We start from the raw sequence: 72,089 nt of genomic DNA, 5'->3' as shown, positions 1-72,089 counted from the left end.
TTCTTTTAATACAGTGATCCCCAACCAGTAGCTCGTGAGTAACATGTTGCTCCCCAACCCCTTGGATGTTGCTCCCAGTGGCCTCAAAGCAGGTGCTTAATTTTGAACTCCAGGCTAGTTGCATAAAAAACATGCATAGTACTAATCAGAGCCTCCTATTGGCTGCCAGTCCAGATAGGGGCTACCAAATGGCCAATCACAGCCCTTAATTTGCACCAACCAGGAATATTTTTCATGCTTCTGTTGCTTGTCAACTGTTTTTACATCTGAATGAGGCTCACGGGTAAAAAAAATGTTGGGGACCCCTGGCAAACTTAAATGTCCCGGTTGAACTCTAACCTGGCAGAAGAGCGTGTCATAGACCTTCCAGACCCAATGAGAGATAGTGGTCTCTGCTCTGTAACCTGTTTAGTTTGCTATAAGTTCCATGAAGTCCTGCGTATAAAAGCAAAAGTATGTGAGGATAAAATGAACTAGAAAGAAAAAAAATAATCACATTTAATTGAGATGGAGGGGCAAGGAGGAAAACCCATACATGTAGTTTTTTTCTTACTGATCTGCCGCTATCCAGCCTGTCCAGTTTAATTTGGAAATCCACACATGATAATATTCCATTAATCTTAAATTAATTGTTATATGAAAACAGGACGCCGGCGCGATGATGTCAAGCAAGTTGGCACCAAATTCAAAATAAAAGGATGCCCAGGACGCCGATTCAATACCCAATTATAGGATCTGTTTCATGCATTCCTGGGTGTCTGTTAATTCTGTATCTATTGATTCCTGGAGTATAACCCTGCCTGAACTTGACCTTGCTACCCTTCTGCCTGCCTATTGATCTCTGCCTGGACTTTGACTTCGCTATTGTTCCTGAACCCTTGTCTGTACCGTGAACTTGGACTTAACCCCTAAGCTTCCTCCTTGGTCCGGACTACTCCCGCTGGGAGCCCCCTGACACTCTCCAGTTTGCAATTTTAGCAATCTGATTGCTATGGGCTAAATGACCCTAGCAAGTAGGGATGTGCAGGCTGCGGGATGGGCGGGTTCGGGCCAACCTCGCACGCTCCTTTCCAGGTCGCGGGCAGGTGACCTTCCAAATGCCGACTTCCGGGTTGAGCTTTTATAGAAGCGCGCCTCTTGCCCCGACCCTTTTGTGACGTCATCAGCGTGGTGGTGCGGGATCCTTATCATTTACAGTAGGGGGTACATTATTCCTTATAATACATGAGTGATACTCAGAGTTCCCTGTATAACTCAGCCTGCAGCCTTGTGTCTTTATATGGTCACAGAACCCCTCAGTGACTTCTAATATCCTTATCCTTTACAGTAGGGGGTACATTATTCCTTATAATACATGAGTGATACTCAGAGTTCCCTGTATAACTCAGCCTGCAGCCTTGTGCCTTTATATGGTCAGAGAACCCCTCAGTGACTTCTAATATCCTTATCCTTTACAGTAGGGGGTACATTATTCCTTATAATACATGAGTGATACTCAGAGTTCCCTGTATAACTCAGCCTGCAGCCTTGTGCCTTTATATGGTCACAGAACAACCCCTCAGTGACTTCTAATATCCTTATCATTTACAGTAGGGGGGGTACATTATCCCTTATAATACATGAGTGATACTCAGAGTTCCCTGTACAACTCAGCCTGCAGCCTTGTGTCTTTATATGGTCACAGAACCCCTCAGTGACTTCTAATATCCTTATGATTTACAGTAGGGGGGGTACATTATCCCTTATAATACATGAGTGATACTCAGAGTTCCCTGTACAACTCAGCCTGCAGCCTTGTGCTTTTTTATGGCCACATAAACCCTCAGTGACTTCTAATATACTTATCATTTATAGAAAGGGGTACATATCAACATACACCATATCAACATACATCATAAATGACAGCTCCATTTTTTTTTTCAGCACAACTCCATATTCCGCCTTATTTTTAGGCAAAAATCCACAATGGTAGCAGGAGACAGGTGACTCACCTTCCAGCTGTTTACTTTGTCCTGATATTCTGGCTGCTGGATCGTCTCCCTCATTAGCTCATAATACCTTGGACAGTCCTTTGAGGGGAATTTCAGGAGCTGGAAATCAGTACAATGGGTCATGTCAGGCTCTGGTGCTGTTGCTGCTGTTTGTCTGTGAAGGAACAATGCCAAAGCTTTGGGGCAGTAGTTTAATGAGCAGCCAGGATTGGCAGAAGCACCAGCTGGAAATTTGTTGGAATTCACAAAATGTAGGATTTGCCCAGGGATAAAGAAACTTCTGCATGCTTTTCATTTGCTGAACTAGGCCATTAACCCCCATTTTTTAAAGGGCACCTAAAATATTTTCCCCCATCAAAGGTGCAGGCTGTTGGGGGTAACAGTAGTTTTTTTTTTTTTGTTTTTTTTTAAATTGGCCCCCTCAGCACTAGGACACCAGCTCCCAGTACAAGTGGCCATGTTGTGCAGAGTGCATATGCATAATGTGCATAATGAGCTTCTGACATCATGAGCCAAGCAGGATTTGTGGAAAGGCCACCAAGGCCCGGGCCTAGGGCGGAAGGATTTAAGGGGGGCGGCATGAAGCCCAACCACATCCACATTGGTTCGGAAGTTCTGGGGCTGATCATGAGATAAAATAGTTCTTCAATTTCCCCATTTGCCAATCCCCAATGCTCACAACCGGATGAGGAAAATTTGAGCATGTGCACAAATGAAGGGGAGGGGACAGGGGTGACAAACAGCAGGGGGCCTAGGGGTGCCAGCTATGTAAATCCAGCCATGATCATGAGCACAATGAGCTTCTGACATGAATGAGCAAGTAGCGGCTTTCAATTATTATGCGTGTGCCCCAACATGGCCACTCAAATCAGCCCTCCTTGTGCGGGTGTCCTAGCGCTGGAGGGAAATTTTTTAGAGAAAGACTACTGTTACCCTCAACCAGAATGCAGGCTCTATTAACCCTCACCAGTGGTGGGGGAAACTATTTTATAGTTACAGGTGCCCTTTAAGCAGAGAACTAATAACAAATAGTTGGTCACATTTGTACTTTCTAAAGCTGGGCATAAATTGGAAGATTTGCTCCTTTGGCATGGTTGCCTAACAAGTGGTTCCTTGCCCAATTAAGCCACCTACACACTGGCCCTAACAGGCTAATCTGATTGGTTGCCCAACCAAACCCCCCCCCCCCAGGACCGGATCAACATGCCAATTCAGTGCTTGTCCAATAGGATTGTCTAACATAGATATCTGGCTGATTTTTGCCCAAATTTAAGTTAGCAGGCTGTTGCAAAGGCCACATACATGGGCCAATGAGCTGTCAACTCTGTCTGGAGTGGCCAAGTAGGTGCAAGGTAGGATTCTTTGGGGTATATGCATATCATTTTCTTAACAAATTAGCACAATTTGGAGGACTAATAACTGGTGTCAGTTGACCAACCATGGTGCTTCCTATTTAACTGAAAGGAAAGCAGTCTGGGGTGTTTATTGGTGTTTTGATTGGTAAGAAGTGGAGATGGAAATTCTAAATATGCAACTGCCCTTATATTAACGGTGTCTGTAGATTTAATAGTTAAGCTCTTCAATGGCTCTAGGGTATTTGCCATTACATGGTTACATTAAAAGCTTGGGCAGGTAATCCATGCAGACTAACATCAAAAAGCCTTTTCAGACACTTGGTAAACAAAAATGAAACACACCCGATCTTGTGAGACAGGAACTGTGTGAATAGGGACTGGCTGCCAGCGTATATATCTGGGTGCCAGAGCTGAGATCCGTTGGGTGGGTACAGGCCAGCTAAGCTTGCTTGGGCGCTCATTAGAGTCCAGTCATAGTCAGTGCTGCGAACATAGATCTGAATAGGATGAAAACAACAAATTGTAAAGAATACCGGCCTCATACATAGTCCCCAGCAGGCTAATAACTTGAACCCACCCCAGCCCCTGATTACAGATTCTCCCACACCCACTGTGGTTCATTCCCTTTATTATTACGCGACTGGTCCCCAACATGACCGCACTCCTGAGGCTCCATCTTTGCTTACTCTCATCTGCCCACATGTACAGCAAAGGATTCAAAGTTTATGTAATGGAACACTATGGGGCCAATTTATTAAAGGAGAAGGAAAGTCATCTTGCACTTGGGGGTGCCAAATGTTAGGCACCCCAAGTGATTGTAGTTACTTACCTTAAACCGTGGCCAGTGCTCCAATCAGCAGAAAACTGCACCGGAACAGTGAGCACCATGGAACGATCTTCTTCCAACTTCTTCTTTCTTCAAATTTCCCAGGACAGACGCATGTGCAGTAGAATGAAATAGGTGACTTTTTAGTTAAAGTTCGGCTTTTCGCTCTACTGCGCCTGTGAAGCCGCACAAAGAAAGAAAAAGACGAAAGAGGATCACTCCATAGTGCTCACTGGAAGAACCCCGGGCTGGTGCAGTTTTCTGCTGATAGGAGCACTGGCCCGGGGTTTCAGGTAAGTCAATACAATCACTTGGGGTGCCTAACATTTGTCACCCCCTAGTGCAAGATGACTTTCCTTCTCCTTTAAGCTGTGCCTTTTTCAGATCAGACTTTTTAGGGGGTAATAAAAGGCACTAAGTTTACCCAGAAGCAGTAACACATAGGGGGTTATTTACTAAACTCCGAATGCAAAAATTCGTGATTTTTTTAATAAAATCAGACTTTTAAAGAATCATGAATTTTTCTAAATTTATTAAACCCCAAGTATGGAAAATCTGAAATCTGAAAATCTGCATCTCAGACCTGTTGAGGTTGCATATAAGTCAATGGCAGAAGTCCCAATGATTTTTTGATGTGCGCTGGGTTTTGTGCAATACCCTGAAGTTTTCAGAGTTTTCGTGCAAAAATCCAAAAAAATCTAGAAAATCGGATGAAAAAATAAAAAAAATAAAAAATCTAGAAAATATGATTTTTTTTCCACACAAACCAAATTTTCGGGAAAATGTAATAAATAAGCGTAAAAAACCAGAGTGGATATGATCAGAGTTTGTAGCAGAAAATATTGAGATAAATTTGGACTTTGATAAATAACCCCCTTAGCAACCAATCAGCAGGAAGCATTTACTGGTAAACTGTTTAAAAGCATTCATCTTATTGGTTGCTATGAGTTACTGCTCCTGGGCAAACTTAGTGCCTTTTATTACATATAAGGGTTTGACGCCAAAAATCCAAATAAGTCATGTACAACTTTTTAAGGATTTATTATGCAACAATTCCGAATACGATAATAGTCTTGCTAAAACCTGTCGAAATCATGTAAAAGTCAATGGCAGATTTCCCTTTTACAAGTGGAAGATCATTCTTTGATTTGTGGTTTTTCGGGTGTTTTTGATGATGACTTTTGTGCAACAATATGATAAAGTTGTAGCTATTATGCGACAACTTAAAAAGGTTGCGGATTTTCTCAACCTTCTTCGACTTTTCCTGTTTGCGCTTTTTCAGTTTGGATGTTTTAATACATTTCACGACATTCATGGTTTTAGAGAAAGTGAGCTTAGTCGTGGTTTCAAAAACCACTAAAACCACGAAATTGAGCCTGTTGCTAAATAGGCCTCCAAGGGGGAGATTTATCAAAGTATCAGATTTTTTATATTCATATTTTATAATAAAGAAGCATTCAACACTAACATTACAGGAATTTTGGTAAATAAGCCCATAAATGTGTCCAAAGTGCCTTTTGTTTATATTTGTGCCTCTGTAATTAGCAGCAGGAGAAGCAGGAGAAGCAGGGGACAGTGTGTGTGAACTGAGTGCAAAGCAGACATTTCAACCACAGACATATGACTCCACTCAGTGTCACTGGTTAATGGGTCATGAGTGCTCCTATTTCAGCTTAGCAAATGTCAGCAAGAATAAGGGCACATGAGTCTTAAACACTAAGGGGGTTATTTATTAAAGTCCTATTTTTTTTACTAGAAAATCTGAATTTTTAGTGGAAAAAAAACTTGGATTTTGTCGAGATTTATTATACCCCGAGGCTGCAAAAAGTCAGAATCTGAAAATCCATCTCAGACCTGAAAGGGTTGTGTATACGTCAGTGGAAGAGGTCTCTATCCTATTTGGAAGTTTCTGTGGTCTGCGCTGGAATTAGCCCAAAATCCATCTATTTCTGAATCTATTTATTTTTTCAGACACAAATTTGAACAATTCCAGGCTTTTCGGGAAAAAGCCCGAAAATCGAACGATTCAGGAAAAAATTCGTACGATTCGGCTTTTCGTCAGTGATGGGTGAATTTATTCGGCAGGCATGTATTTATGGTAAATTTACACATTTCCCCCCCTGCGAATGTTTTCGCGGAAAAAACTGTGAAAATTTGCCGTGGAAAATTCTTCAGTCCATTGACTTTAATATATTTGGACAAAAGAGTCGCACGTAAAAAACATTGTCACTCGTGTCAAAATTATTTTGACGCCCATTGACTTCAATGTGTTTCGCAAATTTTTCCACCGCTTCGTAAATTTTTAGTTTCACAAATATTTTGGAGAAGCGAAACGGGAGAGATTAGCCCATCACTAGTTTTCGCCGATTTTATTGAGTTTTTCCCAGATGTGATTAACTCGCACTTTCTTAATAATAAATAAGGTAAAATCGTGGATTCTAGTTTGGTCAGACTTTTATATTTAAAAAAATCTGATAAATTCAGATTTTGATAAATAACCCCCTAAATGTGGTTATTGAAAAACCAGACACTGTATATACATGTACTTAAAGGGGGACACATTTTATGTTTTCTCTTCTTTTGGGGTTTCAGGATATAAAACCAATTCCCCGTACTCCCTACAGAGCTACTGCAAAAATATTGTAAAATATAATTTTAGACATTTAAGGCAAATTCAGATTTAAACCTAGGGTTAGTGCAGGAGTGCCCATACTTTACTAAAGCCGGGTCTACTTTTAGTGATGTTGTCCCATTATGATCAACATCCATAATATCACAGTTATCATTCTGTTCCATGGAAATTTTTATTTAAATATTATATTGATTTATAAGAGAATATATATTACTATTTAAAAAAAAAAAAACTATTTCTTATGTAACCTTAACAGAATAAATACCGTATATACTCGCGTATAAGCCGAGTTTTTCAGCACCCAAAATGTGCTGAAAAACTCAACCTCGGCTTATACACGGGTCATACCGTAGATATGCCCAGCAGTGCGACCCCCTGTGACCCGGCCCCAGCAGGACCGGGCTGCGTCACAGACAGTCCTGCTGGGGCCGGGTCACAGGGGGTCGCACTGCTGGGCATATCTACGGTATCTACGCCGGCAGGGAAGGACGCGCCGCCCGGAGAGTGGACACAGTGAACCGTCCTGCAGCTCTTTCACAGGGCCCCTGGCGGCCATTGTTAAAAGGTCCTAAAGCTTGATTCCAAGTTTGCCAGCAGCAGAGTGCTATCTGTGGAGCTGTACATGTACATATAAATTGCCTTGTCACTCCCCTTTCATTCTGTCATCATTACGCCAGGTACATAGGGCGGAGAACAATGCTGCCTGGCAAGTTCTTGCTGTTGTCAGATAGAAACATGCCAAGCTTGTGACTTATGGTGGGAGTCACAGGGAACTCCAACATTCAAATGTACTGGGTGCCAGTATGTGAGGTTCAATGGCTATTTATAACCTGGCCCACACTGATCCTTCTCAGGGTAAGCATATTTTTGCAGTGTCATGTTCCTGCTGATGGAATTATGGGGAGGCTCTTTTAAATAGTTTTAGATAGATTTCTATGCCATAAAACATGATTACACATTTACACATTCACATTTTGAAATCTGACATGGGGCCCCTAGGCTTATACACGAGTCAATACATTTTTCCAGTTTTCTTAGGTAAATTAGGTACCTCGGCTTATACACGGGTCGGCTTATACACGAGTATATACGGTATCTGAATGAAAAGAATAAAACAGAAGGGCAATTTAGTCAAGCTGTTTGTTGACAGTGTCTTGGGATCTACTGATCACCAACTAAAGGTCTACTGGTAGATCCCCATCTATCTTTTGGACACCCCTGGGTTAGGGTATGAAACAAGCAATGTGGTTTTTAATATCTGTTTTTTCAATGTTTGTTTTTATAATGTTATCAAATATATTTTTTTACAAGCCTTTATCATTAGTGATGGGCGAATGTATTCGGCAGGCGCGAATTCGCTGCGAATTTGCGGGATTCGCGAAAAAACGGACGGCGGCATCAAAAAAGAGACGTTTTGTGAATTTCGTTGGAAATTCACACATTTTTCAGCGAAGCAAAACTGCGCAAATTCGCCCATCACTATTTATCAAAATTCCAAATTCCACCCAGCCAAGCTCAGTTATGTCCTGACATACTCTAGCACCATCATAGTGTATATATACTAGTGATGTGCAGGTGATGTTGATGTTTGCTAGGCTCCAAATTCCCCTAGCAACCGTGCATTGATTTGAATGAGAGACTGGAATATGAATAGGAGGGGGGCTGAATAGAAATATGAGTAATGAAAAGTAGCAATAATGATGAATTTGTAGCCTTACAAAGCATTTTTTTTCTAAATTTGGTCAGTGACCCTGAAAACTGTAAAGAGTAGAAGAAAAAGGCAAATAGTGCAAAAACTATTTAAAAGAAAATATGAAGGCCAATTGAAAAGTTGCTTAGAATTAGCCATTCTATAACATGCTAAAAGTTAATTGAAAGATACAGCACCCCTTTAAAACAACAGGCAAATTGTATGCTTAGCACAAGCCCTATACTTTGTACTCAAGTTGAATAATGTTTTTAATACTGTTTAGGGTTATGAAGTAGGCCTCAAATATATTTGTGTACAGAGCCTCAGAAGGAATAGTGATATTCTGATGGTGGCCCTGAGCAAATGTTGAGCTGGGTATGGATGGAGCTTTGAGGAATTTGTCATTATTACTCACTATAGAAGTTCAGTTAAATCAAACAATATTTGACCCTGATGACTTTTAAGCAATTGTACAGGTAAATGCAACAAGAACATCACCAACTGGTGGCCATTGACTGATGATGATTTCTGTTGATTAAACCTTTGCTGAAGCAAGAAATGTAAAGCAGCTTCCATGTATAACTATGTACAAATATGCAAATACGGAATGTTCAGTGCCCACTATCAGCTGCAGCCTCGTATTTCACTGTCTACAGGAATACGAATGGAAGAGCAAGCTCATTTATTAATAGGTATATTTCCGTGCAGAGTAAGCATACCGAAATAAACGTGAAAGCAAAACAAGCCAGCCATATATATTCAAACACAGGTATGGGATCTGTTATCCAGAATGCTCGGGAGCTGAGATTTCCAGATAAGAGATCTTTCTGTAATTTGAATCTCCACACTTTAAAGGAGAATTCAACCCTAAATTTAAAAAAAAACCTTGCCCCTATATAGAACCCCCTCCCTCTTCCCCCCCCCAGCCTAAGTGTTACCCCGGGCAAATGCTCCTAACGTTTTACTTACCCCTCGGTGCAGATTCAGGCATCGGAGTTCATGGGCGCCATACTCTTCTCTTCGGAAACTTCGGTATGAGACCGGCATGTCGGCGCATGCACAGTTGGAGCAATTTTCTGTTTCGCGACATGCGCCAAAACTCATGAATATTGCAGAAGCGCCGGTCTCATTCCGAAGATTACAGAAGGGGCTGAAGATGGTGCCTGCAAACTCCGACGCCTGAATCTGCACCGAGGGGTAAGTAAAACATTATGGGCATTTGCCTGGGGGGTAACACTTAGGCTGGGGGGAGGAGGGAGGGGGGTCTATGTATGGTGGGGGCGGTAGGGTTTCTTTAAGTTAGGGTTAAATTCTCCTTTAAGCCTACTCCAAATATCCAAGTATGATTGTTTTGCCTCCAATAAGGATTAATTATATCTTAGTTGGATCAAGTACAATACACTGTTTTAATATTACACAGAAAAGGGTAATCATTGTTAAAAGTTTGATATATATAGTTAATAAAGTACTCCCTCTTGTAAATTATAAGGATATTATAAGTTACCAAGGAGTTTCATGACCATATCAAAAATGTTTTTATACAGGTCATGGAACTCCGAGGTAACTTTCCAACACAATTTCCGCTTGCACTCCCTGGCCCTCCTTAGTTGATCCTGCTAGGTGCCCAGTCCTTGGGGGATACGGCGATCCCCACAATTCGGTAATGCACAAAGTGGAAGGTACTGGCACTCAATAGCAATTGCTATCGAGTGCCAGTACTTTCCACTTTGTGCACTCCGAGGTAACTTCTAATAGCCTCATATTTTACAACATGGGGTACTTTATTTATTAGAATACACAAGTTTTAGTAAGTCATGTGACAAAAATGACATCACTACTACCGTTTATAAGGATATAATTTGAAAGATATTCATGGCTTTTGTGTATTATGTATATATAATGCAGAGATATGTGCTTTACCTCCTGTCTGATGTACGTGGAACTCAAGAAATTATCGTATCTCCTCCTTAGAAAGCGCCCAGTTCATATTGTTGCCTCAATCCCTCCTACAGGTCCAAGCACAGTGTTATCTTCAGTACAAATACAATCTGTGAGAGACTTCTAAATATTAAAATAAGAACTAATCTTTACTTAATTTTTCAAGATTCTTTGAGAGCTGGTATTGTGCAGAGAGACTGGCGAATTGCTAATTTGGTGCCTCTATTCAAAAAGGGATCCCGTTCTCAGCCTCAAAACTATGGGCCAGTTAGTCTGACATCAGTGGTAGGAAAGCTTTTCAAAGGGTTGATAAAGGATAAGATACTGGACTTCATAGCAAATCACAATACTATGAGTTTGTGCCAGTATGGTTTTATGCGTAATAGATCTTGCCAGACTGACTTAATTTCTTTTTATGAGAAGGTAAGTAGAGACCTCGATTCTGGGATGGCAGTGGATGTGATTTACTTAGACTTTGCTAAAGCATTTGATACAGTGCCACACAAATGGTTACTGGTGGTTAAATTAAGGAACATGTTGGCGTGGAACATAGTATTTGTACCTGGATAGAGAACTGGCTAAAAATGGAAAACTTATATCATACGTAATTTTCATTTCCTCTGGGTATATCCCCCCCTCGCTTACTGATAGGACAGAAACTAATAAAAATGAATTAGCAACTCCTTATGACCCCCCCCCCCCCCACCTTCCTCAGCTCATTGTTTTTTATGCCCGAGCTTATCTTGGGAGGGTTTGGAGTGAATTCTGCCCATAGTAACCAGGAAATGAAAATTACGGTAAGTATGATATAAATTTTCCATTTCCCTGGTTACTATGGCAGCCTTCACACCTCTGGGTCAGTACCTTAGAAGTTTGAACAGGGTGGGCTAAAAAACCAAAATTACACCTAGACAGATGCATAACCTTAATTTTATTTGTAAGAAAATTGCACTGCTTTCAATATTTTTGTGCCAAAGGAAGCATTTTCTGCCAAAATACGTCTACATGGTAATGTTTCAAAAATGTCTTTGCTGATGACCAGGATGCAGACTTGCAAACCTTCTCCAATGCAACATCTGCCTTAAATGCCCAAGATGCACTCAAAGCTCTTGTGGAGTGTGCCTTAATCCCCTTAGGAGACTGTAATCCTTTTGCGATATAAGACAATTGGATACATCTAAATATCCATCTACTTATTGTAGATACTGAAGCCACTTGCCCTTTTCTGGCACCATCGGGTATTATAAATAGTCTGTCTGACTTTCTCCATTCTGTTGAGTTGGCCAAATATGTGAAGATGCACCTGACCAAGTCTAAAGTGTGCCATCTCTTCTCCTGTTCTGACCTTGGTTCTGGACAGAATGCTGGCAATATAGATTCATGATTTACATGAAATGTTAAACTACTTTAGGCAAATATCCAGGCACCGGTCTTACTATCACTTGATGCGGTTGGATAACAGTATATGGTGGAGCTGCGGACAGAGCCTGTAGATCACTTACTCTCCTTGAAGAAGTTATGGCTGTAAGAAATACCGTCTTTCATAACATTTTCTGCTATCTTGTCTATGGGTTCAAACGGTTTCTCTGTAAGTGTTTGTAACACCAGAGGCAAATCCCAAGTTGCTGATAGCACCCTTACTGCAGGCCTAAGGTGCAATACCCCTGCCATAAATTTTGCAATGTTTTTATCTTCGACCTTTGTACTGCTGTGAAAGCTGAAATTGCTGATAAAGTTTAAGGGTCCTTAGACTTAGGCCTTTATCAAACCCAGCTTGCAAAAAACCTAAAATCTGGGTCACATCCACTTGACTCCCACTTAATTGTTTAGTTATGCGCCATTCTGAAAAGGTGCTCCAGACTCTATCATAAGTTTTATTTGTAGACAATTTTCTAGCAGACAGCATAGTGTCTATTACAGGATCTGAAATGCCTTCCTTGCTTAATGTTTCCCTTTCAACCAAGCTGTGAGGCATAGGACATGTGGATTTGGGTGTCTTACAGGGCCCTGCATCAACAGATCCACCGTCTTCGGAAGCACAAATGGTTCCTTTATCACCATTGACTTGAGCATGGGATACCAACCTCTCCTTGGCCAATCTGGAATGACCGCGATCACATTTGCTTTTTCTGCTCTGATTTTCCTCAATACCTGAGGAATCAATGGTGTCGGAGGAAAGATATATAGGAGACTGACACTCCAATTCTGTTGAAGAGCATCTACTGCCAATGCTTGGTCGCAGTGAAATCAGGAAAAAAATGTACGAGAAATTGCAGGATCTTTGAAAACACTTGCATTGACGTGAATGGAAGGCAGGTAAACTGATAGTGAAGATCTTGACTTAAGGCAAACCTTAGAAATCTCTGATGTGGGACTGCAATCGGAATATGGACGTATGCATCCTTTAAATCTAATGAAAGAAGCCAATCCCTCACTTGAATCTCCTTTATTAATGAAAATATCGATTCCATCCTGAACTTCTTTATTTGTAGGAATAGGTTTACTGGTCTCAAATCCAGAACTGGACAAAAGTCTCCCGTCTTTTTCCTTAACAAGAAAAGAATTGAATAGATTCCTTGTCCCTGAAACTTGAGTTGGACTGGAAGAATCGCGCCATTCTCTAACAATTGATGAATGTATTTGATCATCACCTCTCTTTGCTTCCGAGACCTGGGAATTTCTGATATCACAAAATAATTGTGCACCGGCATCTCCTTGAATTCTAAATAATAACCTTGCTTTATTGTTTGTAATACCCACTGATCGCTTATTGACTTTGTCCATGTCTCCCGGGTATCTTTGAAGTATGGACTGCCAAAGATTCAGAATTTTTGTTGACCTAACTTCTGTTCCTCTACCTCTCTGATTCTTGAAAAGGGAATATTGCCCTCCTCTCCACTGAGGGGGTTGTCTTGTAGGTCTGGGCTGTCTTTGTTCTGAAAAACAAGCTTTATTCCGAAAGGAAGATCTGTCTGTACGAAACTCAGCTGGCTTAAAAGTTTTCTTTTCCTGGGGCAAAAATACTCTCTTGCCTCCTGTAATTCTTTTAATGATGTCCTCGAATTTCGATCCAAAGAGCATTTGTCCTTCAAAGGGTAAATTGCATAAATTAACTCTGGATGCTTTATCCGCATTCCATGCTCTTAACCATAAGGCTCTTCTAGCCGACACTGAGAGAGCCATTGCTCTGGATGAAGATCTAACTATATCCACTGAAGCTTCTGAGACAAAATCTGTGGCCAACTTTAGTTCCGCTAATGCATCCACAATGTTTCTTCTGTTGACCCCTTCCTTTAAGGCAATTTCCACATTTTGTAGCCATATCTGCATGGCTCTAGAAACCGATGTCAATGCCAAAGCTGGCCTGCATGTAGCTCCCAATGCTAAATAAGATTTCTTTAACGATGCCTCCATCTTCTTATCCATTGGATTCAGAAAGGACACTACATCCTCCACTGGTAGTAACGTCTTCCTTGATAATCTGGATACTGCTGCATCCACCTTCGGAGTCTTCTCCCGAATCAGTTCCTCTTCACTTGCAAACGGATATAATTTCTGAACCTTTTGAGGGATAGGAAATTTTGCATCTGTCTTCTCCCATTCCTCTAAAACAATCTCTTTAATTGCTTCATGTAAAGGGAAAGTAGACTTTTCTTTCTTTAGAAATTTAAATGGATTTAAAGAAGATGCCTGCTGTTCCGGTTTTTCTGTTATGTCCAATTGACTCCTCACAGCCTTAATTGAAGGCTCTACCAGAGAAAAGTCAAAAGCTGAATTGAATTGCTCTTCCTCCATATCTTCTTCCTCTGATTCCACTGGCGACTGCCAATCTGAAGAATATTGGTTTTTTCGTTGAGCTGCAGTGCCGCTGTCATGAATGTCCCTTCTATTATATTTTGTGGCCAGGTTAACACCTTCAACCAATGCCTCTTTGATCCATCTCATTATATCAGCGTATAAGCTGCTGCATCCCCTGTCAATTTTCTTGTGCACCGTTCGCACAATTTTGAGTGTTTGAGGGCTGGGTTATCACAAGCCACACAATTCTTATTTTTCTCCTTAGATAAAGCCTTCATTGGGGTAGGCACACTTAAGGAAGCAAGCAAAAAAATGGAAAGGAATCAATAAATGCACTCTTATTTTGCTTTAAACATCTTACCTACCAATGGCTCACCTCCTAACATCAGTGGCAGCATTTTCTGGGCTACTAGGCACTTGTAGGTTAGCTTCTCTACAACAAAGGCAAAAAAGAATAGCCTTATATTCCAAAAAAGGAAATAAGTTAAACTATGCCCCTGAGGAAGCCGTAGACATGGCGAAACGCGTCGGGCTGGCATAGGTGGACAGTGGGATACCTAGCTCCCACCTAGTCCCTACGTAGACAGGCAGAATTGGGTCAGAGGGATTCACTGGAAGGGAGGGAGCGGGCAAAGGCATGCTAGCTTGCATACACGCTGGTGTACTGCTATTACTATTAGCCAAGGCAGACACTCAGTATCTGCACTTCAATACCACAGGTCCACTCTTTGCAGTTTTTAATTATGTATGTTTTTTTGGACATGGTCCAGCACTGTCAGCAGAGGAGGCAGACAGTGGGTGTGTTTTGATACGAGCGTTTAATGGCTGATTAGAATAAAAGTTATATTTTAACTAATTACTTTCACACCTGTGAGGGTGCTGACCGAACTAGTTTGCTTGTAAGGGACTGAAAGTCGTATTTCTTTAATGTGTCCTGCTATCAGTCTCGTTACCCTGTATGTCCTGTAAACTACCCGGAAGATCACATAAAATTCCCTGTTCTATAGAACAGGGGTCCCCAACCGCCAGAAGCGGGCCACGGACACTCCCGCACTGGGCCGCTGAACCCAGTTCCCAAAAAAGCCTTGCGTTCAAATTTGTTGCTGACCCCTCCCCGACCAAAAAAAAATTGCCACCGGTCACCCGTCCAAAAAAGTTTGGGGACCCCTGCTATAGCACATTAAACCTTCCACTGCTCAGAAGAGAGAGAGAGAGAGAGAGCAAAAATGTACTACAAAGGTAAAACAGAATATCCTTATACAGAAAGAACTAGATAAAACTACCAGCAGATCAAGACAGAAAACTTACCTGCTCTAAAACACATTAACCACTCCACTGCTCAGAAGAGAGAGAGAGCCAGGATGCTACAACCTTTTTTAAAACATCAGCGTTCACGCCGATCCTGCTGAAACCGGAAGTCGTCAAGCGTTCCTTGATGAAACGCACATGAATGCAGATAGCTTTTCGGAACTGAAATCTAGATTCCTACTTACACTGAAGTGCCGCCCAAGCACCCAGTCTGCGACACAGGTATCTTAACTCTTAGCTCCCACTTAAAGGAAAACTATACCCCCAAAATGAATACTTAAGCAACAGAGAGTTTATATCAAATTGAATGACATATTAAAGAATCTTACCAAACTGGAATATATATTTACATAAATATTGCCCTTTTACATCTCTTGCCTTGAACCACCATTTCGTGACTCTATCTGTGCTGCCTCAGAGATCACCTGACCAGAAATACTACAACACTAACTGTAACAGGAAGAAGTGTTGAAGCAAAAGGCAGAACTCTGTCTGTTAATTGGCTCATGTGACCTTACATGTGGTTTGTATGTGTACACAGTGAATCTTACGATCTCAGGGGGCGGCCCTTATTTTTTAAAATGGCAATTTTCTATTTATGATTACTCAATGGCACATACTACTAAAAAAGTATATTATTATGATAATGGTTCATTTACATGAAGCAGGGTTTTACACATGAGCTGTTTTACTCAGTATCTTTTAATAGAGACCTACATTGTTTGGGGGGCATAGTTTTCCTTTAATCATTCCGATTTGGAGCAAATGTTATACACCCCAGGCTGCCTGGCAACGGGGATGGCGAGCTGATCTCCTTTGGGAGGAAATGCCCTTGCTTAGCCCTACCAGGAAGAGAGGCAAACTTTCCAGGTATGGGATCCCAAAATTGGGTCCATGTGAGCCATAACAAAAAAATACAAACCACCAAAAGGTCTTAAAAGCGAGAAAGAACAGAAAAAAGACAATGAGCTGAGGAAGGCGGAGGGGGGGCATTAGGAGTTGCTAATTAATTTTGATTCATTTTTCTCCTATCAGTAAGCGAGGGCGAGGACTACAAAGAGTGGTGGTAAATGGAACATTTTCTAATTGGACCAGTGTTGTTAGTGGAGTACCGCAGGGCTCTGTACTAGGTCACTTGCTTTTCAACTTGTTTATTAATGACCTGGAGGTGGGCATTAAAAGTTTCTATTCTTGTCTAAGTTGGGAAACTGGACAGCAAATTGGAAAATGAGGTTCAATGTTGATAAATACAGGTTATGCACTTTGGCAAAAAGAATATAAATGCAAGTTATACACTAAATGCCAGTGTGTTCGGAGTTTCCTTAAATGAGAAGGATCTTGGGGTTTTTGTAGATAACAAGTTGTCTAATTCTGGGCAGTGTCATTCTGTGGCTACTAAAGCAAATAAAGTTCTGTCTTGCATAAAAAAGGGCATTAACTCAAGGGATGAAAACATAATTATGCCTCTTTATAGGTCCCTGGTGAGGCCTCATCTGGAGTATGCAGTGCAGTTTTGGACTCCAGTCCTTAAGAGGGATATAAATGAGCTGGAGAGAGTGCAGAGACTTAGTGCAACTAAACTGGTTAGAGGGAGGGAAGACAAATTATGAGGGTAGACTGTCAAGGTTGGGGTTTGTTTTCAGTGAGGTCAGTGAGGTTGTGGAATGCACTGCCGGGTGATGTTGTGATGCTGATTCAGTTAATGACTATAAGAATGGCTTGGATGATTTCTTGGACAGACATAATATCAAAGGCTATTGTGATACTAAACTCTATAGTTAGTATAGATATGGGTATATATAATTTATGTGAAAGTAGGGAGGGGTGTGTGTATGGATACTGGGTTTTCATTTGGAGGGGTTGAACTTGATGGACTTTGTCTTTTTTCAACCCGATTTAACTATGTAAATCTTAATAAAGAGCAAAAAGCTAGACATTCTACACATTTCAGTGCATAGTTTATACCATTTCTATGCTATGTCTTCCCACTTGGTGAATACAGCCATTTACCAGAAGCTCCAAATCTACTTTACTCTTGATTTACAGAACATGTTCTCGGCTTCTCTCTGAGCTTAAGGACCAACTCCTACACATACTTTATAGAAATAATACAAAAATTACGATACAAGGCTAATTAGCAATTAATTCAGATTCACGTTACATGGCAGCTCAGAAGCCGGTGAATTCTGATTAATAGCCAACCATGTGGCACTGGGTTCTAGGACAGAAAAGCTTCATTTTCTGCTGGATAATTAGTGACGAGCCCTAAGCTTAGCTTCTCAACAGCTGCTCGGCGCCCACTGAACATGTGAGTGTCACAGACAAAAATCCAAAAATCCCATCCAAGATGCGGAGATCATTTAGACAACTTTGAAGGTCTGGCTTATTACTGTTATCATAGATAAATATATGGAATTTCTAGCCATAGCAATCTTTGTAATGGTCATCTCTTTTACTTTTGGGCCTAGTTTTTAGGGGTTTTTTCTTAAAGGGATACTGTCATGGGAAAAAATTTTTTTTTCAAAATGAATCAGTTAATAGTGCTGCTCCAGCAGAATTCTGCACTGAAATCCATTTCTCAAAAGAGCAAACAGATTTTTTTATATTCAATTTTGAAATCTGACATGGGGCTAGACATTTTGTCAATTTCCCAGCTGCCCCATGTCATGTGACTTGTGCTCTGATAAACTTCAATCACTCTTTACTGCTGTACTGCAAGTTGGAGTGATTATCACCCCCTCCCTTTTTCCCCCCAGCAGCCAAACAAAAGAACAATGGGAAGGTAACCAGATAACAGCTCCCTAACACAAGATAACAGCTGCCTGGTAGATCTAAGAACAACACTCAATAGTAAAAACCCATGTCCCACTGAGACTCCTTCAGTTACATTGAGAAGGAGAAACAGCAGCCTGCCAAAAAGCATTACTCTCCTGAAGTGCAGGCACAAGTCACATGACATGGGGCAGCTGGGAAATTGACAAAATGTCTAGCCCCGTGTCAGATTTCAAAATTGAATATAAAAAAATCTGTTTGCTCTTTTGAGAAATGGATTTCAGTGCAGAATTCTGCTGGAGCAGCACTATTAACTGATTCATTTTGAAAAAAAAATTTTTTCCCATGACAGTATCCCTTTAAGTAAATTTCAGGTTTTATGTAGTTGTACACTGTTTTCTCTTTAAGTACTAGATTCCATTAAACTGCTACATATAATATTTTTCTTTAACATAAGACTAAGTAATTTAAACTTATTCTGAAAATGCTTTCACCAGAGCCTCACAGAGCAAAAGATTTTTGGCTGCCAGGTTCAGTGAAAAAAATAAATAGCATTGAAAACAATGCTAACATTAGGACATTCAATAGTGTATTAAAAGTTAACAGTGTGTTAAAGTATCAGTAACAGTGTGTTAAAGTTATATAATGCAGTGTTGCCTTGCGCTGATAAAACTGATGCGTTTGCTTCTGAAACACTACTATTGTTTATATAAATAAGCTGATGTGTAGCAATGGAGGCAGCCATTCAAATGAGAAAGGTCTCAGGTTATACAGCAGATAAGCTCTGTAGAACATAATGGTGTTATCTGTTATCCACTATTTATCCTGTGCCATATAGGCTTTTTTCAATTTCCGCCATTACTGCACAGCAGCTTGTTTATATAAACTATAGTAGTGTTTCTGAAGCAAATACATCAGTTTTACCAGTGCAGGGCAACAGTAAATGATATTTTCATTACTTTAAAACACTTTCATTTTTTGTTGTTACTGTTTCTTTAAAGGGTTTCTTCATCTTCCAGTTAACTTTTAGTATGACATAGAGAGAGATAATCTGAGAAAATGTGCAATTGGTTTTCATTTTTTATTATTTGTGGTTTTTGAGTTATTTTGCTTTTTACTTAGCAGCTCTCCAATTTGCAATTTCAGCAATCTGGTAGCTAGGGTCCAAATGACCCTAGCAACCATTCTTTGATTTTAATGAGAAACTGGAATATGAATAGGAGAGGGTCTGAATAGAAAGATAAGTAATAAAAAAATTGGCAATAACACTACATTTGTTGCCTTACAGAGTATTTATTTTTAGATGGGGTCACTGACCCCTATTTGAAAGCTGGAAAGAGTCAGAAGAAGAAAGCAAATAATTAAAAAAAACTAGAAAAAATAAATAACAAAGACCAATTGAAAAGTTGCTTAGAATTGGCCATGATATAACATACTAATAGTTAACTTAAAGGTGAACTACAGCTTTCTGTTTAGCTTGCCTCAAAGCTGCTCATTATTGCAAACCTCAATTGTCTGTTCTTGTACTTCTATACTAGGAGGGAATGAGACAAAACAAAGCTTCCTCCTCCCCATGTGTTGTGTTTGAAAAAATGAAAAATGTATAAATTCAACCTTTTATTTTAGTTAAAATAATTATCAGAATAAGATACACTATTGGCCTTGAAGGCATGTGCTGATGCAGCAACTGTGACTTATATTGTGAATTATCTATATACAAAACCTCATGTTTAGAGTTTAGCCAGATTAAATCAGAATTTTTGTTTTATGCAGACATATCTAAATGTTCTTTCCCTGGGTCAGCTGTTGGGAGTTTATTTGGCCATAACTTTTCCTTGCATGGTTCATTGGGGTATGTATCAATGGGAGCGCGGTGTCCATGACGAAAGACCTGGAACCAGAAAAAGTAGTATAATTCTTTTACTAGCACAACCTGGATTGGTCAATTAACTCGGGTTTTCAGGTTGTTAACCCCTAACTCGGTCATCCATTTTATTCCAAATTTTTTCTTAGATAGGAAATCATTAGGGCTCTTAGTTGAAGCTGCGCTCCCTTGCTTTCCGTTTTTCTGCATTCAGCCGCAGGGGAGCGCAGGAAGTTTTTGCCGCTTTGGGAGTTCGGCTTCGGCTGTTTTCGTGGCTTCGGGTCCTTCGGCTGTGCGGCACTTCCGCATTCGGCTGTTCGGGACTTCAAAAATGGATGCATTACGTTTTTTTCAATGGGGCTGTACTCACACAGGCACGTGTAGGCGCCGAACGCAGGTTGAGACGCAACATGCTGCATTTTTCCTGCGTTTGGCGCCTACACGCGCCTGTGTGAGTACAGCCCCATTGAAAAAAACTTAATGTGTCTATTCCTGCGCTCCCCTGTGGCTGAACGCTGAAAAACGAAACGGCCCTTAGAGTTGTGAGTTCATTCACGTTCATTAGAGGTTTTAAAAAGCTCACATGCCAGAGAGGATGCTGTAAGTTGCCATAGCCCACTATTTAGTGGGCTGGTGGGGGGCTGTTTGGGCCTCTATGTATTTGAAATGCCAGGGCCTATTTTAACTCCTAGTCCAGACCTGAATAGGAGGAAGGCGATTTAAAAGGAAAAAAAAGGTCATTGCTGGCTTTACTGCATCTGAGACCAAGCAGGAAATTTTCTCTGAAGCAAACAGGAAATTTCAGAGTGTACACTAAGATCTGATGGGATAAAACATTCCCCCTGGCTAGTGTCTGGAAGGAGAAGCCAGATACAGATGAACAGCTAATGAAATGCATGAACTGTTGTGTATATGGAATAGTACAACTATGGTTCTGAGGTCAAGGGGTGTGTGTACTGGAAATAAATATTAATAGTGATGATTCCCATTAGCATTATATTTTCTTTCATTATGCAAGCACAGTTTTTGGGTGGAGGACTCATTTAAGCAATGTTTAAAATACACCATATTTTTTCCGGTATATTCCTCAACCTTTTTCAGCACCAGTGAGGCCATTGTCTTTAAAGAGATATATATCTTGAAGGGGAAGTTTACCTCTGAAGTATGTTTATAAATTGTTCTAAAAAAGTTTTCAATTGGTTCTCATTATTTATTTTGTATGATTTTTTAAATTGCTAGCATCCCTATTTTTAATCGATCAAACTCATATGACAGGGCTGGACTGCATATCTTAATGCTACACTTTTTACTTGGTTTTCATTTTTTGTTATTAAGCTTTTTATTTAGTAGCTCCCAGATTTGCCGTTTCACCAATATGGCTGCTAGGGTCCAAATTACCCTAGCAACCATGTATTGATTTGAATAGGACACTGGAATATGAATAGGAGAGGGCCCAAATAGAAAGATGAATAATAAAACGCATAGCAATAACAATACATTTGTAGGCTTACAGAGCATTTGTTTTTTAGATGGGGTGAGTGACCCCAATTTGAAAGCTGGAAAGAGTTAGAAGGCAAATAATTCAAAAACCTATAAAAAAAAATGAAGGCCAAGTGAAAAGTTGTTTAGAATTAGCCATTCTATAACATACTAAAAGTTTACATAAAGGTGAACCAGCCCTTTTATAATGGAAAAGCCAAATTGTGGGCTTAAACCCTACACAAGAAGTCTGCAAAGCTTATTAGTTTCACAAAGGCAAAACCACACATATTGCAAAGTGAGGAACGAAAATATTTTGCACTCTGCACTGTAGTGCTGTTGATTACTAGTTCTCTCTAATAATAGGGATGTTAATTGGTGGCTTTGATTGCTTCGGGCTGTTCTTCTCCACTCAGTGCTTTGCTCAGCGACTTTCTGTCCATGAGGGCGGATTTCTTTATTGCAGATTTTCTTGCAAATACAAATGCTATCACAGAAAATGCTCTCCAGTAACATGATGCTTATGTGGGGCGCATTTGGAAAGGACACAACAGATCAAAGGACTTAGTGAAGTAGTATATGGGGGTTATTTACTAATGTATGGATGTGAAACTTCCAGACACATTACAGACAGGCACATCCCTAGTTATATGGACGCCTAAGTGGGTCCTTATGGGGACCTTGTGCTTATGTAACCCCTGTAGTTCACACAGTGTACACCACATGGCACTGTGCCAGAGTATAAAAGGTTTAGGAACCATGTGTTCTGGGTCCATTGCTTTAGCCCAACCAAGCAGGCTGGAAGGGAATGGGTAGTGTCGACCCTAGGCGCCTTGGCCCTAGTAATTAGACAGCTATACTCAATTATAGATCACTCTAGGAGTGATAGAGAGGCTAAATAGTTGAGCAGCTCAAGGCTCCACCGAGGAGATTAGTGGGATTAAGATCCCAGGGTATTAATGACCCAGAGAGGGACTAAAGTGTTGAGATTAGGGATGGTAGGTTTCCCCTAAGAGCAACCAAAGAGATCCTGAATATTGGACGAGAGCCATACAAGCTGCCACTTACTCTCTGCTGTGTATTCCCTAACCTGTAGGGATTCAGCCTATACGTGCTGTGAGTATATGCTTCCTTTATGCTGCTTTTTATTCTATGCTCCATTGTGCATCAATGTGCTTGATGATCTATGTGCTATTGTTCAATAAATACAGTTCTATGTTCAGAACTACTGGCGCCCATCATTGTGCTATTGCACCTAGTTACAGTTACACTACACCCTGCCTCCACTGCGTTGCGAGGGCTTGCCCCTGAAAAAGAGAGCTCATCTGTGGTATCAGCCCACAAAGGAAAGTAGCTATAACAGTTAAATACAAAGCAGTTTACTATAGCGCTACACTAAAATCTGAATTTAGCTCATATTTTATTCAACCAAGAACAAACTCCCATGCTCGATTTGACTTTATATATTAATAAAATAACCCGATCTATCCCAATTTGAAGTTATTCTGGTCTGCGCTGGGTTTAGCCTGAAAATCTGACCATTTTGGGATTTTCGGGCAAAAACATGAAAAAGTGATTCGGGAAAAAGCCAGAAAAACTGTAGCAATTCGGCTTTTCGCTTGACTTTATTGAGTTTTTCCGTGATCCAATTAAATAATTTTTTTTTTTTTAAAAAAAAATAAGCTAAAATCGGGTATGGGAATTTGGATGTGTTTTTATTAAATAAAACATGAGATAAATTTAAAATTTTAGTAAAAGTTAAGACTAAGGTGAACAACCCCTTTAAGGGTCTGGCCACACGGGCAGATTCGGGCAGATTAGTTGCCAGGCGACAAATCTCCTTTTCTTCGTGGCAACTAATCTCCCCTATCTGCCTTCAATGTAAATTGCCTGGCGGCAGGCACAGGGAGCGATTTGTTTTCCGAAGTCGCCCGAAGTTTCCTCGTGAGGCAATTATGGGCGACTTTGGAAAACAAAGCATTCCGTGTGCCTGCCCCCAGGCGATTTACATTTTAGCTGGCGGAAGGCAGGGGATGGCAGATGGGGGCGATTAGTCGCCGTGAAGAAGAGGAGATTTGTTGCCTGGCGACTAATCTCCCTGAATCTGCCTGTGTAGCCAGACAATAAAGGAGACTGGTGGATCAAATGAGTCCACCTTATCTCATGAACTCATCAGTCTAAGGGCAAGGCCAGACGTGGCGTTTTTGCTGCGTTTTTACGTTGCGTTTTTAAAAGGGCACTTGCAAGCTGAAATCCGCCACAGGACGCAGGTATTGGCATTTTTTTAGCAGAAACGCCAATACGTCAAGAAACTACCAAATCAATAGACCAAATCAATAGACTCTATGGGATCTGCAGGTTTGAAACCACACTTTGCATAAATCCGCAGCGTATTTTAAATATGGCGTCCAAATTCTCAATGAGAACTAAGAGAAGTGCATGTTGGGAAAAGAATCCTACGTGCTGAAAAACGCATGAAAAATGCATGTGGTTTCAGTGGCGTATTTACGCCTGGCTGTTCTTTTTTAAAAACGCAACGTAAAAACGCGGCAAAAACGCCACGCCACGTCTGGCCTTGCCCTTACACTTATATGTACTCACTGCACTTACTATCATACATAGCAACTATGTATTGCACTGAACCCATTGTACTCTATTATTATTCCTGCAATTCTATATCATACTGTAAAAAAATGTTTAAAAAATATGTCTCACTGCCCTATGCTGCACAAGAAATTCCTATGTACTTCTAGTACAAATGGCAATAAACAACTACTTGACTTGACTTGAGAACTAAACCCTACCAATGAATGGCTAGAAATGCCATATTTTATATAATGAACTTACTGCACCAACCTAAAGGTTCAGCTTCTGTGTAGTAATGATCCAGGACTTCAAAGTTGTTTCCAGAGCTTCCTATCTTAGGTTTGATTAGGAGTGTCAGTGACACTGCACATGTTCATTGTGTTCTGAGCAGCTTTTGAGAAGCTTAGCTTAGAGGTTGCCACGAATTATCAAGCAGAATATAAGGTTTGCCTGTCTTAGAAGCAGATGCTACAGGGCTGATTATTAAATTTCTTTTTTTTTGTTGTACTATACATTTTTATTACATTTTTCAACAGACACTTTGTGGCAAGATACATTGCAGTATAACAATAAAAATACAAACTGAACTTTGCATCAGTATTAGAATGTGGAAGATAATTGGGGCGAAGCATATGGGGACAGGAAAGGGATTGGGTATGGGAGGATTTGGTGGGTGGAGGGAGATAGGAAAATGAGAAAAAAATCTCTTTTTATTCTTTTTTTCCTCCTTTGAGTATAGAGCAGTAAAAGGGGGGTGGGGAAGAAAAGGCTAAAAACTTTTGAGATCTTAATAGTACAGTCATTTATAATGGTCTGTTTCTTTGAACTGTAACCATCTCCACCAAACTGCTATATAGCATGTCTGTCTGTCTCAATTTTAACAAGCCATTCTCATAGATGGCAGTTATGATTTCCAATGCAGTGTTAGGTATTTTGCGGCATTTAGAAAGTGTGGACTGATTATTACATTCTGATTCTAATTGCACTGGTTTCTTATCTGCCATGTAATGAGAATCTGAATTAATTAATAATCAGCCTTTTATTTCGATAACTATATTCCATATATACATTATGTTTTTTTTTCGAGATTTATTATACCCCAATGCTGCAAAAAGCCTGAGACTGAAAATCCGGCATCTCAAAGTCAAGTAGAAGTCAATGGTAGATGTCCCTATCCCAAATTGAAGATATTGTGGTCTGCCCTGGGTTTACCCCGATAATCCGAAAAATGAGGGGTTTTCATGCAATTACCTGAAAAAAATTGAGAGATTCGAGTGAAAAGACTGGAAAAATCATATGATTCGGGTTTTCACTCGATTTTATTGAGTATTTCCACTATTTTTTAGATTTATTCAAGTTATTTTAATGATAGATGAGGCAAAATCATGGATGGGAGTTTGGTTGAGCTTTGTTTGATAAAATAAAAAAGAGATCAATTTGGATTTTAGTAAATAACGCCCCAAATATAGAGTCTGTCCCTGACTCAATAAATGAAAGCAGCACAGAGCATGTGCAGAGAATCAGCAGAAAAGAAGATGGGGAGCTACTGGGGAATCTTTGGTACCGTAGATATTCACTGCTAAAAGGCTTCGGTTGCCCTGGGGCTGGTACAGAATCCCAGAAAATAATGTACAACAATAATTCTTTATTTGAGTTTTAGTTCTCCTTTAAAGCTGGACTCTAGGTTATACATATATTATAATGCTTAACTTACAAAGAGCAATACTGTATGAAAACCTTTACTCTCACACAAACTCTAACAAAAAACAGAGAGAAGAACTTTTCAGCAACATAGAATTCCCAAAACTCTCAGAAGATGATTTAGAATTCTTGAATTCTTCCATATCTGAAGATGAGGTCAAATATGTCATATCATCTTTAAAGCAATTCAAGGCTGGTGGACCTGATGGTCTCATTGGACCCTTTTATAAAAATTTGGTTAACGAAATTTCTCCATTCTTGACTCAGCTGTTCAATCACATTATTCAAAAAAAAAAAATCTACCTTCCAGCCTAAATTCTTTAACCAAGGTAATATATAAACAAGGAAAGGATCCCACTATTGTCAGTTCTTACAGACCAATAGCATTAATGAATCAAGATATTAAAATTCTAACAAAGATAATCTCCAATAGGCTATCTTCAATCCTTCCAAAGTTAATTTCACCTGAGCAAGCAGGCTTTATAAAAGGGCGATCAGGTACAAAGAATATAAGAACACTCATCAAGGTCATTTACTCAGCCAAATCAAGAAAGGTTCCAACATCTCTGGTCGGAATAGACGCTGAGAAAGCCTTTGACAAAATACATTGGGATCATCTATTTGACTCACTTTAAGGCTTTTGGATTTACAGGTCCCTTTGTAGATCTTGTAAAATTGATATATTCTTCTCCTCAAACTCAAGTTATAGCAGCAGGAGAATTGTCCCGTCCAATAACTCTGTGTAAAGGAACAAGACAGGGCTGCCCTCTTTCACCCTTACTCTTCAATCTGGCATTAGAACCCTTAATTAGAACCTTAAAAAACTCAGACAGTTTGCCAGGAATGGATATAAACAATACCTTAACCAAATTAACTGCCTTTGCAGATGATATCCTACTGATAGTAAAAAACCCAAATGATAATCTCCAAAATGTTTTTACTATTCTTACTCAGTACGGTTCTATTTCTGGTTATTCAATCAATATTCATAAAACCGAATTCATGGATATATATGGTCTTACTTCTGCTAAATTATTACACTCCCTGGGTATAGAAAAATCAAAATCTTTTATAAAGCACCTTGGAATAAATTTACCAGCTGATCTACACAGACTATACTCAATGAATTATCCTCCAGTGTTCAAAACTATTAATAAATTTTGCGACAAATGGAGAAGTGTTCCGCTGAACCTGAAAGGTAGGATCACCTTTTATAAAATGCTAGCTTTTCCCAAAAGTATTTATCCAATGATCAATATGCCACTGCTTATAAAACATAGTGATATAAATCAGCTGGACTCTTCACTGATTAAATTCATATGGAATGGAAAGTTGCCAAAAATTTCATTAAAGAAACTATGGAGTTCAAAAATCAATGGTGGACTAAATGTTCATGATTACAGATCATTTAACTTGTCAGCTTTGACACGCTACATCATTGAATGGATTTAGAAGTCTAGTAAATATACAAATCCACCTCTAGAACTTAAAACTGAATCTCAAGAAAATATATTATATTTAATACACCAACCTTGGAAGATTCAACCAACAGAAATCAAACTTAATCCAATTTACAGGGATTCATTCATGGTCTGGAAGCTATTGCACAAGCTCTATAAAACAAGTTATCTCACAACTCCTTACTTACCCCTTCATAATATAAAGAGTCTTCCAAGTTCATTCCTTCCACCAATCTCGACCACCTGGAAAGAAAAAGGCATAAATTATTTGCAAGACTTATTAAATCCAACAACAGGAAATCTATTAACATGGGAAGAATTTTCGGTAAAATACCAAACTCCTAGTAAAGAAAGATTACACTTCTATCAAGTCAGCCATTGGGTTAAGAAACATTATCCTAATCTGAAGATTATCTCTATAAATACCACCCTCACAACTGAACTTAATAAATTTATATCTGCTCAGATGGTTAATAATATTAGATTAACTCAAAATAAACTATGGTCAAATCCTATTCTTAACTCACATCCAATGAAAGATACAGCGCAAAAATGGTCATCTTATTTAAACACAGACATATCTCCTGAGACCTTAGTATCTTCTATTAACGATTTTGACAAATTAATATCATCTGAAACTTGGAGAGACCAACATTTTCGACTAATTCATCTTGCCTATAAAGGTTTCAACTATAATTCTAAGAACAGTCATTTACTTACAAATTGTCCTAAATGTTCTTTTCACAAACCCAGCTTTATTCACAATTTATGGGATTGCTCCTCGATAAACTCTTTCTGGAAATTAATTGAGGGTTATTTCAATTCTTCAACTAAACTACAAATTAATTTGATCTTACAACTTGCTATTTTACCTTCAGCTTCAATTAAGGAAAATTCTGCAAATTTTCCAACTCAGCTAACTGATTCACATAATTTAAAATTCTTAAAGTTACTACTGGCTGCTGGTAGAAGAGTATTATTAAGGAACTGGATCCAAGCTTACCCTCCTACACTAAAAGAAACCATAGCTGAACTACAAGACCTATGTGTTATGGAAGCAATTTCATACAAATTCAGTAACTCAAAAAAACGTTCCAAATTCATGTCAAAATGGAAAATATTCTTATATAACCTAGATCGCACTGAAAGATGTAAAATACAAGCCATTCTTAAAAGTGCAACTCCGACACATGACTCTAATTAATAAGGCCATGATCCTTCTAGAAGCAAGTGAAATTTATTACTGTATTTAATGTACTTGTGTGGTTTTTGTTGTTGTTTTTCTTTTTTTTTTTTTTTTTTTTTAAATGTATTTATTTTTTTTCCTCTCTTTTCATTTTCATTTTGATTACTATCTACATGCATTATCCTGTATATGGATTTTTGTGATTACTCATTGTCATTGTTCCTGTATCATTCTTTAAAAAAAAAAAAAAAAAAAAAAAAAAGAGCAATACTGTACAGCTTTTATTCATTTATAATAAGACATTCCTGGGCACAGCGACCATTGGTGCTGAATGTTATTATCCAACAGTGATTTCCATGCATGAATGTAGTTTATTATTGGTAACATTTGTAGACTTTTGTCAAATACCTAAAGCAGTATCTGGCTGGTCATTTATATTCTCACTATTTCTGAATCCTGAGACAACGTAGCAGAAGACAGCGGATCAACAAATATAGAGGAGAACTGACAACTGCTGCAATATTTTTAATCCAGTGAGTTCTGACTCCTGAGACAATGTAGCAGAAGACAGGCGATCAACAAATCTAGAGAACTGACAATTACTGCAATATCTGAATTTCAGTGAAGCAAACACAAAAGGCATACACAAATATGACTTTCAATAGAAACTGCAATAGAAATTAAAATACGGTAATGAATGAATACTGGAAAATTTTATAGTTATTTGCCTTTTTCTTCTGACTCTTTGCAGCTTCCAATGGGCTTCGCGGACTCCCTTCTAAAAAAAACAAATGTATTGTTATTGTTACTTTGTATTACTGATCCTTCTATTCAGGCCCTCTCATATTCATATTCCAGTCTCTTGTTCAAATCAATGCATGGTTGCTAGGGTAATATGGACCCTAGTTACCAGATTGGTTAAGATGCAAATTGAAGAGCCGCTGAATAAAAAGCTAAATAACTCAAAAATCACAAATAATAAAAAATGAAATCCAATTGCAAATTGTCTCAGAATATCACTCTACATCATACTAAAAGTTATCTCAAAGTTGAACAATCCCTTTAAGGGGAAGCAAGCAAATGCCAATGATACTCACCGCCACAACAAAGGTTAAGTTGTCCGTCCTCTGACAAAAAGTGGTCAATATATAAAGGCTAGTGAATGCCAAGGGAATACCGAAAGTTTCTACTGCTCTTGTCATGTTTGCAGGACTCTGAGCATGAGTTTCCTGAATGCATGGGGCAAATTCACTAAGAATCGAAGTTGCGCCAGGCGCAACTTCGCCGCACTTCGCCAGGCGAATTTTCGCCAGCGCTCCGCAAATTCACAAAAATGCGAAGTTGCGCACAGGGGTAGCAAAAGGAGTTGCGCTAGCGTTGTTTCGCTATATAAAGCGAAGTTGCGCTAGCTAAGGCTAATTTGCATACGGCGCGAAATTCAAATTTCAATGGAGGAACACGTATCTGCACTACAAATGCCTAGAAAACCTTCAAATCTGCAAATAAAAATTTTATTTTGCCCTACACATGTGCCCACTGTCTAGGTAAGTTGCCATGAGTCAGGAAATGTAGGGGGGAGGAAGGGGAGCCCCAAAAAATTTTCGATCTTTTTCAGCCTATCAGCCATCAAAAAACCCAGCGTTTTTTGTGACTTAGAAAAAAATTTGACTTTTTTTGAAACAATCCCTATCTACTCTATTGCGCTTCGCCAGGTCTGAGGTGGCGAAGGAAGTCTAGCGTAAAAGGTAGCGTTCGCTACACTGCGCAAGTTAGTGAATTTGCGTAGTTTCGTCGCTAGCGAAGATTCGGCGTCTGGCGTAAGGTAGCGAAGTAACACTAGCGAAACTACGCCAGCGTTCGTTAGTGAATTTGCGCAGTAGCAAACATGCCCAACGCTAGCGAATTAACGCTAGCGTTCGGCGCTTCGCGCGTTAGTGAATTTGCCCCATAGACTTGCGTACAAACAATCTCACTTTACTTGCTACAACTGTTTATCTCACAGAAGGAAATGGGGATTAATCCCTCCCTCGAGCTTGACAATTGTATCCTGCAATGGTACATTATGTTTTTGTGACTGTTCACCAGCATCCTTCCTGACTTTCTGCATTTGATTGGCTGTTGAATTCAGTGGGCAGTCTGATCTAAATTCATAACATTAGTTAAAGGAGGTTGGATTATGGCTATGGATGTGGCAGGTCTAAAGGTGGCCATAGATGCAAAGATCCCCACGATTTTAGGATCGTGTGTGGAGTGTGCCGACATTTTTCGTCCGGCGGAGATCGGTCGTTTGGTCTATTGGACAGGTTTGATTTTGACCTGACAGATTCCGCTGGAGCCCATTGCGCATCGTAATCGGATCGTATTTACTCCCCGATATAGCCATGCTCGTAAATGGCATATCGGGGAAAAATATGCTCGTTTGACGATGTCGCCAAACGAGCGGATCTTTGCATCTATGGCCACCTTAACACCCACAAGTTCAGATCACTAGGCCAAGCATCAAAATACAGACTTCCCAAATGTCAGTCAGTAGTCCGATTGGCCAAATTGGTTGATAAACAAGTAATCTGGCCTATCAGGGACCAAGAAACTGCTAAATTCATCCTGCTGTCCCCTCCCCCCTTCCCATTGAGACAGGGTGTTTTGGAAACACCACTGTCTTGTAGGAAAGTGCCCTGAAAAGCATGCATTAAGGGTAGGACTACAACAACTCAGTTCGACAACTTCAAAACAAAAACCTTCAGGGTAGGACTACACAGGCGTTTTTGACGCACTCCGACGCGCTGCGCAAAAACGCAGGCGTCAAGTTGGATGTGACAGAAATAAGGTAAGACATACAAATGTTGGATGGTGTTGCAGTGTTGATCTGTCGGATGCAGACGCAGCGCCTGTCGCATGCGATTTGACGCCTGCATTTTTGCGCAGCGCGTCGGATCACACAGAAAACGCCTGTGTAGTCCTACCCTGAAGGTTTTTGTTTAAAGTTGTTGAACTGTACTATGCATGTTCTACATTGAAGCTGCTGAACTGGGGTTTTGTTGCCTTTTGTTGGGAACGCCCAGTGCTTAATAAACCTGTGTTTTTTCCGAAGCCTTGGTGTCCCTGTCTCTCAGCTCCAAATCCTACACTACCTGCCTACCAAACGCTTATTCCCCCCATAAAAGTGCATGTGCAGGCCAGTGGCATGTCACACCATCCAGACCCTAAAGATGACCTTAGACATTCAGATTTTATCCATTCAGATATTATCCAGTTCATTCTTGTACATATCAATTATAATTTATACCTTATCCTGCACTTACTGCTTATTGCACTCCTGGTTAGACCTAAACTGCATTTCGTTGCCTTGTACTTGTGTAATGACAATAAAGTTGAATCTAATCTAATCTAAATTTTATTCCTAGTACGATGAACATTCGGATATCGATCTTTCATTTCAAAGAGGTAGATCACCTTTAAGTTAACTTTTAGTATGTTTTAGAATGGCCAATTATTATTTTTAATATAGTTTATTTTAAATGATTTACTTTTTTCTTCAGACTCTTTCCAGCTTTCATATGGGGGTCACTGACCCCTTCTAAAAACAAATGCTCTGTAAAGCTACAAATGTATTGTTATTGCTAGATTTTATCACTCATCTTTCTACTCAGGCCTCTCCAATTCATATCCCAGTCTCTTAGACCACATCAACAAACCAATCCCGTCCTTGATCCAATAAGATTTTTAAACCTGCCCAATCTTTGGCCAGATATTGATCAGGGGAATCCCGTCGGAGGGCCCCATACACTGACTAAGCTGCTAACAGGGCCGGAACTAGAGGTAGGCAGAAGAGGCAGCTGCCTAGGGCGCAAAAGTTGGGGGGCGCTGGGCAGCTGCCTCTTCTGCCTACCCCTAGACCAGACTCACCTGCTCACCATACACAGCTTGTGCTCGAGAACGGCGGCAGCGCCGCACATGTGCGTAAGTGCTCAACGTCACCACACATGCTCTTAAGCGCATGCATGCGACAGGGGAAATTGGGGCAAGCTGGCCTGGCCCGCCTCTGGCTGCTGACTTAAGGGGAAATTCACAAAAGGGCGAAGTGACTAACGTTAGCAAAAATTCGCCAGCATGACATAATTTCGGGACTTCACCAATTTACTAACGGCACAGGCGTAACTTCGCTAGTGAAGGAGATAGACTCTAGCGCTACTTCACACTCTAACCCTAGGTAAATTTTCGCTCTGGCAAATGGACGTAACTACGCAAATTCACTAAGATGCGGATTTTAATGAACGATACCTCTTGCGCCCGACTTGCCTTCGCCACCTCAGACCAGGCGAAGTGCAAGAGTAGATAGGAGTTCCCCAAAAATGCTGGCGACTTTTCCGTTTTTCAGGGTGATAGGCTGCAAAAGAATGTAAATTTTTTTATGGTTCCCGACTTCCCCCCCTACATTTCCTAACATATGGCACCTAAACTATACACTGGGCTCATGTGTAGGGCAATATAACAACTTTATTTTATTAAGGTTCCCTGGGCTTCTGTAGTGTAATGTATTTGCTGCAACTTATATGTCCATTGAAATTTAACTTCCCGCCGTATGCAAATTAGCCAACACTAGCGCAACTTCACTTTGCTTGCCGAATTAACGCTAGTGAAACTTCTCCATCGTTCGGCACCCTGGAAGCAACTTCGCATTTTAGTAAATTTGCGTTCTCCTGGCGAATGTGAGCAAAGCCGCCGCTGGCAAATTTCCGGAGGTTAGTGAATTTTCCCCCAAGTCTTTCGGCTTCATATATATGGGGGCTTTAGGTGTACAAAGTGTTATCCAACTAAATTAAACAACCTGGAAAAAATCTACCTGGAAGATTTTGTTGGCCAATCAGTGTGCAAAACTGATATATACTTAAAAATTGTGTGACTAGGATGCCAACCTTTCAAAAATAGTTCACGGGCTGTTGGGGAAGGGTGGAGGGCAACAAAAGTGGGCAAGGTGGGACATAAATAGGCTGGGCCATGCCACAAAGAGGGGAGGGTAATGACAAAATTGGGGTGGAATGATGACACAATGGAGTTTCACTGGTGGATTATACAGAGATTAAGGAAGAAAGGATTGCCACCTTCTGCTCCTCAGCAGACCATGCAGGGGATGGACCCGTGACATCAAGGGCAGACAGATGACATCATGGGCGGGTGATGGTGTCAGTCTGTGACGTTGGGGTGGGTTTATTACATAGCAATCGCAGAACTATTATTTTAAAGCCCTAGACAGGCAGTTATCACCTAGTCCTTCTGAAAACTGGCAGGGGGCAACTCTAGGTGGATCCAGGGCTGAAATGGGCAGGAGAAAGGCTTATCTTAATGGTATTATTACATATAGTGGCCTAGGCAGGTCATAGGGATGTGAACAGCTGTAAGGAGCTTCTACCAAGTTGTTATCAATGAGTCAGAACCGACTGTTCAGAAAATATAATCATCTACAAACTACTGTCAATAGCAACTGCACTATCCACATAAAAAGGTCACAATTAACGTATCCCGAAATACATTAATTCATTATTCGTAAATGGCTTTGGAAGTTCGCCTTTAAAGGGGAAGGAAACCTAGTTGGTGCAAAAACCCTCCCCCCCTCCCGTGTGTTGCCCACCCTCCCTCCTCCCCCCTGGCCTACCCGTCCCGCTGGGCAAATGCCCCTAACTTGTTACTTACCCTTCTGCGCAGGTCCAGTCCAGGGATTTCACAGGCGACATCTTCTTCCTGCTTTGACCGGTGCATGCGCAGTAGGAGATTTTCGCGGGTACGATCTACTGCGCATGCGCCAAAACGCCGTTCAATGCAGGAAGAAGATTGCGTGGAAGAAGATGTCGTCTGTGAACTCCCTGGACTGGACCTGCGCAGAAGGGTAAGTAACATTACATACCTCCCAACTGTCCCTTTTTCGGAGGGACAGTCCCTCTTTTGACAGCTCAACCCGCAGTCCCTCATTTGTACTGGAAAGTCCCTCTTTTCTCTGCAATGAACAGCCAGAAAAAGAAACAACGTTTCTCACTTATTATTATTAACATGTATTTATATAGCGCCAACATATTGCGCTCACTTAATTGGCTTTTAGCAGAGAGCCCAGAACAGCTAACAGGTGCAAATAAGATACTTTGTAACAATTTTGAGACACAAAAACACAGTTTAGATAAGGAGAAATATTTTCAAACTTTCATAACCTGCCAAATTTTGTAAAACAAACATGGTAATTAGGGGGTGTGGCCACATAAAGGGGCGCGGTCAAAGAAATTGCTGCGCTAAGCGCTGAAAAATTTTTTTATCCCTCTTTTTACTTCCAAAATGTTGGGAGGTATGAGTAACACGTTAGGGGCATTTGCCCAGCAGGACGGGTAGGCCAGGGGGGAGGAGGGAGGGTAACACACGGGGGGGAGGGGAGGGTTTTTCCGCCAACTAGGTCTCCTTCCCCTTTAACGTCCAGCTGGTTTCTCAGCCGCCTGGGCCTGTAATGGCAGCTCAAGGGAGGGAACGTGCTGTGAGACATTTACCACATACACGTTTAATTCCCACAGACTGCTGCCAAATGACAGTTTCCCAGTATCTCTAAGAGAAGCGCCAGCACCATCAGCCATAGTCAGACGCACACAGGCAACTAAATAAACCATGACGCACATTGGACACCGCATACGAGGCTAAAAATGTCACGTTTCCTAGCTGCGCAACGCGATTGGCTAGCGGGCCCATCAGTCTCAAAATGGGCTACGCCTTCTTCTCGCAGTCTTCGGCTTTCCAGAAGGGTCAATGCACTGGTATTTTCTGATTGGCTGTTAGAGCCTGGGAACTTTAAAGTCTCGTAATCAGGGGCGGGGCCAGGAGCGGAAGTGTCGCGCTGGTTCGCGGAAGAGAGGTCGAAGTTGTTGTGGAAGAGTTTGCGAGCGGATGATGGGACGTGGTACGGCTCGGAATTACGGAGAGGTATTACTGAGAGACGTGGCTGGCGGGCAGTGCAGAGGGCGGGTCCGTGGGACAAGTAAAGTAACATTCGTTATTTTGCCAATATGTCAGTGGCTGTCAGACTCAAGGCCCCCCCCCCAAGCTCTGCGAATTTATTTCTCCCGGCGTCTTTCACTTGCGGCAAATGGAGCCAAATAGGCGTTTCAGCTGTTGGGGCTGTTATTGGGCGGGGGTATCGCAGTGGATTTTGATTAGAAAATGTCTAATTGTTTAAAAAAAAAAAAAAAACAACCTCTAAGATATAGCCTTATAATACACAAAAACCATGAATGTCTTGTAAATTATATCCTTATAAACGGTGAGTTCTGATGTCATCAGTTGTAATCGGTGAGTTCTGATGTCATTTCTGTCACATGACTCACTGAAACTTGTGTATTATAATAAATAAATTATCCCCAGTTGTAAAATATGAGGATATTAGAAGTTACCTCGGAGTTCCATGACCTGTATAAAAACACTCGGTCATGAAACTCCTCGGTAACTTATAATATCCTTATATTTTACAAGAGGGGGTACTTTATTCACTATTTAATCTACAGTCTGGTCATTTCCCTATGGGACCAGACTGTAAATTATATCCTTATAAACGGCTCGTTCTGACGTTAGAACGCGCCGTTTATAACAGGGGTCCCCAGCTGCCTAATTTGATGCCGCCGTGTTAAAATTGAAGGCCGGTGTGCCCAAATTGGACGCCGGCACGCCTGATTGGGATGCTGGTGACCGGAATTGGACACCGACCCCCCCACCCCCTCCCGACATTTCACACTAAATGTAGATTATAATGCATAATGTACCCCCTACTGAAATTTATAAAGATATTAGAAGTCACCTCTGAGTTATGTGACCTGTATAAAAGCACTCAGCCTCGTGCTATTATATAGTCACATAACTCCTCGGTATCTTTATAAATTACAGTAGTGGGTACATTATCCACTATATAATACACAAAAACCATGAATATCTTGTAAATTATATCCTTATAAACGTTGAGTTCTGATGTCATCCGTTATAAACTGTGAGTAGTGATGTCATTTTTGTCACGTGACTGAAACTTGTGTATTATAATAAATAAAGTACCCCTTGTTGCAAAATATGAGGATATTAGAAGTTACCTCGGAGTTCCAGGCCTGTTTTTATATGGTCATGGAACTCCTTGGTAACTTATAATATCCTTATATTTTATAAGAGGGGGCACTTTATTCACTATATAAACCGTGCTTAGTGATGTCATTGTTTATAGTTGTTGCATGGTGATGTCATCAGTTATATCCGGTGCCAATTGCTGTCAGTTGTCACATGACTTACTGAAAGTGGTTGTTCACCTTTGGGATAACTTTTAATATGATATATAGAGTTATATTCCGAGACACTATTCAATTGGTTTTCATTTTTTATTACTTGTGGTTTTTGCGTTATTTAGCTTTTTATTCGGCAGCTCTTAAATTTGCATTTTAAGCAGTCTGGTAGCTAGGTCCTTAATTACCCTAGCAACCATGCATTGATTTGAATAAGAAACTGGAATATGAATAGGAGAGGCCTGAATAGAAAGATGAGTAGCAATAATGATACATTTGTAGCCTTATAGAGCTTTTGCTTTGTAAAAGGAGGTCAGCGACGCCCATTTGAAAGCTGCAGTCAGAAGAAAACTGCAAATAACTATAAAAAAAAAATAAACATTGAAAACCAATTGAAAGTTGCTTAGAATGGCCATTCTATAACATACTAAAAGTTACCTTAAAGGTGAACCACCCCTTTACAATAAAGGCTACAGTATTTCCTAGAGGTACATGAGTTGCTCCCTTTCAGCTGTTGGTGAACTTTAATGGAATCTCACATCAGGTGACAGCTGTCCTGGAGATGTCCAGATTCTGCAGCACCTGGGGTCCTTGAGTTCTACCTCTGCCACTAACAATATCTTTAATTTAGGGCAACTGTGAAGACTAATCCTGGGGGATAACTTTGGCTGTGTCCCGTATTTAAGTCTGCTTTTCTTTTAAAGGAACAGTGACACCAAATAATTAGTGTTTTAATGGAATGACATTTCAGTGCAAGACACTCAGTCGATAACAGATAAGTTCTGCAGAATCCATTTGTATACTACAGAGTTTCTGTTATCTGCTGTGCATCCTGTGCCTTTTCTATTTTTTCAGTTTTAAATGGCTGCCCCCATGACTACACAGCAGCTTTTTTATATAAACTTTAGTAGCACTTATCTGTTATCTACTGTGTATCCTGTGCTTGAATGGCTGCCCCATGACTACAAAGCAGCTTGTTTATATAAACTATAGTAGTACTTATCTGTGATCTACTGTGTATCCTGTGCTTGAATGGCTGCCCCCATGGCTACACAGCAGCTTGTTTATATAAACTATAGTAGTACTTATCTGTTATCTACTGTGTATCCTGTGCTTGAATGGATGCCCCATGACTACACAGCAGCTTGTTTATATAAACTATAGTAGTACTTATCTGTTATCTACTGTGTTTCCTGTGCTTGAATGGCTGCCCCATGGCTACACAGTAGCTTGTTTATATAAACTATAGTAGTACTTATCTGTTATCTACTGTGTATCCTGTGCTTGAATGGCTGCCCCCATGGCTACACAGCAGCTTGTTTATATAAACTATAGTAGTACTTATCTGTTATCTACTGTGTATCCTGTGCTTGAATGGCTGCCCCCATGGCTACACTGCAGCTTGTTTATATAAACTATAGTAGTACTTATCTGTTATCTAGTGTGTATCCTGTGCTTGAATGGCTGCCCCATGGCTACACAGCAGCTTGTTTATATAAACTATAGTAGAGTTACTGAAGCAAACACACCAGTTGTATCAGTGCAGCGGAACAGTACATTATATTTTCAGGATTGTAAGACTCTATTTTTTTTTGGTGTTACTATTCCCTTAACGTAATTGTTATTTAGTTATATCTAAGTGACTCTTACTGTTGAACTAGAAGTTCCTGCAGCTGCTGACAGCTGTGTTAGTGTTGGGTTTTCCTGTAGGGTTCTGGTCATAGAGGAACGTGTACCCCTGTAATAAAAGGGGTGTGGGGCAGTTCTGTTAGGGCAGAACAGTGATGACGGTATCAGAGGAACATGCTGGTAGTCAGGATTGTGATTCCCTTGGAGGATTCTGATAAATGCCAAGTAATCAAGTATAATATTTCCTTGGTATAACAATGTATCCTAGCATTCTGGGCATTGTCCAGCAACATTCCATATGAGTTGACGTTGCCTTTAATTAACCTTATTAAATGGGTTGTTCATCTTCTAACACTTTTTTCAGTTCAGTTGGTTTCAGACAGTTCGCCAGAAATAAAGACTTTTTCCAATTACTGTCTGTATTTGAGCAATTTTCTAATATTGAAATGTTAATTGCATTTCTCACCTTTTAAGGGCAGAGACACACGTAGAGATTCTGGGAGATTCAGTCGCCCAGTGACAAATCACCTCTTCTTCGGGCGACTAATCTCCCCGAACTGCCTTCCCACCGGTTAGAATGTAAATTGCCGAAAGGATGGCACTCAGAGCACTTCTTTTTTCGAAGTCGCCCGAAGTTGCCTCTTGAGGAAACTTCAGGTGACTTTGGAAAACGAAATGCACAGAGTGTCATCCCGTCGGCGATTTAGAACTAAACTGTTCTAAATTGATACATTTAGTGGATACATTTCTTATCTTTCTCCCTGCTGAGCAGAATCTCTGGGTTTCATTACAAACAGCTGTTAGAATTGATACAATAGTTGCTAATAGAGATGCTGCTGAGAAATGTATCGACTTAATTTTGCAAAATTGTAACAGTTTAGAATCTGCTCCTGAGCTGCCAGACTCAAACACCAGAGACAAGGACATTCAACTTTAAAAAGATACTGTCATGGGAAAACGTTTTTTCCAAAATGCATCAGTTAATAGCGCTGCTCCAGCAGAATTCTGCACTGAAATCCATTGTACAAAAGAGCAAACTGAATTTTTTATATTTAATTTTGAAATCTGACATGGGGCTAGAAATACTGTCAGTTTCCCAGCTGCCCCCAGTCATGTGACTTATGGTTTGATAAACTTCAGTCACTCTTTTCTGCTGTACTGCAAGTTGGAGTGATATTAACCTCCTCCCTCCCCCCCCCCAGCAGCCAAACAACAGAACAATGGGAAGGTAACCAGATAACAGCTCCCTAACACAAGATAACAGCTCCTTGGTAGATCTAAAAACAACACTCAATAGTAAAAGCCAAGTGCCACTGAAACTGATTCAGTTACATTAAGTAGGAGAAATAACAGCCTGCCCGAAAGTAGTTCCATCCTAAAGTGCAGGCACAAGTCACATGACTGGGGCAGCTGGGAAACTGACAATATGTCTAGCCCCATGTCAGATTTCAAAATTGAATATAAAAAAATCTGTTTGCTCTTTTGAGAATTGGATTTCAGTGCAAGAGTCTGCTGGAGAAGCACTTATAACACATGTGTTTTGAAATAAAACATGTTTCCCCATGACAGTATCCCTTTACACTTCGATTTCAAAAAAGTAGTTGAAAAAAGTCTTTATTTCTGGGGAACAATCTGAAAACAATCTGATCTGTGCTGCCAGTCCATGCCGTGGGCATGTGATAATCCGTAGCAGGCTCTGCTGAGTGTTGGGTTCTGTAAGTTCAAAATGTTTCCAGAACTTGGTCATCATCAGGATTACATTGTGTGACCATGGAGAGTGGTTATGTTACGTTGCCCTCCAGTGTTCAGTATCTTTTAGGCAGATTTAAGTGTTTTTGGGAACAGCTCCTATGATTCTGTATAAATCAGCAGTGTTCTGCTTCGTAGAATTCTGTTCCTCCTGTGTATTTATGCAAGTGAGGCACCTTTAGCACAGAGCTTTGTTTACATAGCGTTTATTATCATACAGCGGATAATATTATTTCATCACATAGATAAGGAAGTCATCTTGACTCCCCCCCCCTCGAAATCTTAAAATCGCAAAGTCTTTATTAAGAAATAACTTACCGATACTCCGCTTTTGCTTCTCTTCAGAAAAGGCGACAGAGAGACGATCCATCGCGCGGCGCTCAATTTCTCCTCCCTGCCTTCTATAAGAGATAGCCAGGGAGGAGAAATTAAGGGCCGCACGATGAATCAACACCCTGTTGCCTTTTCTGAAGGGGAGGGCTAGCGGAGTATTGGTAAGTTATTTCTTAATAAAAACTTTGCGAATTTAAAGGACATGTAAACCCCCCACGCTAAAATGTAATCGTTGAACAGCCTTTTTGAAATCTCTAAATAACCACCACTCTGGTTGTTAAAAGGTCGATAGTAAGGCTGCAGCCTTCCCTTAATCCCTTATGATTCGTTCTCATCCTGTAACCCACTCTGCCCCCTCCCTCAGGAATTTGCTTTGGCTGTTGGCTCATGAGCATGCTCAGTTTTTCTCAACTCAGATTAATAAACACACCCTCCAGTCTAGCAGCCAATGAAGAGATGGCATTGCTGATTCCCATAGAAACTCTGCTGTCTGCTCCTATTTTTAAATCCTAACCCATCTCCTGAACTCAGAGTAACCATTACAGTGCTCAATCCAAGCAGGACTCATCATCATAGTAAAGTCTGCCTGTGTAAGCCTGCATTTTTCAATTGCATGAACTTTACATTGCATATGTGCTGTTTGCAGATATAAATGCACTGATGATGTGTCTGAAGGAAAATGGCCCCCGGGTGAAAGCTGCTATTTGTTTTAGGAAAATGTAATACCACTAGCAAACGCAGGGGGTATAAGCAGTACAAATAATGTCATTTGGGTGGGGGAGATGTGCCCAAATTATATACATGGTAGGAAAATATAGGCTTTACTTGTCCTTTAAAGTTAAATGTGTCTTGGTGGTTTTTTTTCATTATGTACAAATTAATTTTTAAATTTTTAAACTTGAACAGCTGTTGCTAGACTACAACGCTCACCATTCTTCAACATGTAATAAAGCACGATGGAAGCTGTAGTCCAGGAACATCTTGGCAACCCATCTGCTAAATAAGTGTATTGTGTCTGACTGCATTTTTAAACTGTTTGGTAAATGGACCAATTGTAAGCTCTGTGAATCAGAGGGTGTTACTGCTACAGCTGCAGGGAGTTTTTAAAGGGCATTGTGTGTGCCTTTTTGGGGATGTTAATCACTGGAGAGTATAACAGCCCACTGGTGGTGTAACAAGCAGGCTTCTTACTGACATTATTACTTAAAGGGGTTGTTCACCTTCCAAACACTTTTTTCAGTTCAATTGTTTTCAGATTGTTCCCCAGAAATAGACTTTTTTTCAATTACTTTCCAGTATTTTTTTTTTTTTTTTTTTTTTTACAGCTTTTTCCTCCAAAATCTAAGTTTAATATTGAATGTTACTGTCTCTGGTGTTTCAGTCGGGCAGCTCAATAATTCAGGTGCAGATTCTGGGGGCAGATTTAGCAACGGTCGAATTTTGAATTTGAAAAACTCCGAAATTCGAATTAAAAAAGACCAACCGAAATTAATAAATTTTTTGGCCGAATAGGTCCATTTTCGATCAAATTCGAATCGTAGTAACAGCACAATCTAATTGTACGATTTGAAGTTTTTCCCTAAAAAAAAACCCTTAGATTTTTCAAAGTCCACCAATTGACTCCAAAAATCTAGGAGGTCCCCTATAGGCTAAAACAGCAATTTGGCAGGTTTTAGATAGCAAATAGTCGAAGACGAATTTTTGAAAACACAGTACATGATAATTTTTCTTTCAAATTCAATCAAATTTTGACTATCCCCTAGTCGAAGTACACAAGAATTAGCTCGTAAGTCAAAATTTTTTAAATAGAATTTTCACTTCGAAAATCTGCTCCTTAATTGATATATTTCTCAGTAGCATCTCTGGAAACTATCGTATCAATTGTAACAGCTGTCTTTGATGAAACTTCTGCTCAACAGGGACACACAGAAGAAATGGATCAACTAATGTATAAATTTAGAACAGTTATAGGGTCGGTGACTCCCCTCCCGGAGCTGAGAGTGAAACTTTACCGGTCACTACTAGAATAACAGTCACACATAGAAAATAGAAAGTATTTCTGGTGAACTCGATGAAACCAACTATATGTTTAAAGGTGAACAACCCCTTTGATCACTGCTGAGGTTGTGCAGGTGCAACATAATGAAGGAAGCTAAAGTGGATTGAGTTTGTGTTATTCTGGCTTCAATCCAATTCATACATACTGTGCACCATTGTAAGCTAGACCATGAGCTTAATGAAAGGCTAAAATTACAAGGGGCATTTTCTCCACTGGTGCCTCCTAATAACTAGTTCAGGCCACATGAATGCCTATATGAAAACTATACCCCCAAAATGAACACTTAAGCAACAGATCATTTATATCATATTAAGTGGCATATTAAAGAATCTTACCAAACTGGAATATACATTTAAGTAAGTATTGCCCTTTTAGATCTCTTGCCTTGAACACCCATTTAGTGATGGTCTGTGTGCTGCCTCAGAGATCACCTGACCAGAAATACTATAACTCTAAAGGTGGCCATAGACGTAACAATTACGATCGTTCTTGGAAAAGATCTTTCCAAGAAAGATCATTTGTTTCAATACACACGTGTAGAGCTGAATCGTCCGATATACAGGTAGATATACGGAAGAAACAATAGAATTCTACCTGTATCTGACGATTCAGCACTAACAATGGGCGATGTTTGGGTCCCTTCAAAGGCACCCGATCAAAATTTTCCGTCCAGCCCGATCAACGAGCCGACCGATATCCAAGTCTTCTGCCGATATTGGTCGGCTCTTTTTCCACCATACACGCACCGAATATCGGACGAAAATTCGTTTTCTACGATATTATCTGTGCTTCTATGGCCACCTTTACTGTAACACGAAGAAGTGAGGAAGCAAAAGACACAATTTTGTCTATTAATTGGCTCATGTGACCTAAGAAGTATAGTTTGGTTTGTTTGTGTGCACAGTGAATTGTATGATCTCAGGGGCGGCCCTTATTTTTTTAAAATGGCAATTTTCTATTTATGATTACCCAATGGCACATACTACTAGAAAAGTATATTATTATGATAATGGTTCATTTACATGAAGCAGGGTTTTACATATGAGCTGTTTTATGCAGTATCTTTTTTAAAGAGACCTACATTGTTTGGGGGTGTAGTTTTCCTTTAAGAGCTACTTTGTTGCCAGCTGAAAAGCACCATAAGGGTCAGTCCACACGAGCAGATACGAGATTTATTCGCCTGGCGACTACGTTTTCTGAAGTTGCCTCATGAGGAAACTTTGGACGACTTCAGAAAACGAAGCGTCGTGTGCGCTTTAGCACAGGCGACTTTTCATTATAGTAGAAGGGAAGACACGCGAAGGCAGTTCGGGGAGATTGTTGCCCAGAAGAAGAGGCAATTAGTCGCCACTCGACTAAATCTCCCCGAATCTGCTCGTGTGGACTGACCCTAGAATTGCCTCCTGCACCTGCAGTGACTTGTATTGAAAACACTTGGGACTGACAGTATAGAGTCACCGAGATGCACAGGAGAAGAGTTCATTCTCTTTTCAGTTGGTTGTGTCCAACTAGCATCAGCCACTTTATACAGTTTTACACTAACTGGCTAAGAACTGCCTGTCTTCAGTTTTCTATTCTTAGAATGTGAACAACTGTTTTTTTTTTTATACCTTAACTGTCTGTTTAAATATGATGAAATCCGAAAAATTCAAAAAACTAAAAAAAGGAACAGGAACTCCAGGAGTATTTACTGCAAAAACTTTTATTCCGAGTGGTGGCAACACAACATGTTTTGGGGACAATACCCTTTATCAATCGAATGTTTAAGATTTTGTAGCCATGAAATAGTCCTGTAAGAGTGTCAGTTCTTATGAGCCATATGTGACTGAGAAGTACAGTTCTAGTTTATTCTATTTGCTGAGTGCAGCAGCCTTCCTGAGCAAAGAAGAAGTGAAAACATTACTCGGGCATTGCTTTATTCCATTGCCAGTTTCCGCTTGCCCATCCCTATAGTTTATTTCTTGTATTACATTAGTTAAGAATTCATTTAGTCACCGGGAAATAACCAATTGTCTGTTTTTGGGGCTTTATATGCCTTCCTCAGTGTTCACAAGTTCTTTATATCTACTAGGGATGTACCGAATCTAGGATTCGGTTCGGGATTCAGGCCTTTTTCAGCAGGATTCGGATTTGCCGAATCCTTCTGCCAGGCTGAACCGAATCTGGATCCTAGTTTGCATATGCAAATTAGGGATGGGGAGGGAAATTGTGGGACTTTTTGTCACAAAACAAGGTAGCAAAAAATGTTTTTCCCTTCCCACGCCTAATTTGCATATGCAAATTAGGATTTGGATTCCGTTCGGTATTTGACCAAATCTTTCGCGAAGGATTCGGGGGTTCAGCCGAATCCAAAATAGTGGATTCGGTGCATCCCGAATATCTACCCTTTCCTCCTAAATGGCCTGTTTCACACTTTTGCAGGATTAAAATAGGAATGTGCAAATCTATATTAATAGGTAGTCTGAATATTACATTGTATGTAGCTTTTTTTTTTTTTCAGATATGTGGCTGGCACCTGTGTTTATCCTTGCCAGTCCTATTCAAATATTCAAGTCTCCCCCCTGATCTTTCTGGGAATGCACCTTGGCATTCTCAAACCCTTCAGCTGCTGTATTCCCAGTAATGAACGGGTATATTTTGCTAGTTGGCAAACTCAATAGGAAATAAATAATGGGAAATGAAAAACTCCTAATAGTACAGTAGCTCAGCATTTTCCAACACAAATACATAGATGGGCATATTACACTATAACAGGGGTCCCCAGCCTTACCTGTACATTCAAATGCAAAAGAATTTGGAGAGCTTGGTTATTGCTGGCTGCTATGGGGACTGGCAGCAGGCTCTGTTTTGCAGTACACAGGATTTTTTGCAACCAAAACTTGTCTCTGAGCCAGTAATTCAAAAATAAGCACCTGCTTTGAGGCCACTGGCAGCAACACATTGCTCATGAGCCACTGGTTGGGGATCACTGCACTTTTACCTTCTCTGAAGGAATCTAATATTGTTTCTTAAAGGAGAAGTAAAGGCTAAAACTAAGTAAGCTTTATCAAAAAAGTCTATATAAATAACCAGATACACCAGTAAACCCTCAAAGTAATGCTGCTCTGAGTCCACTGTCAAAAGAAACACTGCATTTCTTTCCTTCTATTGTGTACTCATGGGCTTCTGTATCAGACTTCCTGTTTTCATCTTAAACCTCCAGGGCTAGGGCTTGAGCATGCTCAGTTTGCTCCTCTCCACTCCCCCTCCCCTCCCTGCTGTAATCTGAGCCCAGAGCTATGAGACTCGAGAAGGAAGTGATGTTACACCAAGCTAATATGGCAGCTGCTATCCTAAACAAACCTAGAGAGCTTCTAGAGCTGTTTACTTGGGTATGGTAAAACATTCTGCAGAATACAAAACAGCAAAGCCTTTCCGGTTCTTTAATATATGTAGCTCTCTGTCCCTCCCCCATGCTATTGTGCTATTGAAGGCTGTAGCAATGGCGTTTGTAGAATGACACATTTACTGATTAGTCATTACCCCCACACAGATGATTTCATATTTTGCTGGATGTTTGCTCAGTGTTTAATACACAGGAGGGGGGGCTTTTGAGCTCTGCGTGAAACAATACAATTATTTGTTAATGAAACAATTTGTCGGCTTTGAACGTCACATTATGTGAACAGTGTTTTTATATTTCTATTAGTAATACCCACATCCAGACCAAAGAGACTGCTTTCTGGCTTACCACCTCTGTGTATTTAACCTTTTTTAAATTGCTTTTTATAGACTTTATATACATATTGTGCCAGTCTTAATGACTAGAATACGTACATTTTATTTCCTGTGGAATAAAAAACAATTGTACTAAATAAAATGTTGGAAGTCTTGCACAGGTCCAATCAGAAGTAGCCGTGCCCGGACCTGGACCTACCACGCAACACACCCCAACTACCAGATTCTATGAGTTATTTAGCTTTATATTCAGCAGCTCTCCAGTTTGCAATTTCAGCCATCTTGTTGCTAGGGTCCAAATTACCCTAGCAACCATGCATCATTTTGAAAAAGAGACTTGATTATGAATAGGAGAGGGCCTGAATAGAAAGATAAATAATAATAAAAAGTAGTAGGGATGCACCGAATCCAGGATTCAGTTCGGGATTCTGCCAGGATTCGGCCTTTTTCAGCAGGATTCGGATTTGGCGAATCCTTCTTCCCGGCCGAACTGAATCCGAATTTGCATATGCAAATTAGGGGCAGGAGGGAAATCGCGTGACTTTTTGTCACAAAACAAGGACGTCTAAAATGTTTTTCCCCTCCCACCCCTAATTTGCATATTCCAGACAAGATTATCATCTAATTTGCATATGCAATCCTTTGCGAAAGATTTGGCAGAATACCGAACCGAATCCTAATTTGCATATGCAAATTAGGGGTGGGAAAGGGAAATCATTTTTTACTTCCTTGTTTTGTGACAAAAAGTCACGCAATTTCCTTCTCCGCCCCTAATTTGCATTTGCTAATTAGGATTCGGTTCAGCCAGGCAGATGGATTCGGCCGAATCCGAATCCTGCTGAAAAAGGCCGAATCCTGGGCGAATCCCGAACCGAATCCTGGATTCGGTGCATCCCTACTATAAACACTGAGAAATGATTCTTTGTATTTTGCTTATGCCAGGGATTCCTCACTATGGGTCAGCATCCATGCTGAGTTCCCCTGTATATATTGAAATTGCCCTCTGTAATCAGACATAGTCTTATGTCTACAGCAATATAACATTCTTTATCTGCAGAGAATATTGGATATTGAAAGCTTAGCCTGATTTTCTGTTGCCTAGGTGGATATATATCGGTCCCCATAAGAAAAAGAATTCGAATGACTTGCCCTCCTACTTTCACCTTCACCTTACTTATTACTCAGGCAGACTTAAAGGAACAGTAACACCAATAAATGAAAGTGTTTTAAAGTAATGAAAATAAAGTAATGCCCTGCACTGGTATAACTGATGTGTTTGATTCAGAAACACTACTATAGTTCACATAAACAAGCTGCTGTGTAGCAGGAAATTAAAAAAAGACTATATGGCACAGGTTAAATAGTGGATAACAGATAATGCTATTATGTTCTACAGAGCTTATCTGCTGTGTAACCTGAGCCTTTTCTCCATTGAATGGCTGCCCCCATGGCTACACAGCATCTTATTTATATAAACAATAGTAGTGTTTCTGAAGCAAACACACCAGTTTTACCAGTGCAGGGATATTTTCATGACTTCATTTTTTTTGGTGTTATTGTTCCTTTAAAGCTCTGTACAATCAGGTTCATGTGATGCTCCGAATATATGGTGCATTGATGTGTTCGTTAGCAGCACACTTTCAATTTTTGGTGTTACTGTTCCTTTAATTTTGTGTCCCGCAATGTTATCATTAAGTGTTATGCTTGTGTAGGAATCTCCTGGTTGGTCATACAGGGCTTCATCCACATAAAGACAGCCAATAAGACTGCAGATAATTTGTCCCTGGGTTGAGGTGTGCAGAGGAACTTTTGCTCAGGAAATAAGGAACAATGAATTGTGTCTATGACAGGAAATAATGGATTACAGAGATGCACAGGAAAAGGCATTGTGGTTACTTATGAATACATGACCGCATCGAGAAGATTTACAGAGTCTCATGTTCAGATTGTAAATCATGTCATGGGTAAACTTGCTTGTTAGGGAATACAAAGTCCTGACCTGGTGGAGCTCTCCGTCTAAACTTGCTGTCACATTCATGCAACAAAGACACTAAAGCTGGCCATACATGCGGAGATCCACTGGTCATACATAGGGAGATCCGCTCATTTGGTGAGGTCACCAAACGAGCAGATCTCTCCCCATTATGCTCACCTTGAAGTGGGCTATATTGGGCTGATCGGATAGTGGGCCCTAGGAGAATACGAGGAGAATACAGGCGGTCCGATCGAGGTCCACATCAAAGAATCAATGCAGTCCTTGATCCGACAGGATTTTTAAACCTGACAGAATTTTGGCCATATATCGATCAGGAAAGCAGGTTTGAGGGCCCCCATACACTGCCCAATACACTGCTGACTTAAGGTGGCCATACACGGACAGATAAAGCTGCCGATATCGGTCGTTTGGACCAATTTGACAGCTGATCTGCCCGTGTTTGGGGGCTTCCGACGGGTCTTCCTGATCGATATCTGGCCACGATATCGATCGGGAAGGTTTGATGTTTAACCGATCGACCCGTTGGAGCCCCTTGGCGTATCGTAATTCGATCGTTCGGCCGTACGTTCGAACGTTCGAACGTTCGAATTACCTCCGATATAGCCATGCCGTTAGTGCCATATCTGGGAAAGATCTGCTCGTTTGGCGGATCTTTGAGTCTATGGCCAGCTTTAATCTGTTGGCAGCTAATATCTGCTCATGTATGGGGGGCCTTAAAGGAGAACTAAAGTCTATCTAAAGAAGTAGCTACAAATGTTGTACGTTATGTTTTGGCTTCTGTACCAGCACAAGGCAACCACAGCAGTAAAGATCTGTGTCTCCAAAGATGCCCCAGTAGCTCCCCATCTTCTTTTCTGCTGATTCACTGCACATGCTCTGTGCTGCTGTCACTTACTGAGCTTAGGGACCCACTCACAATATACAGTACACATAGAAAAGAAGTGTCACAATATAAGGCTGATAAGGCTGATTAGTAATTAATACAGATAATTACTACATGGCAGCACAGAAACCAGTGCAATTAATAATCAGCTCTGTAGCATCAGCTTATATTACAGGGGAAGCTCATTTTCTGCTGGATAATTAGTGACGAGCCCTAAGCTTAGCTTCTCAACAGCTGCTCAGAGCCCACTGAGCATGTGAGTGTCACAGACACTTTCCAAGATGGTGACCCCCTGTGACAAGTTTGAAGTCTTGGATCATTGCTGCTATTGACAAACTGAAACTTTAGGCTGGTGCAATAAGTTCTCTATATAAAATATGGCATTTCAGCCACATTCATTTTTAAGGTTTCGTTCTCCTTTAAGGGCAGTTTCCAAGGGGGCCAGTTAACCTGCCTGAATGTTTTTAAGGTTTGGTGGAACTGGGGTAAAAACATTACAGCAAGACTGTAGTGCTAGTCACAGATCCAATGTGCCACCCTTGCTGCTCTGTTAAATATGACACCTGGACATATCTTTTATAAGTGAATTTGGCCGGGACCTCCCTTGTCACTTGCTTTAAAGAGGGTGGTTCACCTTTAAGTTAAGTATTGGTATGCTATAGAATCCCTAATTCTAAGCAATTGATCTTCAATTTTTCCTTTTTATAGTTTTTGAATTATTTGTCTTCTTCTTCTGGCTTTCAGATGGGGGTCGCTGACCCCGTCTTAAAAACAAATAGAAATGTAGTGTTTTTGCTACTTTTTATTACTCATCTTTCTATTCAGCCCTCTCCTATTCGTATCCTAACTTATCCAGTCTCTTCTTCAAATCAGTGCAAACTTGCTATGGTAATTTGGACCATAGCAACCAGATTACTGAAATTGCAGCTACTGAATAAAACGCTAAATAACTCAAAAACCACAAAAAATAAAAAATGAAAACCAATTGCAAAATGTCTCAGAATAACACATTCTTCATCATACTAAAAGTTAAGTTAAAGGTGTAAGAGGTTACATTAAATATCAGACTGTACTGTCCTGTTATTAGGGAATTTGATTGAATTACTGGTTGTTTTACCCTGCTATAATGTTTGGACACTGCCTCTCTCAGACTTAGTAGTGCCCTTCATTTGCTGAGCAAAAGCCATACAGAAGATCTATTGTTCCTGAAAATGCTTAATGATTTGTTTAATGCCCCTTTAAGTTCATTCAAGCCTTGACCCATTCGACTATTTTATATTTATGATCTAATATACCCTTGTCCCATAGGAACAATACAGCCATAGTTTTATGTATCCATAAGACATGTAGACAACATGTGCTGCTATTTTCGCCCCCACATTTCTAGTGGGTTACAAATAAACAATAAAAATGTCTTACTGTAGAAGTGCACTCGGTTACTATAGTTCATGTGCAAATTGTGCAACAGAAGCCCCGCCCCCCACCAATGCATGTCATTGAACGCGAGAATAGATTGCCCCTTGCTTTTCCCGGACTTTACTCCCAGTCTTTCAGATAGGAGATCGTTGCTGAAAGGACAGTAAAGGGACGCTCCCGGAACCATGTCAGCTGAAGAATCCACTCGTGCACAAGTTGGTTTGAGGAAATCCTTTTAGGTTACTATAGGTCAGCGGACTGTCAGAAGAATAGGAATTGAAATGTTTTTATTTCATAATGTCTTGGAGCATTATTGTGCTTGTATCACAGTCTATTCAATGGGCTGTGCTATTCCAGACCACTGGCACGTACCATGTGGGTGTTTTGCTTGTTAGCCCAGCACACTTACTTTGCAGATGTCTTAAAGGGGTTGTTTACCTTTAAATTAACTGTTAGTATGCTATAGAGAGCAGTGGCGGAACTACCGGGGGAGCGGGCCAGGGCCCGCACCCCCTCAGGGCCCCCCGGCAGTCCGTGCGCCACAACAAAAGCGGCCGTACGGAGGGGGGCGGGGCCCGGCTGCGCGTCATGCACCAGGGCCCGCCCCCCTCCAGGATCGCTTCTGATAGAGAAGAATATTCAGAGACAATTCGCAATTTTTCATTTTTTTATTATATGTGGTTTTTGAGTTATTTAGCTTTTTATTCAGCAGCTCTCCAGTCTGCAGTTTCAGCCATCTGGTTGCTGGGGTTCAAATTAACCTAGCAACCATGCATTGATTTGAATAAGAGGCTGGACGATGAATAGGAGAGGGTCTGGATAGAAAAATGAGCAATAAAAATTCATTAGCAATTACAATATATTTGTAGCCTTGCAGAACTTCTTTTTTTTTTTCGATTGGGGACAGTGACCCCCAATTGAAAGGTGGAAAAAGAAGGCAAACAATTCAATAACGATAAAAAATAAATAATAAAGGGCAATTGAAGAGTTGCTTAGAATTAGCCATTCTATAACATACTTAAAGTTACCTTCAAGGTGAACCACCCCTTTAAGACTTATGGGTGGCTGACACAAGAAGCACCTAAGCATTGCAATAATGCTAACGAAATTAGGCTGCTACCCCCAGACGGGCTCTAGCTTTCTAATTTATACATGTATTTTATTTCATTATAATACTTCAAGGCTAGTTGCAGCTGGAACACCATGTCCCAACGTCTCAGAACTATGGGTAGAAGAATTCTGTTTGCACTAACAGAACATTTGCTGATTTGGGGGTTTGCTTTGTACTTGGCTCGGATAGGCAGGCTGTGCAACGTTCCACCTAATAAAGAAATGGGCCCCTTTTAAATTTCTCTTTGCAAATGTAACCAAAGTAAGTTAATATCTGATTGAGTGGGGGCTGACTAACTTTGCTATATACAGACTGTTCCCAGATGAAATAGGCTATCACGGCGCTCCTTATTATATCTCAGATTTGTTTCATGTGTATGTCTCTTTGCATTGTTGTTTCTAGGGTGTCACATCTCAATTCTGCGGAGTTAAATGCTTATGAGAAGATGGATGTCTGTATGCCATGAGAACATAAAGTGGGACACCGTTTAAAAAAATAAAAAGGTCCCAGTGCTGAACATTGTGGTATGTACATTATATTGTAAATATAAAACAATGCATCGTGTACAAATACATTTATCATTGACTTTCTGTCTTGAGACATATTATATGCTCTCTTTCATCATAGGTAGTCAGGTGGGGCTTTTCAAACATATAATGGGTGGGCTGGCATACCAGGCTGCCCAATGGTCTGGGTTTGTATGCCCGTTCAGTAGGCAGTCCTGTGCAGTTGGATTGCTGATGATTTGTTCAAACCCATGTGGTGCGTCAGCAGATGAGGAAAGTGAAGAGGACTAGAAAAAAGATACTGGCACACGAGGCATGTAGTTGCAGGGAAAACCCTTGCTTTTTAATTATACGGAAGTGCATCGTTTTTGGGCCATGCCCCTTTGTCAAGCATAAGGAACCTGTGGTGCAGAAAATATATATATAGGGTAATCAATTGGAAAATGTACATACAAAATTAGCAGTGTTGACGCAATGCAAAAGTTAAAATAGTGTAATAAGAACATATCATCCCTCAATAGTTAGAAAAGTCCTATGTCAGAAAGTCCAGTGTGAACAAGTTTAATAGTATAGTCCATGACAATGCGAAAAGTAGATACTTAAACATAATCCAAAAAGCCATGATTGAAAATAGTCCATGAAAAAGGTGCAAAAATCCAAGGGAAATGTAGGAATTAGCTAAAGGAAACAACACAATGAAATAAAGTAAAAAAACAAGCAAAGGATGTAAACTGACAGCAATTGTATAAAAAGATATGTCTCACACTACCCCTACATGTAGAACTGGGATCCCCAACCTTTTTTACCCGTGAGCCACATTGTAAATGAAGCTGCAGAGCAACATAACCATGCAAAACTTCTTGGGGTGCCAAATATGAGCTGTGATTGCCTATTTCATAGGCCCTATGTGGACTGGTAGCCTACAGGGTGTTCTGTTTGGTAGTACCCCTGATTTTTATGCAACCAAAACTTGCCTCCAAGCCTGGAATTCAAAAATAAGCCCCGGCTTTGAGGCCACTGAGAGCAACATCCAAGGGGCTGGAGAGCAACATGTTGCTTGTGAGTCACTGGTTGGGGATCACTGATGTAGAGGGAGAGGTAATAGGAAGTTTTACCTGTACCTGGGGAGTAATAGGAATGTTTTTCTTATCTGTTAAAAAGGAAGGAGAAGACTGAGTTAGCCAAAAAGAGAACACTTCATAAGAAACAAGACAAATTATATTTCTCATTGAGGTCTTAAGGGCTTCTTGATTGAAGTAACCAAATCCAGAAACATTCTCTCTGGAGTAGCTGACCCTTTTTGTACTAACCCTGTTTTACCAACACATTTTCCAGTATCTGGAGTTGTGCCACACGATGCCCCTGTGTATGAAAATGTCTGGCTAATAAAGTTTCTTTCTTTGGTTTTTCATTTCCTTTATTACCCGTGGGGTTTAATGGTGTAAGTGGTGGTTTATAGTTCCATATTGTGGACTTATGTTCATTCAATCTAGTTTTTACAGTTTTTATGGGTCTGGATTTTTGGCCCACATATGCTAACCGGAATGGGCGTTTAATACAATACACCACATCACTACTGTGACACGTAAAGAATCCTAGTGTGTTTAGAACCCTGTTGTGGGTATATGACCATATTACCCGGAATTTTACCGTTACAATGGCCACAATACCTTCAAGGAAAAGTGCTGTTAGAGTTAAAACTGGTGGGGACATGGAAAGTGAAGAGGAGTCTCGTGTTTTTAATTACCTCAGTAACAATTATGTGGGCTGTCTTCCCAAATATGTCCAGCCAGTTGTACGTCTGTTATGGCCAACGGGCAGATCAGTGGGATGATGAGGAGGTTTGGCCAATATTTACAAAGTATGATACAGGTATCAGCAGGGCAGTCCTTAGAAATCACGGGCTCCAGCCCCCAAACCCCACCCCAGACCCTGCCCACACCACAGTTAAAAGACTACAGAGACATCAGCACTAAAATAAGGTAACCCCCCACACACACAAGTTATAAAAAGCTGTTGATGGTCAGGGCCCCCTTATAAGTTAAAAAAAAAAAAAACTGTGGCGCCAGGCCCCCCCCCATAAAATTGTTGACCAGGGCCCCCCAATAAGTTAAAAAAAAATTGGCGTCACTGCCCCCCATAAAAGTTTTTTAAAAAAACATTTGTGCCAGGGCCCACTTACAAGTAAAAAAAATTGGGGTCACTGCCCCCCATAAAAGTTTTTTAAAAAAACATTTGTGCCAGGGCCCACTTACAAGTAAAAAAAATTGGGGGCCCCAAAGAATATTTTTTTAAAGAACGTTTGCGCGGGGGGCCCTATAGAGTATTAAATGGCCAGGGGATTAAAAAAAACACATTGGTGTTCAGGACTTCAACTTCGCCTCCTATCGTGACTTTTGGTCTTTTTCGCCACTTCAGGACTTCAATTTCGGCTGTTTTCGTGACTTCGAGTCTTTTCGCCACTTTGGCTATTTTCGTGGCTTCAGGTCTTTTCAGCGCTTTTCGGCACTTCTGCATTTTGGCATTTCGGCTGTTCAGGACTTGCGAAGGGCGACACTGTCAAGGGGGTCCCAGCTCTTTCAAAAAGTTCAGCACTGCTGGTCCCCCGTTCAGGCCCAGGCACGGTACACTTGTACCCCCTGTGCCCCCCTGATGGCGGCCCTGGGTATCCGTGCAAATTCACAGTGGTTTTTTGTTTTTTTAAATACAGGTATGGGACCTGTTATCCAGAATGCTCGGGACCTGGAGTTTTCCAGATAACAGATCTTTCCGTACTTTGGATCTTCATTCCTACTAGAAAATCTTATAAACATGAAATAAACCCTATAGGCTGGTTTTGCCTCCAATAAGAATTAATTATATCTTAGTTTGGGTCAAGTAAAAGCTACTATTTTTCAATTTTCAATTATTTGGATATTGGAGTCGGCCTTTCTGTAATTCTGAGCTTTTGGGATAGCAGGTTTCGGGATATCGGATCCCATATCTGTACATGGTTTGGTATGTAAAGACTAACTACATAGGCTTCTCTGAAGGGCCACCTCATACCCGTGAGCCTCCATCTGGAAAGCCGTATTCTAGGATGTAAGCAGACATTGGTGTCCATCTTATTTACTACCCCTGTACTTTATTGGAGACCTGCGCCCAGATGTGGTGATTTAACATTTAAAGAAAGCAAACATTCACTGCAGATTCATGAATCTATTTAAGGGCAGGGGCACATGGGCAGATTCGGCGGAGATTTAGTCGCCTGCCTCACAAGGAAACTTCGGGCGTCTTTGGAAATTGAAGCATCGCGAGTGCATTGGCGCTGGCATTTTCTTATTATAGCAGGTGGAAGGCAGGGGTAGGCAGTTTGGGGAGATTGTCGTCCCGTAGAAGAGGCGATTAGTTGGCAGGCGACTAAATCTCCCCAAATTTGCCCGTGTGCCCCTGCCCTAAGGGTGCAAGATGACATCCTTGTCGTCACAGGAGACTGGACAAAGGTGCTAAAAAAGTACTTTACAGTTGTAACTGTAAAAGAGTCAGGAGCGTTCAGTTTAGTCAGTAGCCATAACTGGGAAATTCAACCCGATGCTGAAAGAAGTGACAGAAAAGAAAAAACCATTGCTACTTTTTCCTAAGAGGTTGCAGCAAAGGGTAGATAATCTTTATTGTAATGGAAAATATCTGGTTTATATACATATACTTATGCATAATTGTAACTGCAGCTGGGAAGTCGTAATGTCTACATGATAGGTTTAAAGAAGGTGAGACTCTCTATCTCTCATCTCTATCCCTCTGTGGAAGCTTCAGTCATTTGCTACTACACAGCTATATAAGTATATACATAGCACAAACATGAGTGGTTGTTAGTGTTTTATTTTTTTTTTTTTTTTTTTTTATAAACAGTGTTTGGCCAGAAAATGCCTGGAGACTCCTGACCCAATATGTCAGCCACGGCTGTCGATGGCTCTGATGTTTCACTTGGTAAGTCTTTGTATAACCGACATTAAAGGGGTTGTTCACCTTTAAATTAACTTTAAGTATGATGTAGAGAGCGATATTCTGAGACAATTTGCAATTGGTTTTCATTTTTTATTTGTGGTTTTTCAGTTATTTAGCTTTTCATTCAGCAGCTCTCCAGTTGCTAGGGTCCAAGTTACCCTAGCAACTATGCACTAATTTGAGTAAGAGACAGGGATATGAATAGGAGAGGCCTGAGCAGAAAAATGAGTAATAAACAGTAGCAATAACAATACATTTGTAGCTTTATGGAGCTTTTGTTTTTAAATGGGGTCAGTGAACCCACTTGTCCCTGGATATTCAGGGAAGTCCCTGTTTGTGGTCTGATACACAGACATCTTCAGTCTAAAAACAGAATCTTCAAGACAACAAAGGCTTGCCCACCAGATAAAGGGGTTTTAATGCAATTTATGGTATAAAAGATTATTGTTTTTATCTGGTATGTAAGCCTTTGTTATGCTATCTCCCCCCCCCCCAACTTCCGGTTCTGTGCTTCTGCACCCATATCACCAACAGAGTTCAGTGACTGCCTAATTTACACCCTCTCTTTATATTGAGTATCACAGTCGTTAATGTAGGAGTGAGGGCTTTATGCAGATTATTCAAGGTCAGTTCACTGGTGATTGGTTTATCCTTCCTTAATACTGGGCTCAGGGCTTTGACATCTGGGTCACTGGACAGAACGTTGCTTCATTTTCTGTTTTTTAAGGCTAAACTATAAAAGAAGTATAAATAATACACACACACTCCTCTAAAAATTAGTAAGGGATCGACAGTTTAAAGGGGAACTATTGGGAAAATGAAAATTTAATATAAGCTTCAGAATACTGAAATAAGAAACTTTCTAAATACAATCAATTAAATATTCTGTACTCTTTCTGTAATAATCAAGTTGACTATTCCTCTGTCAGCTTCTGTTTTTCTTCATTCTGTCTTCATACAGGAGTTGGGTGTCAGATATTTATTGACGGTTAGATCCAATATATCTTATAGGGGGGCTCCTTTTGCCTAGAAGATGTATTAGGGCTCACTCTATTAAAATCACCAGACATCATGTCTCTCTACATGCAGAATTTGTGCAAAAGCAGTTTTTTTGTTTGTACTGGAATCAGTTATTTGAGTGAGCTCTAATTCATCTGCTAGGAAAGGAGCCCCCCCTATAAGATATATTGGATCTAACTGTCAAAGATTATCTGACACCCAACTTCTGCATGAAGAGAGAATGAAGAGAAACAGATGCTGAGAGAGGGATGGTGAAGATAAACTTGATTTTTTCCGTAACAATGCAGAATATTTAATTGTATTTAGAAAGTTTCTTATTTCAGTATAACGAAGCTTATATTAAATTAAAATTTTCACAATAGTTCCCCTTTAAAAACTGGAAATCCTAACCTGTGAATGTATGCCTCTGTTATTAGATAAAATGCAACAACATTTCAATTTAGTATAACAGTGAAGCTAGTGTGCACTTAACAGTGCTCTACTGATGGACCGCAGATACTTAGACAATGGTTTTGCTCTGTAATCGCAATACTGTGGAGGATACATAAAGGTGCTGAGGAGGTAGCTGATAAATCAGGGCACTTCTAGGGTTAAGGAGCAGGGGGATGGGGGTTTTACCTTAGTAGTGGCCTTGCAGCCCATAAAGTCAGATTGATGCTGCATCCAGGCACTGTAGATTCCTCTAAAACAAGGCGAGGCCCATTTATCAAAGTCCGAATTTATCTCATTAGTTTCTGAAAACTACTCCGACCAATCCGCATAGGTTTTTTTCCCCCTTATTTATCAATACATTTTTCCAAAAATTTCCTGTGCGGCGAAAAACCCGAAAAAAACGAATCAGGCGAATGATTCGGATTTTCCACCCAAAAACTCGGAAAACTTCAGATTATTGCATGGAACCCAGCGCAGATCAAGATATCTTCTGGACTTCTCCCTTTGACTTATATAAAACCTCGGCAGTTCTGAGATGCTAGATTTTTGGATTTGGGCTTTTTCCATCCTCCGGGTATAATAAATCTCGAAAAATTTTAGTGGGTTTTTTTTCCACTAAAAATTCGAATTTTATAGTAAAAAAAAACCAAAAATATTTAATAAACAACCCTCCTACTGTCTGTGCATGTGGAATGCTGCTGAAACCCCAGCTGGAGCTTGAGCCCTTCTCTTGTGTTTTTCAGCACTTGCAAACATAGAATGTGTAGCGGCAGTCTATCTGTCTTTGTTGTGTTTCTTTCCTTGGGTACAGATTGGGACACACACATTAACACACACTCACACACACACACACTCTCTCACACACACTTACATACACACGCTCTCTTTCACACTCACTCACACACACAACACTCTCTCTCTTTCTCTCTCTCTCTCTCTCTCTCTCTCTCTCTCTCTCTCTCTCTCTCTCTCTCTCTCTCTCTCTCTCTCTCTCTCTCTCTCTCTCTCTCTCTCTCTCTCTCTCTCTCTCTCTCTCACAAACACACACTCACACTGTTGCATACGGGGACAGAACTGTTAAAATTCTTCACGGATCAGCCATAAGTAAATCCGTTATCAGTGTTTTTCACGCTAAAAGGAGAAGTTTTTTCTTTGAAGGATCTTCACCCCATATAATTTTGCATATTTAAAGAAAATGTTTTATGAAGCAACTTCCCAATATACATTAGTTACACCACTTCATGGGACCTGTTATCCAGAATGCTTGGGGCCCTGGGGCTTTCTGGATAACAGATCTTTCCATAATTTGGATCTTCACTGATTAAGCCTACTAGAAAATCATGTAGACATTAAATAAAGCCAATAGGCTGGTTTTGCTTCCAATTCCAATTATATCTTAGTTGGGATCAAGTACAAGCTACTGTTTTATCATTACAGAGAAAAAGGAAATAATTTTTTAAAAAATTGATTATTTGGATAAAATAGTCGATGGGGCAAATTTACTTAACTCAGAAATTACGCCAGCGATGGCTTCGCTGACATCGCAACACTTCGCCAGGCGTAGATTCGCCAGGACAACTCTAATTCACGAAAATCCGAAGTTGCGTCCAGGGTACCGAACGCTTGCAAAGTTGCGCTAGCGATAATACGATAAGCAGTTCGAAGTTGCGCTAGCAACGCCTAATTAGCATACGGCGGGAAGTTAAAGTACAATGGACGTATATGTTGTAGTAACTCCATTACACTACACAAGGCCAGGGAACCTTAATGAAATAAAATATAGTTGTTATATTGCCCTACACATGTTCCATATATTAGGAAATGTAGGGGGGAAGGAGGGAACCAAAAAAAAAATTACAATCTTTTTCAGCCTATTAGGGCTGGGACACACTGGGCGATTTGGGGAGATTTAGTCGCCTGCCGACTAATCGCCGCGACTTTTCTCCCCAAATGCCTCCCCTCGCTCTGCGCCTGGCTAAAATGAAAAATCGCCTGCGCTAATCACACGCGGCGATTCGTTTTCCGAAATCGCCCGAAGTTGCCTCACGAGGAAACTTCGGGCGACTTCGGAAAACGAATCGCCGCGTGTGATTAGCGCAGGCGATTTTTCATTTTAGCCAGGCGCAGAGCGAGGGGAGGCATTCGGGGAAGATTGGTCGTGGAAAGTCGCGGCGATTAGTCGCCAGGCGACAAAATCTCCCCAAATCGCCCAGTGTGTCCCTACCCTTACCCTGTAAAAAGTAAGACGCCAGTGTTTTCCTGGGACTTGGAAAAATTTTCAACTATTTTTGAACAAACTCCTATCTACTCTATTGCACTTCGGCTGGTCTGAGCTGGTGATGTAAACTCTGGCGCAAGAGGTAACGTTCAGAAAAAAAAATCTTAGTGAATTAGCGTAGTTGCGTCCCTTCGCCAGAGCACAACTTCGTCTGGCGTTAGGGAGTGAAGTACCGATAGTGTCTATCTACTTAGATTATCAAATTTGGCTTTCCTTCTCCTTTAAGTCATCCATCCCTCTAACCAGTTTAGTTGCACTTAGTCTCTGCACTCTCTCCAGCTCATTTATATCCCTCTTAAGGACTGGAGTCCAAAACTGCACTGCATACTCCAGATGAGGCCTCACCAGGGACCTATAAAGTGGCAAAATTAAGTATCAGCCAGTATGACTGATTCAGGGAGAGAATTCCACATCTTCACAGCTTTCACTGTAACAAATACCTTCCGAATATTTAGACAGAACCTCCTTTCTTCTAATTGGAATGGGTGCCCTTGCGTCATCTGGAAAGACCTACTGGTAAATAAAGCATTAGAGAGATTATTATATAATCCCCCTATATATCAGAAATCATTTCTGTATATTGCTGTAAAGTGAGTATACATATATGTACCAGATTAATGCATAGCATTAAATGTGCCCGAGCAAGGTCTTCACAACTGGCTATTAATGCATTTTGTATTTTCCCTCACCAGATGGGGATTCCTTCCACTCAGTGGGTACAGTGCTGCAGGACTCGGCTGGCTCGGTTAAGTTGCAGATAAAAGAAGAGCGGTTGGAATCTCAAGAAAGCGCCTCCCTGCCAAATGAGAATGAAGTGCTGGGAACTGATGGAGAGGGCTCCTCTCAGAGTGCTGGTAAGCATACTTATTGTCAGCCAAAATCTGGCAGTCTGATGTAAGCAAATGATAGATAGATAGATAGATAGATAGATAGATAGATAGATAGATAGATTGATGATGATAGCTAGATCAATAAATAATGAGGATAGATGGAAGATATAGATAGATGATAGAGACAGAGATGATGATGATGATGATTATGATAAATAAATAGATGATAGATAGATAGATAGATAGATACCAGTAGATAGATATATAGATAGAAAGATAGATAGAAAGATACGTGTAGATTGATAGATACCTGTATAGACATAGAAAGAGTATGTATGTATGTATGTATAGAGAGAGAGAGAGAGAGAGATTTGTTAAGAGGAAGATCACCCCTCGTTCTTTACTACATGTTAGTAGGCTTGAGTGCATTAGATATTGCTGTATTGCCTTTCCTGCTAACATTTCAACATCATTTCTTTTAACAGCAGAGGAGCCAGAGCGGAAAAGGAAAAAGGGTCCTGCTCCAAAGATGCTGGGGAATGAAGTTTGCAGCGTGTGTGGGGACAAGGCTTCCGGCTTCCATTACAACGTGCTGAGCTGTGAGGGCTGCAAGGGCTTTTTCCGGCGCAGCGTCATAAAGAATGCTCAGTACTCATGCAAGAACAACGGCAAGTGCCAGATGGACATGTACATGCGACGGAAATGTCAGGAGTGTCGGCTTCGGAAGTGCAGAGAGGCGGGCATGCGAGAGCAGTGTAAGTCATAGAGATTTGGCTCTGTCGGGCATCCAGTGCTCCAAAAATATTGTCTGTGTTACACTTATACATTAAGGGGCAGATTTATCAACCGTCAAATTGAAAATTCAAATTCGAATTTTTGAGGTTTTTTTTTTAATGGTCAAAACTGTCCAATTCGACTAGGGAGTTATTGAAATTCGATTCCAGATTTTAAAAAAAATTTAAGTTTGATTTTTGAAATTTATCATACTCTGGCACAGGGATCCCCAACCTTTTGAACCCATGAGCAACATTCAGAAGTAAAAGCAGTTGGGGAGCAACACAAGCATGAAAAATTTTCTTGCGTGCCAAATAAGTGCTGTGATTGGCCATTTGGTAGCCCCTATGTGTATTGTCAACTTACATTGAGGCTCTGTTTGGCAGTACAACTGTTTTTTATCAATTCAAAACTTAACCCCAAGCCTGGAATTCAAAAATAAGCACCTGCTTTTAGGCCACTGAAAGCAACATCCAAGGGGTCGGAGAGCAACATGTTGCTCACGAGCTACTGGTTGGGGATCACTGAGTCTGGCCCTTTAAGAACTCGAATTTGACTATTCGCCATCTAAAATCTGCTGAATTGTTGTGCTAGAGGCACATTTATCAAGGGTCGAATTTCAAATTCATGTGAGTTTTTTTTAAACTCTCTTAAATTCTAATATGTTCAAAATTCTACTAGGGGGTTATTTAAGAAAAAAATCGAATATCTTAAACTTGGACTTTTTATACCGACTTGAAAACTTTAATCGAATTCGACCAAACTTAATTTGAGTTTTTTTCTTTTTAAACCGCAAGTTCAGATCAAGACTGTTAATTCAGCTGGACGTTCATGTTGTACATTCCGATACTCTTCTTTAGGTGTCCTTTCTGAAGAGCAGATTCGCAGCAAGAAGATCCGGAAACAACAAGATGAAGATGTAACTCGATCTTCATCTGCTTTGGTTCCTCCAAGCCCATGCATGCTATCCCAAGAAGTCGTTCAGCTCACACCTCAGCAAGAAAAAATGATTGAGCAGCTGGTATCCGCTCAGCAGCAGTGCAACAAACGCTCGTTCAGTGATCAGCCCAAAGTAACGGTGTGTACTCACAATACACTCACTGTTTTGTAGTATCTACTAGATTTTACGAACAAAGAAATGTATGCAATGATAGTAATGGATATTCCTTTTTTCCTCAACTAATTATTCTTTAAAGGGATTCTGTCATGATTTTTATGATCTAGTTTTTATTTTTAAATTACACTGTTTGCGCTGCAAATAATTCACTCTACAAAATAAAATTTCATTCCTGAACCAGCAAGTGTATTTTTTAGTTGTAATATTGGTGTGCAGGTCATTTTGCCTGGTCATGTGCTTTCAGAAAGAGCCAGCACTTTAGGATGGAACCGCTTTCTGGCAGGCTGTTGTTTCTCTGACTCAATGTAACTGAATGTGTCGCAGTGGGACCTGGATTTTACTATTGAGTGCTGTTCTTGTATCTATCAGGCAGCTGGTATCTTGTGTTAGTGAGCTGATATCTGGTTACCTTCCCATTGTTCTGTTGTTAGGCTGCTGGGGGGGAAGGGATGGGAGTGATATCACTCCAACTTGCAGTACAGCTGTGAAGAGTGGCTGAAGTTTATCAGAGCACAAGTCACATGACTGGGGACAGCTGGGGAAACTGACAATTTGTCTAGCCCCATGTGAGATTTCGAAATTAAATACAAAAAAACTAAATTTCAGTGCAGAATTCTGCTGGAGCAGCACTATTAACTGATGTGTGTTGAATTTTTATTTCCATGACAGTATCCCTTTAATGTTCTTTTTTTTTTTTTTTACGAGTTTTAATTTATTTTGTGTTTTGTTTTTTTTTTCCCCCACACAGCCATGGCCACCTGGAACGGACCCAAACAGCAGAGAAGCTCGACAACAGAGATTTGCTCACTTTACGGAGTTAGCGATCATTTCTGTGCAGGAGATTGTCGATTTTGCCAAACAAGTACCTGGCTTCCTAGAACTGTCCAGAGAGGATCAGATCGCTCTACTGAAGGCATCAACAATAGAGGTACTGGTTATTTTGCTGTACCTTCCTTCAATATGGTCCGTATACCCCTTATTCAATATGATTTCAGTGACTAGGGCTGTTTGCCTATTGTTTTAGCCACAAAAAAAATGGGGTATATTTAACAAAGAGTAGGGATGCACCAAATCCAGGATTCAGTTTGGTATTCGTCCAGAATTCTGCCATTTTCAGCAGGATTCGGTTGAATCCTTGTGCCTGGCTGAACCGAATCCAAATCCTTAAAATCATGTGACTTCTCGTCACCGAACAAGAAAGTAAAAAAAAAAAGTTTGCTCTCCCCCTCACTGATTTGCATATGCAAATTAGGGGTTGGATTCGGTTCAGTATTCGGCCGAATCTTTCACAAAGGATTCGGGGGTTCTGCCGAATCCAAAATAGTGGATTCGGTGCATCCCTGTCGAAGAGTGAAGTTAGAGATCACCACAGTCCTCCAAAGTAAAATTCGTCCACTCTCCATTAATTTATAGGGGATTTTTTAATAGAGTATTTAATAATGGGTGAAAGCTCATCCTTTGATAAATAGGCCTTTCAAAATCCCATAGAAATGAATGGAGAGTGGCGGAATTTCACTCTAGCAGACTGTGGCGACCTCTAACTTCACTCTTTGATAAATATACCCCCAATGTTTTTTTGTTATTTCCAGAGCTAAACAGGGAAATTGATGTTTGATCCTTTTCGATAATTAAATTCCCAGTGCACAGATGATCCTCCTACATAATGGACTTCTTATCTGTAAAACAGTGGGTGATGGGGAGGGGCTTGTGCACTAGTAATATCATTTTCTACTTCGCAAGGTGCTAGGAAATCCATGGCACTTCTGTTCAAGAGAATGTAATATGATCCAGGGTGAATATCTGTGTATTTATTGCTCCTGGAATTTGTTGCAATTGGAGCGTTTTGTGTCCCCTAGCTCTTTAGACACTTCTCTGTCCATTTTGGAAGCAAATATTTCACACTCTGCGGTTATCAACATACAATGTTTTATTTTATCTTACAGATTATGCTGCTGGAAACAGCCAGGCGTTACAATCACGAGACCGAATGTATAACCTTTCTCAAGGACTTCACATACAGCAAAGATGATTTTCACAGAGCAGGTGAGGCTGTTTGATACCAGTTCTCCCTTGATCCGCCGCTTATTCTATAACCATTAATGGTTTTCTATCATGGACTTTTTATTTATCTGTTGCAAAAATTATAATTTAATATAAACTTCAGCATACTGAAATAAGTAGTTTTCTAAATTTTCTAAATCAATTAAAAAATTCGGTACTGTTTCTGAAATAAGCAAGTTTATCTTCACTATCCCTCTCTCAGCATCTGTTTCTCTTCATTCTGTCTTCATTCAGGAGTTGGGTGTCGGATATTCACTGACAGTTAGATCCAATATATCTTATAGGGGGGCTCCTTTTGCCTAGAAGATGTATTAGAGCTCACTCTATTAAAATCATCAGACATCATGTCTCTCTACATGCAGAATTTGTGCAAAAGGCAGTTATTTTGTTAGATTTTGTTTGTACTGGAATCAGTTACTTGAGTGAGCTCTAATACATCTGCTAGGAAAGGGAGCCCCCCTATAAGATATATTAAATCTAACCGTCAATGAATATCTGACACCCAACTGCTGCATGAAGACGCAATGAAGAGAAACAGATGCTGAGAGAGGAATATTGAAGATAAACTTGTTTATTTCAGAAACAATGCAGAATATTTAATTGGTCGTATTTAGAAGTTTCAGTATGATGAAGCTTATATTAAATTTTTATTATTGCAATAGTTCCCCTTTAAAAAAAATAATGCAGCCATGCAAATGCATGAATTGAAGGAGGGCATCTCCATGAGCCTTACTTGAGTTTTACAGGAGTCTGTTCTGCGCACATGCTGAATTTTAGAGGCACATTTATCAAGGGTCGAATTTCAAATCATGTGAGTTTTTTTTAAACTCCCTTAAAGTGGACCTGTCACCCAGACACAAAAATCTGTATAAAAAAGTCATTTTCAAATTAAACATGAAATCCAATTTCTATTTTTTATTAAAGCATTCATAGCTTTTGTAAGCTCATTTAAAAATCTCAGCTGTCAATCAAATATTGTCTGCCACGCCTCTATGCCATGGGCATAGAGGCGGGGCAGACAATTACTTTCACTTTCCATTCAGCACTTCCTAGATGTCACTGCTCTCCACATATTCCGCTGTTCTCTTTACCATTTAATTGTGTAGCCAGAGCATAGGGATGGGCATCGGGTCCCCCATTCTGGTGCACAAACAAGATTCTGAAATAATGCAGGCTTGCCTTAATAACAGTGTGCACAAAATGGCTGCTGCCTGCTTGCTATAATTTTGAAATCCCAGACTAAATAAAGCAAGATTCAAATAATTTATATAGTTTAATTAAAGTTCATTTTGCTTGACTAATGTGATAAAATAGGATTTTGAATACTTTTTTTGGGTGACAGGTCCCCTTTAAATTCAAATATATTCTAAATACGACTGGGGGGTTATTTAAGAAAAAAAAAATCTAATATCTTAAACTCTGACTTGAAAACTTGAATCAAATTCGACCAAACTCAATTCGAGTTTTTTTCTTGATTGTCAGAAAGGCTACAAAACTTGGATGAATTTTACCGACACGAAACCCCGATTTGAATTCGATCAAATTCGATTCAAGTTTTTTCTCCAAAAAAACCTCAAATGTCAGGAAGGCTACAAACAACTCCAAAATGGTCACTGTACCCCTCCCATTCACTTGAACAGTAATTCGGCAGGTTTTAGGTGGCGAATAGTTGAATTTGAATTCTTAAAGGGCCAGAGTATGATAAATCTCGAAAATGTAACTTCTAATTTTTTAAAAAACTCAAGTTGAGTTTGGATAATTTCCTAGTTGAAATTGTTTTGACCATAAAAAAAAATGCAAAAATTCAAATTTTCAATTCGACCTTTAATACATCTGCCCCTTAGTCAACTGTCAGCATTTCTGGACACACATGATGTCTCTGTCTGTCTGTGTGTGTGCGCCAGCTTTTGGCCTGTGCATCTGTGTGTCTAATGGTGAAGTTGAGAATGGACACCGACTGAGACAGTCCCATCATACATTGTTCTTCAGTTGCAGTCAACATTGGCAGCACTTTCTGCAATGCTGACTTGAATGCAGATGTTCAAGTATTTAAGTTTAAAATTATAGTGTTTCAGGTTGGGTACCATGGGTTTGGGCTACTTAGGTTTTCATTCAGAAATTCCTATTCATATACTGTGTTTGGAACCTCTTCATTATATTGCATTTGAATACAGGTATGGGACATGTTGTCCAGAATGTTTGGGACCTGGGGTTTTCTGGATAATGGATCTTTCTGTGACCTACCATTTTCTGGATAATGGATCTTTCTGTGATTTGGATCATTATACCTTAAATCTACTAGAAAATCATGTAAACATGAATTAAACCCAATAGTTTGGTGGTTTTGCTTTCAATAAGGATTAATTGTATCTTAGTTGGGATCAAGTACAAGCTACTGTTTTATTATTACACAGAAAAAGGACATTTATTTTTAAAAATTTGGATTATTTGGATAAAATTGAATCTATGGGAGTCCATTCCGTCATTTGGAGCATTCTGGATACCGAGTTTCCTGGATAACGATCCGATACCTGTACTGTGAAAATTCCTAGAAATGTAAAGAAACTAGGATAAGGAGCCCTGAACTGAATGAGATTCAAACTGAATTTCTTAAAGTGAAACTGTCACGGGAAAACATGTTTTTTTCTTCAAAACACATTAGTTAATTGTTCTACTCCAGCAGAACTCTGCACTGAAATCTGTTTTTCAAAAGTGCAAACAGACTTTTTAATATTTCATGTTGAAATTTGGCACCAAACTAGACATATTGTCAGTTCCCCGGGTGCCCCCAGTCATGAGACTTGTGCTCTGATAAACTTCAGTCACTCTTTACTGCTACACTGAAAGTGGGAGTGAAATCACCCTCCACTATTCTCCACAGCATTCTAAGGGCAGAGACACACACTCAAATTCGGGGAGATTAGTCGCCCGGCGACAAATCTCCAGTTCTTCGGGGGGACTTATCTCCCTGAACTGCCTCCGTCCGGCAAGAATGTAAATCGCTGGCGTATGGCACTTGGAGCGCAACTTCGGGGGGTGATTTCAGAAAACGAATCTATCAGAGTGCCATCCCGCCGGGGATTTATATTCTAGCCGGCGGGGAAGCAGTTCGGGGAGATAAGTCGCCCCGAAGAAGAGGAGTTTTGTCGCCGGGCGAATCTGAGCGTGTGTCTCTGCCCTAACAACAGAACAATGGGCAGCTTACCAGATAGCAGCTATCTGACTCTTCTACTGAAGGACTTCTTTGCTTTGCTAAAGGTCTTGCTCTCTAGCCCTTCTCTATCTGTGCTGGCTCAGATTCAGGCACAATTCACCAATATAACAGCTAAAAAAAACACTTGTTGGTTCCAGAATACAATTTATAATGGAAGAGAAAATAATTTGCAATGTAAACAGTGTAATTTAGAAATAAAAAATAAACCATAAAAATCATGGCCGAATCCATTTCACTGGTTGGGTTTATCAGGCAGGTGCCAGTTCATCTTCAACCACGCTGGTTCATTATCTTCTTCAACAGACATTTTAACTGTCCGACCCGTTTTGTTTCTGTCCTTAGGGTTGCAGGTGGAGTTCATCAATCCTATTTTTGAGTTCTCTCGAGGCATGAGGCAGATGCAGCTTGATGACGCAGAGTACGCCCTTCTAATAGCGATCAACATCTTCTCTGCGGACCGACCAAATGTTCTGAATCACCAGCACGTCGAAAACCTGCAGCTGCCATATGTGGAAGCCTTGCACTCCTACACCCGTATTAAACGACCTCAGGTAATCCGAGAACTGACCACTGATTAAAGAAAAATAATGTGACACCGTATTATTGGAAGTCCAAAGCAAAAAAATGGGATTGGTGGTCTGTACAAAACAATGAAAGGTACTGTATACAGTTAGGTCCATAACTATTTTGGTTCTGTACATTACCACAATGAATTTTAAATGAAACAACTCAGATGCAGTTGAACTGCAGTGGGTTGAACATAAAGATTGAATAGAAATGTGAGGAACTAAAGCCTTTTTTTAACACAATTACTTCATTTCAGGGGCTCAAAAGTAATTGGACAATTGTCTCAAAGGCTATTCCATGGTCAGGTGTGGGCAATTATTTTGTTATTTCATTATCAATGAAGCAGATAAAAGCCCTGGTGTTGATTTGAGGGGGGGGGGGTGCTTGTATGTGGAACAGACAACATGTGGTCAAAGGAGCTCTCCATGTAGGTGAAACAAGCCATCCTTAAGCTGCAAAAACAGAAAAAATCCATTCAGAGAAATTGCTACAATATTAGGAGTGGCAAAAACTACAGTTTGGTACATCCTGAGAAAGAAAGAAAACACTGGTGAACTCAGCAACGCAAAAAGACCTGGACGTCCACGGAAGACAACAGTGGTAGATGATCTCAGATTCATTTCCATGGTGAAGAGAAACCCCTTCACAACAGCCAAACAAGTGAACAACACTCTCCAGGAGGTAGAGTATCCAAGTCTACCATAAAGAGAAGACTACACGAAAGTAAATACAGAGGGTGCACTGCAAGGTGCAAGTCTCTCATAAGCATCAAGAATAGAAAGGCTAGATTGGACTTTGCTAAAAAAAAAAATCTAAAAAAGTCAGCACAGTTCTGGGAAAACATTCTTTGGACAGATGAAACCAAGATCAACCTCTACCAGAATGATGGCAAGAACAAAGTATGGAGAAGACGTGGAACAGCTCATGATCCAAAGCATAGCACAGTTCTGTATAAAAGATTTGGGAGGCAGTGTGATGGCTTGGGTGTGGCTGCCAGTGGCACTGGGACACTAGTGTTTATCCATCATGTGACACAGGACAGAAGCACAAGAATGAATTCTGAGCTGTTCAGAGACACTGTCTGCTCAAATCCAGCTAAATGCAGTCAAATTAATTGAGAGGTGTTTCATAATGACCCAAAACATACAGCAAAGCAACCCAGGAGCTTATTAAAGCAAAGAAGTGGAATATTCTTGAATGGCCAAGTTGGTCACCTGATCTGAACCCAATTCACCTGCATTTCACTTGTTGAAGACTAAACTTAGGACGGAAAGACCCACAAACAAACAGCAAGTGAAAGCCGCTGCAGTAAAGGCCTGGCAGAGCATTAAAAAGGAGGAAACAGAATCTGGTGATGTCCATGAGTTCAAGACTTCAGGCTGTCATTGCCAGCAAAGGCTTTTCAACCAAGTATTAGAAATTAACATTTTATTTTTAGTTTGTCCAATTACTTTTCAGCCCCTGAAATTAAGTGATTGTGTTAAAAAAAAGGCTTTAGTTCCTCACATTTTTATGCAATCTTTTTGTTCAACCCACTGAATTAAAGCTGAAAATCTGTAGTTCAACTGCATCTGAGTTGTTTCATTTAAAATTAATTGTTGTAATGTACAGAGCCAAAATTAGAAAAAAGTTGTCTCTGTCCAAATATTTATGGACCTAACTGTATGTCCAATTCCTTCTAGTTGCTCTGTGCAGCGTCTCAGTTGAATAAACAAATCATCAAAGATTGAAAGATCTCACTACCTGGAATAAATGTTTTGCAGTCAGTCTGCTGGAGTTCCTTTTTTCTTTCAATCGTTGATGTTTTGTTTACACCATATTATTGGGCCTGTTAGGGCCAATGTTGTGTCCGCACCTTTATCTACTGTCCTGATATTTCTTCTTCTTCTACAGGACCACCTGATGTTTCCTCGCATGTTGATGAAGCTGGTCAGTCTGCGGACGCTTAGTAGTGTGCACTCGGAGCAGGTTTTTGCTCTCCGCCTTCAGGATAAAAAACTGCCCCCGTTACTTTCCGAAATCTGGGATGTTCACGAGTAGCAGCATGTGTGCTAGATAAACAGTTATGGATAGCTAGCTAAGCATGCTCTTCAAGGAAAATATGATTGGCTGCAGTTCGAGTCAGCTGCCCAGCAGGGATCGTGTAGATCATACACCAGTGATAAAGATGTTTCTATGGATGATCTGATTTTGTTCAGCCAGGCTGATGACTTGGGGCTCGGAGCAGCTTCCTATTAACACTTGCGTAGCTGTGCTCTTTCTGGTCAGTAGGTTAAAACCCATGATAGGGTTAGAGTGTTGGCGACATTCCCATCGTGCAGAAAGGTTAACATTAGAGTTCACAGAAGTAGACAAGAGTTGGCTTTATCCATCGTCCTCACCCTTTTGTCCGTTTCAAGGTATATTTAAAGGATATTTTGTACAGAGTCTTGGCTATTGGACGTACAGTAGAATCACCTTGGATTTATACCAACGGATGTGCAACATTTCGGCATGGACAGAATCTGATCAATGTTGTCTGCGCGAACCACTGCTGCTTCCGTCATGTCGGCGTATTATGGGTCTGCCTCAGCAGTGCTGTACAATGGCCTCCGTGTGGCCTTGATCGACTAAACACTATTCAAGCTTTTGATTCCCGGCTTCCTCAATTTCTTCTTTCTTCCCATATCTCGCACTTGTCTGTACATTAATTTTTTTCCTTAAGATGCACTTAAATTGTGGTCGCTCGCTCTCTTACTTTTATTTCTACATTATTTTATTTTTAATTTGGCACTTAAACCAAGCGTTGGCAGAGGGTCTCTAATTTGGCAAAGAAAGATAACCGAGATCGGGTGATTGATTCATGAAGGAATGTACATGTCTGAGTTTATAAAGACTTATTCTTAGTTATTCACCACACAGGATAACATAACATGCTTCCTACTCTCAGTCCTGTAACGTACGAACCACTATTAGTAGCCAGCACCAGCTTTGCTCTAGAAATGCCTAGTTCACTCTTCCATGTACATGAATGTCAGAAATTCATGAATGGTTTTTTTACTCCCCCCACCTCCTAGTTTAAAGGGGAAATAAACCCCCCTCCCAGTATTCAAAGGAAACCTCTTTATATGACTTTAGTCCCCTGCAGAGGCCTTTGGAACCACAACCCCCACCAAACCCAACTGGGCCGCACTCTAATGATGAAAAGGCAGAGTAGTGCAGCGGGGTGTTGTCCTGGAACCATGGTAGTGTAAAGGGGGTTTTATTCTCCTTTCAGTTTTGGGCTCAGTGCTGACTACCTCTGACGACACCCCTGCTGCATTCCACCACTTATCTTTTCATGTATGGCTTCTTCTTTATATGTGTCACTTCTGCTCCCAACTTGGACCACTGCCATTGTAAACAGGATTATTTCGGATCTGGCCACACAAGCAGATTCAGGGAGATTAGTCGCCCCAGCAACAAATCTCCTCCTCTTCGGGGCGACAATCTCCCCGAACTGCCCTCCACCGGCTAAAATGAAAATCGCCTACGGCAATGCACACTCAGCACTTCGAAGT

The 72,089-nt window shown here is 40.4% G+C and overlaps 1 protein-coding gene across 1 annotated transcript; it reads left to right on the top strand.

Moving 5' to 3' along the window:
• Positions 1 to 35,509: 35,509 nt before the first annotated feature.
• On the top strand, positions 35,510 to 71,280 carry nr1h2.L (nuclear receptor subfamily 1 group H member 2 L homeolog; the record flags this gene model as incomplete). Its single annotated transcript, NM_001092614.1, is given in 10 exon segments — positions 35,510 to 35,540; positions 52,170 to 52,291; positions 56,162 to 56,239; positions 60,680 to 60,841; positions 61,303 to 61,572; positions 62,452 to 62,669; positions 63,457 to 63,636; positions 64,652 to 64,751; positions 68,326 to 68,534; positions 70,444 to 71,280. Coding segments are annotated over 8 exon segments (1,326 nt in total). The 3' UTR covers positions 70,591 to 71,280.
• Positions 71,281 to 72,089: the final 809 nt, after the last annotated feature.

This window comes from Xenopus laevis, chromosome 7L (assembly GCF_017654675.1).
Source record: "Xenopus laevis strain J_2021 chromosome 7L, Xenopus_laevis_v10.1, whole genome shotgun sequence".
Lineage (NCBI taxonomy): Eukaryota > Metazoa > Chordata > Amphibia > Anura > Pipidae > Xenopus > Xenopus laevis.
Note: the sequence above shows the minus strand (reverse complement) of the source record. Positions and strands in the feature narration are given on the sequence as shown.